The 72,089-nt window shown below is 33.2% G+C and overlaps 4 protein-coding genes across 5 annotated transcripts in view; 2 read left to right on the forward strand and 2 right to left on the reverse strand.

The window, feature by feature from the left end:
- Positions 1-2,593: 2,593 nt before the first annotated feature.
- LOC124367747 (protein takeout-like) lies at positions 2,594-16,975 on the forward strand. The gene is made up of 6 exons (XM_046824830.1): positions 2,594-2,720; positions 5,003-5,083; positions 11,246-11,396; positions 14,228-14,370; positions 15,653-15,802; positions 16,669-16,975. The coding sequence occupies exons 1-6, from the start codon at positions 2,660-2,662 to the stop codon at positions 16,821-16,823; spliced, it is 741 nt and encodes a 246-aa protein (XP_046680786.1). The 5' UTR covers positions 2,594-2,659; the 3' UTR covers positions 16,824-16,975.
- A 1,289-nt stretch (positions 16,976-18,264) lies between these two features.
- Positions 18,265-19,065, reverse strand: LOC124367153 (dynein axonemal light chain 1-like). The gene has a single exon (XM_046823803.1). The coding sequence runs from the start codon at positions 19,010-19,012 to the stop codon at positions 18,455-18,457; it is 558 nt and encodes a 185-aa protein (XP_046679759.1). The 5' UTR covers positions 19,013-19,065; the 3' UTR covers positions 18,265-18,454.
- Positions 19,066-26,055: 6,990 nt separating this feature from the next.
- LOC124367748 (cold shock domain-containing protein CG9705) lies at positions 26,056-32,764 on the forward strand. Its single transcript, XM_046824831.1, has 4 exons — positions 26,056-26,394; positions 30,612-30,734; positions 31,113-31,269; positions 32,618-32,764. Exons 1-3 carry the CDS (start codon positions 26,264-26,266, stop codon positions 31,267-31,269), a joined length of 411 nt encoding a protein of 136 aa, XP_046680787.1. The 5' UTR covers positions 26,056-26,263; the 3' UTR covers positions 32,618-32,764.
- A 36,292-nt stretch (positions 32,765-69,056) lies between these two features.
- The window catches only part of LOC124367749 (dynein axonemal light chain 4), a 10,469-nt gene continuing 7,436 nt past the window's right edge, over positions 69,057-72,089 (reverse strand). The window contains exon 3 of one of the 2 annotated variants that reach the window (XM_046824833.1): positions 69,057-70,298. In XM_046824833.1, the coding sequence (XP_046680789.1) occupies positions 70,134-70,298 (165 nt within the window). In that variant the 3' untranslated portion in view covers positions 69,057-70,133. The remainder of the gene's footprint in view (positions 70,299-72,089) is intronic. The other variant, XM_046824832.1, reaches the window with a different exon arrangement.

Here is a 72,089-nt window from a genome sequence, read left to right on the forward strand (position 1 = left end):
TGAAAATATTTATAAAGTAGGCATATATGGGAAGTTTAATGTACATCAGATCATTTGAACGGTACCCACTAATGTTTTAACTCTTTACATAGCAGTGTGTCTCGTATGTAGGTACACTATACCAACCGTGTCTCGTATGTATATGCGAGAACATTATACTGACTGTGTCTTGTATTTATATGCGAGTACTGACTGTGTCTAATCACATTGGTGTGTCACAGTGACTATTACCGCCATTTAAGAGTGAATTGCACTCAAACACAAACAAATGTATAAAAAATGTCCTTTTTACAGGTGCAGCGTATGCTATTTTTGTTTAACCATTTATCAGAAGATAACATTTCTTTCTAATAGGACGAAAGTTAGCGAAGCCTATCACTCGAGTAGTTTGAAAACTTGCAATTCTGTTAGTCTGTCTGTCTGCCCGTACGGTATCTCTAGAACGAAATGGCCTATAGAATTGAAATGTTGCATGAAACTTCACATATACAATATAATTAACATCGAGTTCGATGAAGGTGCACGTCACTCCATGGGATTTGGCTGAGTTTTATCAAATCTTTAAATTGGTTTTATAGGTTCATGATGGCAACAAGAAGATTTTTTTAGCATGTGATGTAGTAACGCACACATGTACACCATGGACGGATGTAAGGGGGGGGCTCAGGGGGATCAAGCCCTCTCCCCCGAAATTTTGAAAGAAAACAAATTAAAATTGCACCTAGTAGTTTGTTTTAAGCTGGGACACATTTATACCTCATAAGATCCTTAAAGCTACCTTAAATATGTATAAAGTATGAAAGAAATACGAGTGCAGTTAATTAATTGTGGTTCCCATGTAGGCTTATATGTTATTACAGTATAATTGTCCAACAGTGACTTGTTATATGCCTATAATTGTTGGTAATTGGCCACGGCACAAGTGTGGGTAATATCTGCAATTAACAGAGATTGACCATCTTATCCTTCCAGCAGATGACCTTCAATTTGAAGTGAAGGTCATCAGGGTTTTAGTTTATACGACTAACTTAATCCTTCTTACCAATTCCTTTTAGCTTTCTAGGGATAAAAGGGATTTTAAAAATTTTGTATTCAACATTTTCATAATTAGGTCACTGCTTTTTCATTTATAAATTCAATTTAGCTCAAGATTCTACATTATTATAGCCTATTTATTGAACTCGAGTCATAATTCCAAATAATAAAAGTGCTTTGTTTCTGAATTTCTCGTAATGAATTATTTTAAAACTATCTAAAAATATAAGACAAAGAATTGCTGGTTTGAAAATTCACATTATAAACATGGTATGCCACAAGAGTTGTTTATTGGTCTTTTGTTGTTTTTCTGTACATTATATTCACTGCGTATTCTCTTGTGTCAGGATGTGCAATTAAACAGTAATAACCGTAGGCTATTATAATTGATTGTTCTCATCACAAACACTGTCTATTATTGTCATAAGATATGGTACAGTCGTAGTAAAAAAGTCGATGGTATAAAGTCGTAGTTGGTTCTGAAAATAAAAAGATTTTGGACTGATTTTCAATAAGACATTAATGCTGTTTGGTCTGATGTTTTAACGTAAATACGTGGTTAAACCTAACTGAAATAATTTCCTGACAATAAAAATACTAGTCACAACCTTGAAATGTGTCGCTTTATAAAATCCTGTCGCTGTATAAAATCCGAAAAACAACATAATTCTAGGTACAAAAGAACTGTTAAGGAGTTATTAACACATTTGTTATTTTTTGTCATAGCCAGCGATAATTGATAATTGTCGTAGCCATTGCACTGCCTGATAGCCAAAGTACAAAGTGTCCATTTCATTATAAATGTGATGGAAAAACATAAAAACACAACATGGCAACAACAAATCAGCATATGATGTTAAGGTGGTACAAGCGGGTTTAGGTTCGAATAATTCCTTATTTTAAAATCTTAACCCATTGTAACTTCCCTAAAGACAGAGAAAAGGATGAACACAATTTTTTATATCTCCTCCAGGAATTACAGGTGTTTAAAGTAGGAAGTTCAATCAGTTTTGCAATCAGACCCAAACAAACTCTGCTGTTTCCTTTCGGAAATTCAAGTTTTTAATATATAAAAAGGCGTACCATTTTCCCCCAGTCATCTTTTGCATCCAAACTGTAAAAATATCATATCCTTATCTTCAACCGTTTTTCATTGCCCTTGGTTATAAGATGTCGCTTAATTACACTTGAAACGCGTACAGCTTCTCTTAGAATTATCTATTTCCCTGCATTTGGGAAATAAATCTTTAGAGGACTCCGATCAGAAGTTTGTTTGAAAACATTTTTAATCCGACTGAAAATCGAATTTACTGTATTCTGCAAACACTGCGCTTAGTGGCATTTGCTACAGCATTTAAACAGGTGCATGTTTTTGCACAAATCATGTACTTATCACTTTTTAAAGTCCTTCCAATCTTGCGTATTTGGAGGTTGGAAACACCTGTCATCAAAATGCTACATGTAGCAAACTCTGTTCGTACTTCCTGGCTTGGTGGTTGCTCCTGAGATTGTGTCCATCCGAGATTGGCAATGCTCCACGAGAAGCTGGGAGGGAGAGAAGCTACAGTAGGTCGGTATAAAAGCCTTCAAGGTGATGTCCTAGACAGTCACTTGTACTTTCATCATGTGGGCAGCGCTGTCGATCCTGTGTGTGGTGAGCGCCGTCGTCGCCGAAATCCCTACAGGTATTGATAACAGCTTGATATCGCATCAAAAAATTGTAAATTTTTTAAATCCGATAAGTTTTTGAATAATACGTATTAAAAATGTATAATAAATTAAATCACGTATTTGAAATAAAAGTATAAACGTTTTATCATATATGCCGTCAACAATATTTTAATCTTCATAAAAAATTTAAACATTGTTTGATAAAGGATTAATATTTCAATTATGATTTTAAATTGCCGTATTATAAATGAGACCTCATTATTACCGTTCATGGCAGCTAAGTGGCTAGCGTCTCGACATTTCACTCCAGGAACCCGGGTTCGAATCCCGCCGAGAGGTCGCGATTTTTGCACGCTACCAATTATTCATCTGAGTCTTAAATACTGTTAAGTAAACAAAAAATTGGATAGTTTCAGAAAATTCTTCAAATACACAGAAACTGGACATACATAATGATTCAAATAATACCAAATATAACATGATTCTAGATAAGTACGTACTAGTTTAGCAATAAATTCCTTCTGGAAACTTTAAAGAAATGTTACGTGTGTATAAAAGTCACAAATTTGCTCTCAAAAATTAAAATTTTATACAAGGTAAGTCAGTAGTTAGTTTAAAATAAAATATTGTGCAGAAATTAAGCAAATGCAAATAAAAAGCAACACGTTTTAAATGTTATATTTTCATTAAATTTAAGAAACGGACTCTGAAAACTGAACAATTAAAAAAAATCCTGTGTCTTATTTTTAGACCTTTTCGAAGCAAGGTGATTTTAAATTACAAAGATACCTTTTAACCCAGAGCGGAGAGCATTAAAGTAAACCTTACTAAACTAATGGTAGCATTCACATTGTAGAAACAAGCACTGCATTATATTTGGGATTTAACATACAGTTTAATGGAAAATTAAGGGTAGAGAATAAAACAGTGAAATGATGAAAATATTTCATATTGATAAAATAAAATCTGTAGTGAACAATACTTGTATATTTTTGATACTTGATCGAAAGTCAAATCGTTTTGAAACATAAAAGTAAAAGCAATATATCTGAAAATATTAATTGTTTTAAAATACATTTAAATGGAGTTGTTATATTAAACTCATTATTTAAGTAAATATGAAACTTCATTTAGTTCACAAATTAATATTAAAGAAAGTTTGAAATGCAAAAGTACTTCAAGTTGTTTACATACAATTAGCTCTTATCTGAGTAAAAATTTATATTCACATGTTTATATGCATTTATCTGTACTTTCATGTAATGCAGACGAGTCTATATTAAATACAATTGAAAAAATCACAAAACGAAAGAAAAAACAGATTTTTAATATTGAAACTTAAAGATTGGAATCCACACTAGTACCTGCTTGAATATTTAAAAGCCACGTGTTGCTAGTTTGAAGAATATTCTTACTCAGGTAAAAACCTTACAGACGTTAAGAGGTTTTTCTTTATCGATCTTTTACTAAAAGATTCATAAGCTTTTTTTTTAGATGTACATTAGCGCATCTTCAGCATTCCTAGAATATAATTTGTTAATGAAAATTAAATTAAACCCTTTCAAACAGAACTAAATTTGAATGTATATTTTTACAAAATTTGACACAACAACGTTTTGAGAAATACACAAATTTTAAAACAAAAACGTTATGTATAATTCGCTAAAAGGTCAGAACATATAATAATTTAAGAAATGATTTTAGAGGGAGTGCGTGAACTAAAATTTAATAAATCATTTTTTTGCTTTTAGTTAATATCTAAAGGTATATTCTTCCAGTTAAAATTCTGTATAATATTTGCAATTTCAAAACGTGGAACATATAATAATTGTTCTTTTCCGAAAATTACACTGCAATGGTGAACAGTGATTCAAATATTAATATTCTTGTTTTCAAAAAGTTTATTTTTCTCAATTTGTCTAGTTATTTGGTAAAACAGGGGTAGCCTGTTGGGATAGTTGGGTTACGATCATACAAAGAATTTAATATATTAACTTATATCATTCATAAAATGTGGGTTTTCAAGCTAAACACTCGAAATTACAATATGCAGACAAGCTATCAATTGATTTTGGATGTAGTAATAATTAGACAATATGAAAGCTTGACTGAAATATTTCATATTATATTGTAATTATTATGTTAGGAATATACCTTTTATACTATATGTTATACGATAATGTTATCATATTATATTATTTTACACTGTTAGTATACATTTTATAGCGCATTCAAAGCATGTAATTATCTTTGTAAAACATTATTTTGTAAAATTAACACCAGTCGTGTTTTCCAGCACCATGCCACACAAAGTCTCCAGATTTCGACCAATGCCTGTTGAAAAGCTTCAGAGAAAACTTGCCAAAGATGAGTAAATGTAAGTTTATTTTTCTACCATATTTTAGTTGGTTTTTGTATTATCATAGCAATATGAATCCATTCTTTATTTGTATTGTCGGAATTGAATGGAATGTACTGGATTATACAGCTTTTATGGTGAGCTCTGAAAATGTTTAAGTAAATTTTAAATTAATAAAAAAGTGTATAATAATTTTAAAGTGCTGGACAGTCCCTATTGGGGGACCAAAATAATAAAGTTTTTTTCCGAAAGGAAGTTACATTACACGCTTATTAGGATATTTGGGTGTACTGTATTAATAATAGAATCAGAGAAGATTTCCCAAAAGTAAGGGAATATATAAGTTCATAGTTTTCTTTGTTTTTACAATGGAAGGACTGTAAGCAGAAGAAATCTAAATATAGTATAATAATTTATATTATCGATGTAGAATGGCATACAGTATGTCCGGGAAATTCTCCTTCCTTTAATAATGTCACGAATTTGAAGACCTACTATATAGTAGGTAAATTTGAAGACTTCGATAAAATATTCAGAAATATTTACAAGTTTTTCTAAACAAATATACATTGGTTACACAAGTTAATTATACGTATTTTAGGACCTTACGTTAATTTCAAAACAGCTTCAGTTCCACACATTCAATAATTACCTATTACTAATTGAATACGAATATAAATGTAATACAATATTTTGTAAAGTATGACAAGATCCATTTATCATGTATTGTGGATCTTAGAATTACATGTTTTATTAGCTTAATTTATTTGTAAAAAACCACCATTGTTTCACAACATCGTCCAGGTACATCGTTAACAGTCACAGTCACCTCTGTAAGATTAATATTGAGAACGAACAAGCAGGAAGTGTGGTGTTAATGAAATATTCAAACGGTTATGTACATCATTATTCATTAGCAATGCTAAACTCTAACTTACTAATCAAACATATACGTTATACCAGCCTTGAAGATGATAATCTATTCATATCAAAAGAAACTTTTTTCCTCGTTTAAATTTAAAAAATTAAAAATAGTATTTTACTATCTAAGAGTACTGTAATGTTGAATTTCCTGTAACGTAACGTTGTTTGAAAAGTTGACCCATAAATCTATAAAACTTTCAAGTGTAATATTTAAAAATTATGTTTTTTAGAAGATTTTAATAAATGGACTATACATGCAAATCGATTGTTTGTGTTAGTAATCGTTGTTTGTTTAATACTATCGAGAAACGTTCACTTATGTCTATATGCAATTATTGATATCGCAATTTGATGAGTCACAGATGTATCAAGATTCCATATTGATACATTTTAAGCGCTTAAACAACAGTTATTGAACTTTTAACATTTAATTTGACATACAGAACAGTATTTTTTCAAAATTAATCGACCCATTCCACAAATGTAATGGTAGGTAAAAGGCCTTGACGTGCTGTCAAAAGGAAAGCTTCAAAAGCGAATGTCACAATCATGATTAATTTTTTAACTGAATTTTTATTCAGTTGTGTTATTAGGAAAGGTTATTTTAGATTCTATTACAGTGTTGAATATCATAACAAGTAAATTTCATCCTACACGAAGGTTATCCAGAAAATAACCTCCCCTATTAAATAAAAAGTAAACCAGTGAAGATAACAAACCGGTGTTTGTTATCTACATCTGAAAACTATAACATTTCTCTATTTATTTTTCTACGTGATCACCAAAACGGATTCAGACGCTTATCATATCTTTGGCAGTCTTTGAAATACCCTCTGCGTAAAAATTTGCCGCATTTGAATGTTGCCAACCTGTCGCTGTGTTTTGAAATTCTTCGTCATCAGGGAACCGCTGAGATAACCTTTTTTCTATCTCTCGTAATAAATTTGTTTTTTTATCATATCAATTTGTTAAATTGAGAATGCAGTCGATATATACAAAACAATCGAGTAAAACTATCGATCAGTACAATCGAACGAAGAGAACAGAACACTTGCTGAAAAGTATCTCAGCTAATCTTAGGGGCTCGGGTTCGAAGATCGATTTGGGTATGGCATTTTCACTCGGTACTAGTTTGATCTCACATAAGGCTAGTCTGAAGTAATGGGGTTAACGGTACAGTATTAGAAATTCAAATTCTATAAAACAAATCAAAAGGCATCAAACAACTAAGAACCTTTAACGCGTTCACTACCAAGATAAGAAACTATTAGAACCGTCTACAATAGTCACACGACTATCGTATCGTCTTGTCGTGATTTGTATAGATGTTTCAACAATGTCAAGGCCAATTGCGTAGCATTAATATTGAAAGCGAGTGACCAAATAAGTATATTTGTTGATGCTCATTACACAACAATAATCTGATGACTTCATAGCATAATAAACGCCATGTCATTATAGCCTCGGAGACGAAGGCCAAATTGCACTTGGTATGAACATAACCTACTTTTTAGGGGACGTGATTTAGGGATTCTTTTAAGAATTTCCTTTGGTCAGCCACGGCAGTTTTGGTGAGATCGAAATGGAGTGCAGCAAAAGGGTTAAAAAGTTAAATTATAAAACCGTCCACATAATATCGTTTAGCTTGACGCACTAAAAGCAGAATCAGATACATAATTATACCAGCGCCAGTTCTACCTCGTTGGCTAATGATGGTAGTCTACAACTATTTGCGTGCATGATAGTTGGTTGTAAAAAATATATATATATATATTATATATATATATATATATATATATATATATATATATATACATTTATATGTATATATATATATATATATATATATATACATTTAATGAAATTGACGTTTGTTAGTCTAACTAAAACTCGAGAACGGCTCGATCGATTTGGCTATTTTTGGTTTTGATATATTAGTAGAAGTCCAAGGAAAGGATTCAAAGGTAATAACAGTGGTTAAGTTTCTCAGATTATTTAATAATTCTAGAAAATATTTGTAATATTTACGACATGTAATCCAAACTTAGCTGACCCTGTTGACACTGTCAGCTGAAGTTCATCGAGTGGAAAAAACATTTCTGTAAATTAAATATTTTAGAAAATATCAAATGTTATACAGTGCATGATCAGTAGTTTTATGAAAATTGTAACGTTACTACCTTATTTTTATTTTAGATTAGCACCAGTGTTGAATAAACCATATAATGCATTGACAATAACATTTAAACGGTGTACTACAACATCATCGGTGAACAAAGCTCAAGAAATACGTACAAAGCAAAGAATAATTTGCACATACGGTTATTGAAACTGGTTGTCTCCCTTAACAATTGTACTGTAGTTAAAGGAAAAGCAAAGGGATGGCACACTCTTCTTATATCAGAAGCAGAATACAAGCGACGGAAGTAGATGTATTTTCGGTAAAGCAGTCTTTTGAAACTTAGCCATGCACACATTTTCTTGATCGGGATAAAAATAGATATTACTTGTACAGCACCAGACATATCACAGACCTCAAATAAACGCTTTTTAAACTAACACATGTGTTTATTTTCTTGGTCAGTGCAACAACATAAACTCAACTGTGGAACTGTAAACAAATTAGAACCCAAGAGAATTTAACCGGTCGTATCTGACTTTTGCAGAACGACATTGTGTTTCAATTATATTCATTTGCGTAATGTTTTGACGTAGAATGTAACTGGATTCAAGTGTTAGTTTCCGAAAATATTTTAATAATCTTTTCATATTTGCTTCATATTCGTTTCAACAACTACTTTAAGATTTAAAAAATATAGGCACTAGACAAAAGTTGAAGTTGTATTTTATTTTGCGATAACTGTTTCAAAGAGGTTACAATAATTTAGTGACTTTTGGAAAAAGGTTTTCGAACAGTTAACTTTAAAGGCGTTAGACTGAGGAGAATATTCAAAATTACGTAACTTTCAAAAAACGTGAATGTTGAGTGTAGCTCCAGTTCTCCTTCCATATTGCATCGTCTGGAATCTGATGCTGTTACTGAGTTAACTCCTGAAGTCCGGAGTTATGTTCGTCTGAAGAGGTCCAAAAATAAGACTTCTTCGTCGACAAAGAAGTTCAAAACAAACGCTTCATCATTTTGACGTCAGGGACACTAGACTACAAAGTATAGTGTAAACTATGTGAAGAGGCAATCTCATTGTCTCACCACCATGGACTTGAAGTTAAAAAGGGGGGTTTACTCTTTCTGATAATGCACCTACAATACTATTAGTATATTCAATTTTTATCTATTTGTGTATAAAGTGTTTTCTATAATAGTATAATGTAGTTGAATAATGGGTTTAATGTTTCAAAATGTGTTAATGTCAAACGCTTAGTAACACTATGATTCTATTAATTTTTCGCAATAACGAAAATAGGTACTTTGCCTTAAGTGGAAGTGTCGTTAAAATATGAACTGAAGTAATATTTTGAATAAATATTAAACTTACTTTATACTTTTATTTCACAAAAATGATTTAAAGGTTATAAAATATAGGTTTAGGTTTAATTGACTGTGAATAATAATCTTCGATCAGTACAATTCAAAGGTCGTATGATACATTAAATAATATCACCTTGTCAGCCTTAGTCTCTAGATGATCAAGTTAATCATAATCTGGTAAATCATGCCAGAGCGTTGTGTCACGCCTAAGTCAGGAATCACAACTACCATGTTGCGTGTCAACTTCACTAACTCTAAAACATGCACTTAATAAAAATCTAAATGCAACACTAAACATTAAAACTGAACTACAGAATACAGGCCACACAATACGTCTGCATTCGTCGATCAACCACCTACGACTGAGCATCATTATTACGGTATGATTTGTTTATTTTAACATAGTTTGTAATTATATGTAAGGTTAGTTATTACCTGAAGAAGAGATCAGATCAGATTGCAGATCTCGAAACGTAATGTTACTGATTTTTTGTTTCACTGAACGACGGCAAATGTCCGGAAAATCCTGTTTCCTTCAGGAGTGTTTTGTTGTCAATTAACTTGCTCATCTAGAAACTAAGGCTGACAAGGTGATATTATTTTGGTCTAAGGACGGAAACCGGTTTCGTTGGGCAACTCATAAATACTGTGCTTATTGTAGAATGGCGGAAGGAAAGGACGTAGAGTTTTTTTACTACACTACTAATAAACATGTTCAACCCGATTCCCTCTTTCCAATGTCACCGTCGTATAATTGCCTATCAACTGTATAGAACTTCTAGTGTCCTTTACGAAAACATAAAAACCGTTTTTATAAGTATCTATTTTCAATTTAAGCGAAACAGGGTGCGATGCGAGGAAACTACAATATAATGTAAATGAGCGCGGTAGAGGGAAGGTCGGCTGAAATATCAGTGAAATACTTCACTTCCGGTGCTGCGCTCCAGATGAATACTACCCTTATAAAAATCATTGCATTTAAAAAAGCCGTCAAATTCACCTTTACACATTTTGGTGTGTATGTTCCTATAGTTTATTTTCTACAGTTACGTATTACGTGTAGACAAAGAGAAGTGTTGTAACGAAGCTAGAAAATTACATACTAAATTGAAAGTAATAAATAGAATTCTGAGGTTAGTTATTATTTTAAACAATATTATTAGAAAAAAAAAAAAAAAAAAAAAAAAAAAAAAAAAAAAAAAAGAAAACACTACTATCTAGTAGCGTAGTCAGTGTTAGATGATTACAACGTTACATTTTCCAACAAGAGATCTCATAAAGGAGTTTTGAAATGTAATTAAAGAAAAAAGTATTGTAAATTATTAATCCACAATCAAACATAGTGATTAACCAGTTATGTTTGGCATAATTAACAATCTAAGTTGTTATGGTTGTTTCAATGGAAAACTCCATTGCCCCCCCCCCCCCCCCATTAAATTCAACTCTATTTTGGAAATCCAGTCTTAGCCATTGGTGCCAATGGACTTTGTGAAACTGCTATACAGTGGCAAAAAAATGTAAATAACTTTCGTTTCAATATAATTGTTTGATTATATAGATGACAGTTTATAAGTTTATTTCTAGAGTAAATTCTATTTACAATACTTAATACACATTGAGAGGATATACAATTATATCCAGTCACTCTTGTTGACTGCTCTACAATATGTTTCCTCCATATCCAAATATTAAAATTTAGCACATTACAAGTTATACCAATATTCTAAATGATTACGTCAATAAAGTTTATGTCAATCTTCTGTGTACAGCTGGAGTGAGCGAGGTGGGTCTTCCACCCCTGGACCCGATGTACGTCCCTCAACTGCTCATCACCTACAACAGCACCGATATCCAGGCCAAGTCCAGCGTCAAGAACAGCTTCACCCACGGTCTGCGGAATGTTCAGATTCTCGACATAAGGTCTGGTAACAGTGTTTCAGGAGGATCCCTAATTAATAGTGTTGTCAATTGTAACCTATTTACAGTTAAGTTTAGTTGACACCTGAAATAAAACATGGTCTCTTTACAGACCGTTATCCAGATTAATTTTCTCACCGTATTTATGCGATGTTTCTAACGGAATCAAGCAATTATTGTATCAAATCACGTTTTAAAATTAGTACAGATTAATTAATTCCAAAGGAATGTTCTTAATTAAATGTTTCAAGCTGTTATAGCAGTTCTTTTTCATAGTGTTTTGAGTAACTCTGTTCAGTTCGCGTACGATATTCATATTGACTGAAATTACAAGTAGGCTATATGTTACGAGATTATGTTAAATCAAAAGTTATCTGTATATTCCGGACCAAAACTTATTTTTAACTACCACACACATTGTATTTTGTAAATCAAGGCCACATAGGCTATATGTATATCCTGCTAGCCCATTATTTTCTTTTTTAAAACCTAAAAGGTAACACCCAACATACTTTAAGATATGTACTTAAAAATACTTGTAAATATGTTTTATCTGTGTTCGGGCTAAAATTGCAGTTTTAAATGCATCATTTTCTACATTTCCATCGTATTTTTTTTAGAACAGTACTGTTTTAACTCATATGTATCAAATATTGGGGCAGGAGTATGCTTCAGAACGTTTCCTGGGTCTTGTAAAGTCCTTAGGTTTTGTATTTTTGCGGATGAAACATCCTAGTAATCGATTACTTCATATATGCTAGCACCCGGTGACTGTAATGCAAATAAAACAAACCAAAATTTCTTCATTTTTAATCGTTTAAATCTTTCTCGTCACCCTGTCAATGCCCAAAAACATTTCAATGTTCCATCGTTTTCAATCTCAATATTTCCTAGATCTTCAAATTCTGACAAAACAGTACCGTAATGTACATCATGTTATTTGCCAACAGGTTACTTCTCATATAACCAAAGCTCGTTGTAGGCTATCTGCCTCAAATCATGAAGCTTGTTTTGACAGGGACCACTTTTTTGTAATTCGCGTAGTTGTTGCAGAAGAACAGGCCAGCTGATGTCGAACATCAGCTGACTGCTGGGACCCGAATAGAAACCGACCGGCCGTGACCAGATTACAGTAATCTCTAGACCACAGATTAATAATATCCCGATACTAACCTGTAGAGCATAGAGTAAGAAATCTGGTTGCTCAAACCTAACATAACCTCTCCAGTGGTGCGGCGAGTCGCGGCGCAACGGACGAAGAGCGCGAAAAGATTGACCAACTTTGGGAGATCCGGAGTGTGAGTTCGATACAGTCCACGGAGCGCGTTATATTACGCAACATCGTGTTATGGTAGATGTACACAATATAGACTTGCTTTCCTTATGGAAATTTTGCACCGGGCATTCAACCCACCTGTACACAATGTCTTGGGAATGGGAACATAACCTTCACGAGATATTCGGTTTACGAGCAAGTCGCTTATTAAGTTGCACGTCGAAAGTCAATGTTGAAATGCGGTGAAAATATTTGATTTCAGCGCATTCTCGCGTTGTAGTGTCTTCCCTACCTCGTCCGTTTTAATACTACATAAGAACATTTAGGTATACATCCCGATTTACAGTATAATAATCCTACATTTAACACTTTCTAAATAACATAACTCCCATGGACTATGTTAGTATGGCAATACAGTAAATAAATATGCTAAAAGAAAGTTTAGCTAAGTTTCATAGAAATCTGGATATCGAAATCACCCTTTTGATAGAAGAGAAAGTAAGCATAGCAATCTGTAAATGCATATATGAGTGTATGTGATTATTCTACACAACTGATCGTTGATTATGAGAGCTTGGACCGTTTTATGAATCCGTACTACTCGAGTAACTTGATAAAGAAAATAGGACATAATTTAAATAATTTCGTTATGCAGTCTTAACCAATAAGTTACAAAATAGTGGCCTTTCGCATCAATATAAAACTTTTATTTCGACTATTTCCCAGCACAACTAATGTTTTAGGAATATAAAAATGTTTTCAACCATTTCTCTCTTTCTTAATTTTTGACAAATAACGTTTCAAGATGGCGGCCACTAAATTTAGACATGGTATTGTTTGATCTTAGGTATTAGTCATTGTAGGTAAATTTAGAAAGATGTTTTAGAATGCTAAAAGGATTTAATAATGCATTTACAATATTGTTTGTTCTTATGTTTCTTTTATCTCATACAGTTTTAACATAGCGGCCTTGCAAAAGTTTGAAAAGTTGGTGTCTTAGTGGAATTGCAAGTACGTTGGTACACGATACATTAAATAATTTCAAGTGAATGTGTTTACAAATATAATTTCTAACTAATTGCTACCAAACTAAGTTCACGTTTTGAAAACATCTTTGTTTACTTACCACTATTTATACCTTATAAGGTTGTAAGATAATGGAGTTTTTAAATGTTTGAAAGTGTTACGAATATATTAACCTGCCGACCATTAAAGAGTCGCTATACGACCAGAATTATAAAATTGAACTTTCATAATTAACCATTCGAGATGACAGTAATATAATTAATAAATATATTTGGTAATATAATTATTAAATAGTATCATATAAAAGGTGTATGTAATTGGGTAAACCAAAGTTTTTGAGTTTTCCGATATTTTGATTGGTTATTAAAATATAAAATCTTTAAACACATTTTACAAGTAAAACTGAAGTCTTGATTTCGTGTTTTTTTTTTTTTTTTTCATTACTCTAAGCGAAAAAAAGTTACTGATTAATCTGTAAGGTCGCTCATAACCGTTAAAGGGAGATTTCCATAAATCCTCGTTCGACTTCCAGGACTAACCTGGAAGACCCTGAGAAGCTAGTGATCGAGGGCGACATTTTTCTGCCCAAGGTTCTCGTTGAAGGAACATACAAGACGGAAGGCTCTCTGGGAAACTTCCCTATCACCGGAAAAGGAATCTACAACATCAGCATGAGTTAGTATCTTCTTATAGTCGATTTGTATTATCAAGTAAGATTTTCATGTACATAACCTATCTTTCTCCAATACGTAAAACTTACTTGTATTAAAAGAGATCATTTATAAGTAATTAATTGGTCAAAAAAGTGCAATTTTAAAACTATAATATGCTTGTTTTCATATTTAGGTTTTATAACAAACAGAGGCATACTTTTCTTTATCAGTTATTGTTATTGTTCAGTTATTCTTCATGAAATGGAGGGTATCATTAGAGAACGGGGTATTCTATGTATATAAAACGCGTATATGATTTAATTTCAAAAGGTATGTATTAATAAAAAGGAGTATAAAACATATTAGAATTTTTTTAATGTACGGGTTTGTCCGCGTATGTTTTTATTGATTTTTATATCTAGATAGAACTAGCAAACTTTGTTGGGACAAACTTTCATTTTCTGAAGAAAGGCCAAACAAATTTTTGTAATGAGTGCAATGGACGGATCTGACACGATTTCGTTTGCTTCTTGAGTTCCACTTCATAAAAGTGTGTATTAAATTATGAAAATATATCGCAGCCATGATATATTACGCTACTGTTGACAGATAGTGTCGAAAGTGTTGGAAAATCACACTTGAGAAATGAAAACACACAAACAGTTCTTCCGAACAAATATATGAAAGCGTATCTTCGTATTCTATCATACAGTTTTGTTTAACCATTGTTGTTATTTTGTTCTCATTGTGGCAAACAGTGATGTATATACTTAAATTACAATTAATTTTTATTTAATTAGCAATCCAGTAAATGAAAATTATAAACCAAAAATTTATTTATAATTTCAGCTAACAAATTTAGTTAAAAATCTATATTTGGATCAAGAGTTGTTAAATTCTTTGCACTACAAACCCCTGATTATTGATTAAAATATTGATTATTTAATTATTTAACATTTATAAATAGATTTATAAATTATACACCCCACATGTGAAACACCTTATTTTTCGTAAAAAATGTAATACGTGTTTGGAACTAATACCTATTTAAAACTTTAAAATGTGTAGAAAATAAGTTAAACTAGTAATATTTTGTAACAAGTTATAAAGAATTATTTTTCCAATTGAATGTAAATTAATAGATGATTACAAAAAATTGCATGTGTTGTCAAATTCACCAAAGAAACCTATTACTGGAGTTTTAAAATCAAAACCAGTATTTTACTTTGTTGAAACACGTGTTTACCGTGAGCAAAATCCATGATTATTCCATCTACAGTGACCACTGTTGTGTCTTACTCTAGCGAATGTGAGCGCAACGCTGCGAGCTGAAGGTCATCTGGTGACCTTGGCCGGCAAACAGCACCTCAAGGTGCACAAGGTTGGTTTGAGGCCGGAGGTCGGCGGCATGAAAGTGTACGCGTCCAACCTCATCCACAACAACAAAGAGCTAAGTGAGTATGCCTCGTCGAATTGAGGTGGCGGTGAACACCGTAAATTTGAGTTACCAACTGCATGTGTGACACAAAAAAACCATGAAACTGAGAATAAGTGGAAAAAACTGATATTGCAAACATACTATGTTTTTTCTACCAAATTATTTTACAGAACATTAAAAAGTTTTGTTTTGTTTTCTACACGTTCTATACGTGTTTAAATTGAAAAAAGTAGTGTTCGTAGTGATTCATTTTCAATTTTGTTACCCAATATATAATTCTTTATAGTAAGTTTTGTAATTTTCAGAAACACTACATACCATAACAACCTTGAAGAAAATAAACTGCATAGTCAGAAAACTGACTTTGAATAGCTGATATCACAAATAATTATTTTTTTATAAAAAGTGAATTATAAACAAGATAAGATAACTATAAGATTATCTTTTTTACTCGACATCTTTCTAGGCATGTACGTAAACGATTTTTAATCAATAGTTAATTTATGCAGTAAAAACAATATTTCTGCCTTCTTGTCATTCCTACAACAAAGTAAATTTAGGCTGTTGTAAATGAGTAGAATCACAAAATAAAATGTGTTTTTTTGCAAAAATAAAATAATAAACCCGTAATAAAGAATAAATGGGTACATTAAATAATAAAGACACCATTAATAAATGCACCTATTAGGACACATTTTCTTATTTTAAGAATTATTACAACGTCCAGTAATAAAACAAAACAAAATTATGTTCAACTTGAAGGTTAAGAATTGCAATTCAATCACTAAAATTCTTGCATCACAGCTTGTAAGCTGATTACACTACAGTCATATACATTTCTGAAATTAAGAATCGAAATCATTTCTTTTCTATTCCCACTAGGTACTCTTGCATTGAACGTAGTGAACCAGTTCTGGAGGCTGTTTTACCAGGAGATGCTGCCTTACGCTGAACAAGGATTTGACGAGGTCCTTAGAGGAGTGATCAACAAATACACCCTCCAAGTGCCTTACGACCAGATGTGGATAGTGGATTGATTCCGTATCCAATCTCATCTTCACACAACTGTTAATTTATTTTCATAAAACATCTATACAACTTCTCCATCTACGCCAGAAACAACGGCGTAACTCTACGAGATCTCTTCTAACCTACGTAAATTAAACTGTTAAAATATAAACGAAACAAATTCTTGTGTTCTTTATTTTCATTCACCATTTATATGTTTGCCATTAGTTCTATAAGCCTCCAGCACGTACTTTAGACCAAGTTCGGTTCTGGTGGATGTGACAGTTTGTGATGGGATGACTTACCTTCAGCCAAACTTGACGATGTGTGGTGATTAGTGCTTAATTGTTAGCTGCAAACGTTGGCTTGTTTTATTAATTCCACCAGTAATGCTTTTATTTTGCAAGAGTTGAAAACAGTTAACAGTTAAGACAGTGAACAAACTCCACATGGATACTTGTTAGGAATAATGCAGGTTATGAAACTATTTTTTGTAATTACGTCCAATAGATGTAATTTGTTCCAGATTATAACCTAAACATGGTGTTCGTGTTATATCTTTCACAATAATGACATGTGAATATTGTTGGACAGGTCATAATGAGTGTTTTAACTTTCAATCAGTTAATATTAAATTATTATTATTTTCCTTGAACCCCCTCACAGCACAAACCGTTAGAGTGTGTGTGTTAGAGACAAGCAGGCTTTACGCCAGTATATGTTGTCTTTGCTTTAAATCCTTGTTGAGAATGGCTGTAAGTAGTAGAAATTTCCAAATGTGTCTAAGATTAATAACGAGCTATATCTTTCTCGCTCATTACAAGCTCTGTTACAAATATGCTATGATTATTATTATAGGTAGTTTGCCTGTAAAATGAAATAAATAAGTAGCAATTTAGTAAAAAATTAAAATATATCTCAGCCTGAATGGAACGTATTTACAATGTGTTACACCAGAATAAAACTATATTAGTATAACTCTGTTACAAAAAATGTACAAATATTGCGATACTACACCAACATGTGATGGTCATAACAGTCAATTATGTCATGAACAGGTGTGGAGATTTTAATCATTAAATGTGTTAATATGCCTAGAAGATTTTTTTGTCAGAAATTTGCATATTTTCTAAAGAAAATTTCTAAAAACCTCTTTCCTTTCTTCCCTAATTTTGGGAACTTTTGCAATACACAGTGTTTTTGTGTTGCTTGAGTTTATTACAACAGAATTGACATGATATTTCTCAGAACCAAAAAAGAACAATAACTATACATTTCTAAATTAATATTGTGTGCATGTTTCTACCAATTTGTATCTTACTCTAAAAGAATAAATGAACATAGCATCACCAACACTGATCTATTGCAACACTTGTTGAATTACTTTTACACTAAAATCCATGAGCAATTATTAATGGTGTAGGCCTTAATAATGTTCTTAAGGTATGCAGGTGTACTGAAAAATTGGAATAAGACTATTCAAATTTATCATCATTATTAAGGAATCTACAAGCATATGCAAATTAGCACAATAGCTATGATTGGTTACATAATTATGGTTCAGTCCGTTCAGTACACTGTTTAAACACGTACATATACTAATTACAATATATTATTTAATTTAGCAATGTTATATGCATCAACTCACGTAATATCAAGTTTACACTATTTCCGTTATGACCGGTTCTCCATCGAGTTTTTTGAGGTTAGGAAGTCGCTTGATAGCCTCCGCTCTCCAAGCTGCTTCGTCGCCAGTGTCGCACAAGGGATTGCCGACAAATAGCAAGTCGATCAACGAAGGGCACTCTTGCAGCTTGTTGAACTCCGCCCAATCCTTAACGAGGTTGTTGGACATGTACAGCACTTTCAATTTTCTCAAAACACCAACTCCTTTCATCTTCTCTATCAAGTTATAAGATATCCACAACTCCTCCAACGTCTCACCGACGGGCTCAAGTCCTGAAAATGCTTTTATGTAATTTCTACCGAGTGACAGTATTTTCAGATTCCTTAACCCACCCAGCCCGGCGATCTTCTCAATCATGTTCGTCGAAAGAGATAACTTTTCACATCTCACCAACGCTCCCAGGGAATTGTCCATTTTTTCAATCGGTAACCACTGAAACTGCAAGTTGACCTCCCGTGCTTCGGCTGAATTGACTTTGTACTTTTCTTCAAACTTCTTGATGGCATCTTTAATTGTTGTCGGTTTAGCCATCACTGACTTTGTTAATTAATACTTCCTCAAAGTTAGAACTGTACAGGTTCAGATTCAAAGTTTGTTTTGTTCCCATCACCATGACTACATTCAAACAGTGAACTTTTCGATCAAACACAGGCCAATGCTTATGTGATTAGACGTGTGTACAGTCTCAACAGTGGCGTCTTTTTATATGCAATAAATAATAAATGCTTAAAACTTACTATCCTAAATTAATATTGGCAACATCTATATTAGACTAGCAACAATGAATATATCCAACAGGCTTGTCCCTCCAGATCACTGAAATAAATTCTCTGCTAAAATTATATCTGTACTAATTTTTTAGTATACAGTAGGCAAAAAAATATAATATGATAAGTTACAACGTTAAATCACCACTAATAACAAAAAAGCCACTTCGATTGTGTTATGAAAGTAAAAAAATGTTGTAAAGTATATTAAGTTCCAGAAGTTTTACAGACAATCTCTTCGACACTGTAAAAGACACATTAAATTACGCATTGCTTCCATAATGGTTTAAATAATATCCTATTTTGACATTTTGAATCTCTTTTGAAGTTTTATAAGTCAATTTGCAAGGGAGAGAGAGGGAGAAGAAGAGGGAGAGGGAGGGAGGGAGGAGAGAGAGAGAGAGAGAGAGAGAGAGAGAGAGAGAGCGCGTCAATCATCGGTTTATTGTAGACCATTGTGACCGCTGGTTTTCTGTGGTCGCTAGCATGGATTATGGATTGACATAAAGGTTAATAAACAAATACAGCACAGGTGCCTTATAATGCTCGTTTGGACAGATTGTTTTCTACTTAGCTGTCAAATCCAACGAGTATTTCAATTGTAAATCCTACGCGAACTAGAAGGGCATTGCACAGTGTATTTAGCTTAGAAATTTACAATATATTTTACACAGTACTTTGATTCTATGTGCTATAAGGACGCTTAGACCTGTTGGCAGTGAGGTTGTGGCGTATGTTTGGACTATGAACCTCACCATAAGCTTGAGTCTTGATTATGAATATCCCAGAAGGATTCATAATCAAGGGCTCTACGAACCATAAACAATCCAGGTGCCTGATTATCGAGGATACAATTATATTTACATAATTTTTCACAAACCACAACTAACTGTACAGTGTAATAGATAATGCCAAACTCAATAAAACTTATCAAAATCAATGAACCCACGCTAATTGATGTATTGGGTCAGCTAAATTGTACATGAATCATTTAATCAGTATGGCAACCAATAAGTGACTTTATACTGGAATGGAGTGGATAAAACGGGCAGTTTTATTTCAATAATAGGTATGGAGTTTATGGCCGATGATTATTCGTCACCTATCAACTGACCTACAATTTTGTAATACAGGTTTGACAAACTGAGGTTTATAATTTCTATTAACCTAAATTTCCATCTCATATCTAGCATATACATACACGAGGAGGTAAAATGCAAACAAGCTTAAGTCACAAATAAGTAATTTTTCAGGGAGAGCATAAAACTTGTAGCTTTGCTCTGAAAAAGGATAATGAGTTCTAATCAAAGTTGTGCGATAGTATTGGTTCCAAACATGAGATTCAAGTACTCATTTCAGTTAGGCCAGCTTAAAAAGTAGCTTAAAAAATTGATTTTGTTTTGGTAATAATACCTTTTGCACAAACTCAGTGGAAATAGGTCGTTTTGCATGTAATATGTTGTGGACATAAGCCAATTTGCATGTAAGCAGTGAAGTAAAAGAACAATGTTTTTCTGAACAAAATTTTATTTTTATAAAATAATAGTATAGACCTTACCTAAGTGACAAATATTGTCATAATACGTAGTTAATGCAACAAACAAACAGTTTTTTAAATGTCCAAGTGCCAAGTCACAGCGTAAGAATAGGAACAATGTTTTTCGGGACAAACTCTAATTTTATAAAATAGGCCTTATCTAAGTGACAAACATTGTCAAAATAAGTAGTTAAGGCAAGAAACAGACAATTTATTTAACTATGCAAGTCACAGCGCTCATAGTCGAGGCAGTCACACATTTCTCCCTGCTCCTCACCAGCAGCTGCTGTAGCGGGTTTATAAAAAATCAAACTCTTGTACCAATTAAGGCGTGGGTCAGAAGTAGACCAGTCCTCTCCAAACATTTTCTTCAAAAGTTTGTCAACATCTTTGGTCTTTTCTTTAGTTAACACATGATGAAGTAGGAGTTCTTCCAGTCTCACTTGTCTAAGATTCTTTTTCCCTTTCTTTCTCAAAGATACAAAATACTCTTCTTCTTCATACCTGTAGTTTTTCAAACCTCTTACCAACACAATCTTTTTGTAAGAATTTCCTTTTCCTTTATTTTGGAGGTGTTCTATTTCTTCATGTGTCCGGTAGCGTATTTCAATTCTCTTCAGTTCACTAATTGATTGGATGTCCTTATAGTATTCACTGAGCTTTTCAGTATCAAGTAAAGGCCAATCTTCTCCTTACAAATCTTACCTTGCCTATGCCACTGTAAATGTCATTGTATTCCTGTTTAGTTAAAATTATGGGTTTTTTCGCACCTGCTTTTCTGCTCTTCCAAACACACGGTCGGCAGGTAAAAAACTATGTCCGCGTATGGGGAAATACGATAAAATCTTTTGGATTGATGTTTTGAGTGTTTCCAAAAAATGAATCAGTGTTCTCAGGTGATCTAAAAACCTCAAAACCCCATATTCTACATTTGGACAGAGGAGCAGACAGGGAAAGGGAGTGTCGAAATATCATCGGCTCTCTTTAACTATTTGACAGAAGCTGATTTTCAGGGCTGTTCGGTACTAAGGTTGTTTAGTGACGGTTGTGTTTCTCAAAATAAAAATAATGTTTTGGTGTCGGAATAAAATTAAGAGTGAGCCATATTCCAAGAACCCAAATTCTTCTTTTGTTTTAAAGTTTATGTCGGTATACCAAAATTTGGCTCATTTTATAAGGTTTTGAACTATAAATTTTCACTTTTAAAATCTCTACAATAAGTATATTTTTTCATTAGTTTGTTTAGGACTGTATTTCTAATTGTTGAAAAAGTTTAAATATATTTTTGTTGAAAGCTATTACAGTTGAAAGCCAGATTCATTTTAAAAATTCACTTTGTTTCTTATAAAGGTGAATTTGACCTTTAAAAAAGTATATAGTTCTATAGGAATTTATGACAAAACGTTTTTGAGTTAAGGGTAACGTTTCTGTAGAAATTCCCAATAGTGTAGAAGAGGCTTTATGTTAATTTGAATGCAGGACCTGCTTCTGAGATTAGATAACAAATAACAACTTATGTTATAGGAAAATATATTATTTACAATAGATGCGTGTTCTAATTTCTCTAACAGGTAAGAACATCAGTAGTTCGTAGTTCCTTCCTACAGGATAATAATAGGGTAACTAACATGTTTCATTTTACGTAATATATCGTATTACATGATAAGTAAACAACGTTTGTTCTCCATAAACATCAATAAAGAAAGACTCTTTATAACGCTTTAATGATAAAATATGACATGAGTCATGGTCATCTTTGTCGTCAACAGTTTGTATCTATATTATATGGACTTTAGTTTATGAACACATAACTGTAATATTTCACACCTACTGCAGTCATCTGATGTACAAGTATATCGATACATTGTTCTCGAGAGGTCGAACGTTGTTTTGTAAGTTATACAGTTTGGTAAATCGCTCTGATGAATTTGATGGTTGCAATGTAGCATTAATAGGAACAAAGGCTATATTTATACTTTATAAGCTAGAGGAATTATCTGCTTGGTTAAGTAACGTCAACTGATTTATACATTAATTTAAAATGCTATTACTTATAGACAGAGAGCTGAACAATTTAGCTACATTGATTCCAAGGGAATTTTTCATAAATAGTGGGTGCCTCGTGGACAAAAAGTTAACCAATATTACAAAGTAATTTCAGAAAGACTTTGTTAAAGAGTTCTTGGTGTCCGAGCCAACATTGTTGATAATTGGATTCTGCATCAAGATAATGCACCATCCCATTCTGCTCTGTCTGTACAGCAATTTAACCCCCAAAAAATTTCAGTACTACCACAGCCACCTTATTCACCAGATATTGCTCTGTGCGACTTTTTTTATTTCCAAGAGTCAAAACGGTGATCAAGAGACTCCATTTCCAAACAACACAAGGTGTCCAAAAAGCTTTGACGAGGGTCTTGGAGGATATTACAGAAGATGAGTTCCATAAATGTTACAATCAATGGCAGAAGCACTGGAAAAAGTGTGTGCAATCAGAGGGGAACTACTTTCAAGGAGAACACACAAAACTTGACTAACACAGTAAGCAACGTGTTTTTTTTCACAACAGTGTCATTACTCTATTGTCGCACCTCGTATATTTAATATTAAAAAATATGTATAGACTCATGCAACTCAATCAGTCCATTTCTTTACAAAGTATCAACATAAGAATTTTTACGCTGACTCTTGTTCAATAAGATATTTTTTTTTTTCAAAGCAACCAAACTGTCTGAGAAGAACTTTGATCTAACACTGATTCAGGAAGAGAATCTAAGCTATACCTTTCATGTTGAGATATTTTTCAATATGTGTAAGAAAATTTGCTTCTCGTCAATAATTACTTGTGACTCGTCAGATATTCAGAATTTTTCTATTTTCAAACATGTTTTCTCCAAAACAACACAGATATCGCTTGCGTGCATTGACTAAATTCATGTATAGTGCCTTTCTAAAGTATTTGTGGACATAAAACATGCTTGCCTTATTAACAAAGCGTGTTGCTTATGTCAGAGATCAAGAACAGTAAGTCAACCGTTCAAGCAAAATTCAAACGATTTATGGAGTTTATCAGAGCCTAGAACTTTACTGTTATTGAAATACACCAACATACTGAATTACATCATTCGATGTTGAGTTGAGTTTAGTTCTTGCATTCATTATTTTACTGACATGAATTAAAAAACTAATTAAAAATCCAGTGTTATCAATTATCGCTTAAGACAAAATGAATAGCAGGGAAAATGTTAGAAGCTGTTTTGTTACTGGTGGAATATTATAGGGAAATCGTTAAAAAATGATCTAAAGATGTACCTACTTTGATTGAAGTGGAATCTGGTCAGACATTGTTTATTCTAAACTTGCTTTAGGCATTATGGCCTACGTAATTTATCAAATGTTTGCACCTAAGAGGTCTTGAACATAGCCTAATATTACCTTATACATTTGCACTTGGACATACGGAATATGGCTTGGGTGGCTGTAAAACAACAAATGAAACGAGTGTCTTCAGATTCCAAACAAATTTTATCAGAAAGCAGAATTTTTGATCTTATGCAGAGATACTTTAAAGGAACTTGAGTTACTGGCATTAGTCTGCCTACATTTCTTGGGGGTGTTCATATACTGTCCATGAAAGTGCAATTCTGTATGATGTAAAAGAACTTCAACCATTATGAGACAAGTCAGGGATAGCTACCAAGCACAAAATCAATGAACTACGACTTTCGAACAATTCTCTGTATTACATTAACCAATGGGGAACAGTATGAGCCAAACTAATAAATGGGCTTCCTGATGCTATCAAACAACTGAATCATTCAAATCAGTAAAATAACTCGTCCAAAGCATCATTTTGTCTAAAACGCTTACTCTGTTGATAAGCAGTTGAGAAATTAAAAACTTCAATGACAAAAATGAAAATCTGGCCATTAACGCTTTGTACTAGTTGACCAAGGAAACATTCGGGTTTAAATGTCATAGATTAATTGAGTTTTCCAAGTAATGTTCAAAGATAACAATGAAACTGAGAACATTCTTCAAAATTATAAACACTTTATTTCGTTTTACATGTGTTTAATGATGTGGTGAGACTTTGGCAAAGAAAGGTGAAAAATTGCGGGAAATAAGAAAACCAATATTCATATTATTTAACAGACAAAGAAACATACAAAATATGCCTCTTACTGATTTCTGGTGTTTTGATTTACAATACTAATCAGATATTTTTCTCCAAACGTACAAAAAGTACTTTATTTTTGGTATAGTTTATTTTAATAACATAATTATTATTTGATACTTTGCACGGTACTTTGGGATTATACCGACCACACCAGTATGAAGAACACAAAAATAGAAATTTATAGAAACAAACATGATAGAACGAAAAAAACAACTCTTCAATTACAAAATTACAAACTTACAAGCATTTCCAGGTATTGTGATCGGTATTGTTGTCGCTGTTATCTTATCTTTCTCGAGAATCCTGATTACGGCAGGCCGCGCGGCATCACGTGATTTGCACGGTACATAATTGCCTTTCCATTTCAATTCAATTTATATTTCTGATTAGCCCCTCTAGAATTTGATATTTTACTGATAGGTACTATCTCGAGGGATGTTTTTCTTTCGTCGACATCAGCGCGGGGCAGCACCGAAGGTGCTGTCGAAGCCCGCGCTGATGGCCGGAGGCACTCGCATTTTGGGTGGCGGAATGTGATCAAGAATAAAAACAAGTTTTGAGTGTTTTTTTAATAAAGAGTTTAGTTTGGTAAATGTTTGTTTTTGTTAAATTTTTGTGTTTGGAGAAATATAGAGGTAAAACACGAAAGTACAACAAAGCGATGCACCAGCTGAACGGGCGGCGAGGCTCTGCAATCACGTTATCTACTAGACGCTCGACTTTGACCTCTGTCTGAGGATGGGGAGGGGTTTGCGATAAGACAATTCCTGTTTTATACTGACGAAATAGTCTTCTACGCTAATCTAGTAATCAGTAGAAGCAAAATGTTAAATAACGATTCATGTCTGGGTGTGGTCGGTATAATCCCAAAGTACCCTTTGCACATTAACGTTTTTGTGATTTTGATTGTTTCGGTCAGTTCATTAGTATATCACATTTCCGTCAGTCCATTAGTTTCGATAGTACATTCGACTTCTTAAATATCGAACATCAAACTAAATACTGTTAATCAAGGTCTGTCTGCTACTTGGGGACTGCAGTTGATGTGAAATAGTGGTCTGTCGCTTATGGGACTAAGGAGATTCTAATCTTACGGTTAATATTTATTTAGAGGTTAGCACTGGTAATGAGCGAATTGCGTGTTTTTGACTGTTGAGACGTTTAGTGGAAGTAGGTAGAAACACATGCGTGATAGAGAGGTTGCGAAACAACATTATTTTTAGTTTACAAGTAACGTTTATCGATCTATTGAGCAATAAGCCCAGTTAGTTATTGGAGTATTCGAATTTTTATATCAAATGGAACCACTAAACGTTAAAATTCCCAAAGGGGTTCCTAATAGTCCACAATCGGTGAAAACTCCTGATTGTAGCCCTAGACTTAATGTTCCGAGTCCAATAATTACTAGAAGGACAAGAACAGATTCTATGTGAGTAATGTAACTATACTACGTCTTTAATTAAAATTAGGCTATTTTATTTGAAATATTGAAATGACCTAGAATGCTAAACTTAAAATTGTTAATGTAACTCATTAACAAGTAGTGGCATAATCAGTCAATAAATTATAATTATTGTTCTATAGAGTCTATGTTGTTCTCTATATAGTAAAAAAAAGTTAACATCATGCCATGCCAATATTGATGGGCTTGGCTGCAGTATAATAAACAGGCATGACAATAGAATCATCAATATTCATGACTATAGAATCCTTTATATTCATGATTATTTAAACCAATAAGTCAATCCAAATTACGCTATTATAGGCTAGGTATTTCAAATTACAGCATACTTTAACATTGTTCCAAATTAATTCAAACAAAATAAAACTATTTGTATGGTATTTGAATAATGACCGCAAGTACAACAGGGATGTAGCCTATATCTGCTATTTGTGTCAGAATGTATGGGGTGATGTATGTACTCGGATCAGATCACGATCTGAGTACCAACATCAAGCTCAGATCACTTTGGACAATCTGCCACATGATCTGAGGTCAGAAAAGCACTGATCAGAAATGCCTCTGGCGATGAGTAGCTGACACCTTCCCACACTTCTGGTGAATAAACATCTCTCGTGATGGTAACCAAATTCAAGCTCTGATCATGTAAGTGCTTGTAAAGATTAACTTTAATTTTGGTTCTATTATTGTTTATGACTTCAGCACCAAAATTTGTTTTCAAAAAGTAACTTTAATTGCCAATATTTTCTAGGCGCTCTTTATTTTGTACCATATATTTTCTAGAGTAACTAATTATATCAACATTGAAGGTGCAAATGTAAATAATTTATTTAGAGGTACTCGTGTCTTATCCAAAATGTATCTAAGTTTGTACATGTAACACTCGTTACACTTTGTTAAATTAAAAATAAAATAAAGTAAGATATTAATCCGTTGCACGCCACTAATAAAAAATCCGTTAACTTTCCTGTGACGCCAAGACAAGTAAAAGATTTTTTTTCTTTAAGTTCAAAGCTAATTTTCATTATAGCTAAATTAATTGTAAAAGGTAAAAGCAAAAATTAGTATAAAACAGGAAATTTTACTTAAAACTAGTGTGTTTATTGATAAAAATAAAAAAAACTATTTAGTTGATTTGATTTGTCACAGTGGCCGCTTATTATGCTGCAGCCATGGGTTCAAATCAGCCTAAGCAGTAACTAATTAACAAAGCTCTTTACAAGAATAACTTTAACGTCCTTGTTTTTTGTTCAAAATGGCTATACTATAAAACTCCACTTACCAACTTAACTTCCACACAGTGTTGTGCTGTCATGTCTCGGAATACAAATAGCAAGTGTAGCTGCTTGATGAGGATTTAAAAACTAGGATACAAACTGTTTGTGTTTCTTTATCCTAGAACTGGCATGGGATCCAGCTGAACAGCTACAGTGGGTATCCTAAGTGAGCTATTTGCACATTCAAGACATCAAGTCAGGATGGCTGTGTGGTCTAAGGCACTACTCTCGGATGGAGGAGTTAGCCTTGGAATCATGGGTTCGATTTCCGTGCCTGACGTTAGAGATTTTTGCGGTCTGATGTACAATTTCGAGGATGGTGGTTGGCTTGGGTGGAAGTTGATAGGATCAGTGATTTTCTTGTATAAGTTTACCAGACAAAAAACACCGGTTTTGAATTTTTGGCTTTACAATTATAAAAAAAACAACAATTGATTTATGTTTATTTTATATTTTACGAAGCTTTTTTTATTGAATCATGACCATAAGTAAAAAGTTTATAGAGTTAAAAACATGTATACCACAATAACACCCAAATTGTAAAATGCAAAAGTCTGCACTTACGGTGGGAAAATATGAGTTGTAAATTTCAACTTTGCCATTTTCAGGGTTAATAGCCTAGTAGCCTAGCCTCATATACAAAAACTTGTTGCATGAAACTGGAAGTGTTATAGGCATAGGTCTATGTTATTATATTGTATACTTTCTCATGTGCCTTGTTGGAGCCGTTTTGTATTTTTGTCAAATTAAGGAAGTTTTTACAGTCTACCTGCAAATCTATAATTGTAAACTTACTGAGGATGCATCATAATTTATTAACCTTTTTAGTGCCAGCCTAAAAATTTCCAAAAATGCTGGGATTTTCCACCTAGTAAGCCTAATTCTGAAGGATGCCAGGCCAATTCCAGCCGTTTTACAATGTTATACTAAGATGTGTTAAAATTACAAATATTGAGTTATTTTCCTAATTTTTTTACCTGTTATATGAAAAAATAAGGAAACTAAAAAAATATTATTTTTATATTTTACGTTCTTATAAAAATTTAAAAAGAAAATTATTTACTTACAGTATATATTTTGTCCCCCACTTTCACATATGAAGTATCACTTTAAATATATTTCACTATAGAACATAATATCACTAGAGAATATAAAACTGAACACCCACAAAAAAGTTTGGATTAACATTTATAAATTCTAAAAGTAATGTTAAGGTTTTTAGAAAGATATATTTGAAATTTTTGTGTTGTATACTTAATTTAAAACTAAACAGCTGATTAATCTTACATTATAGCAATGTAATCTTTTCTTCTAATTTGGTCCATTATGATGGGTTATGTACCAACAAATTTATAATGAGTTTAAAAATGTTTTTTTTTTGTTTGCTGTCAAAAAGAGTATAGTTTTTGAAATTTTATTGTTAATTAGTTCCCGCCTCTTATTCGTTGAAACTAGTAATATAAAAGTTAAATTTATATTTAATTGTATCAATCCGTTGATTGTCTCATGGGTTGGTCAGGTTTCCACATCTGCCATCCATAATTTTTACTCATCAATCGCTTCAGTGAGTGGTTGGAGAAATGGGGCAAAACATTTTGGTGAAATTCATTAGTAGTTTCACACTGTTCAGCCATAATTTTATTTAGTATTATACAAAATTTCAATGCTATCTGAATTATTGATATTAGGCTAGTCATATTATAGTATATGGCTTGTATCAAAAATTGTTGTAATCAGATCACAAATTTCACGATTATGAATTTTCAAAGTTGCAGTTTGGTTGAATAGTAGCAAAAACCATAAAATTATTGTTAAACCTTTTTATTAACCTGTTGTTATCTACATAAAAACCAAAAGTTAATTAAAAAAAAAATATTAATAATTAATAAATTAATTAAATTTGTTTGTCAAAACACAGAAATAAACAAACTAAATTTTAATGCAATTCTCATTATTGTAGCTCTTATGGTTAATATTTGATTAATTTTCAAACTAAGGTATCTAAAATTTTTGATCCTAGAGTAATCTTAAAGTGCTAATTTAATAATTTACTCAACTAAAATGGTCAGAACACAACAGCATTCCAAATTCTTTCTCTGAAGCTATAATGCTTGAATACATTAGGCCAGTGGTTCTCAAACTGTTTACTTCGAGCCACCCTGCATAATCCAGCTGGTAGCTGGACCCACCTACATGTAAGCGTACTTTATGAGAGAGTCGCTTTTGAAATTTTACAGTCAACTTTTATTTGTTTAGTTTTGCATATTTTATGCATATTACATGGGGCAATAGGTTTAATCGCAGCAAAAAAACTGAGTCAGTAAAAAACGCTAAGTTCTGGTGGTTTTTGTCAAGCAAAAATGCAAGGACCTTATGTCTAAGGTCAAATATTCTGGTCAAAGCCTTTCCTCTCAATAACCAGCGAGCTCCAGTATGAAACATTAAAGCTGTGTGTTTTGAGCCCATACTTCACAGAGAATCTTAAAGGAGCGACCTTTAAAGTCTCGAGTTTTAAGATTAAAAGTAAAAATTATGCTTTATTATTTTGTAAGTAAATTAAATTAATTTTTCAAACAAGCATTGGCCCCCCTGAACCTTCATTGTGCCCCTCTTGGGGGACGCGCCCCACAGTTTGAGAACCTCTGTATTAGGCAAATCAACAATCTAAGAAATAGGCATGGAAGAACAGCAATGAAAGGTTTGTAACGGACATATGATACTTACATAGATTTCCTTTTTTTTGTTTTTTTTTTAATGTGCTAAATTCCTTATGCTCTGATTGTGTACATAGCAAAGCTTTTTATTTACTTTCAAAACTATATGTGATAATTTTGTAATTTTCAGCAAAAATAAATAGGTAGCTCTACGAATGTTACTAAACAGGTGTTTTACATTTTACTTTTACAGGTGTGCAAGAGCTTTACTCAATCCACAGGAAAGGGGCAAGGTGAAGTATTTTAGTAGATCGAAAGGACATGGGTTCATAACTCCAAACAAGGGAGGAGAAGAGGTTTTTCTGCACATTTCAGAGTAAGTTGTTTAATGAGCATGACTGAGATAGAACCATAGACATAGCATATTAACACATCATGTGCGGCGTGGTCACCGGTGACCGCCACAGAAGACCGCCATTGTTTGTTTAAGGGTTCAGTGTGGTTCAGCCATTCTCATAAATATTTTTACCGCAGTAAATGTGTTAATGCAGAGCTTGGAAGGCAGTTTGATTAATCCATAGTAAGTCAGAAAGAGATGGCAACATTGGTACATTTTGATGCTATTTTTACTTTGCTGCATCTCTTAGAGAAATGTATACTACTTCACATGCAATATTCAATTACTACTCCGTTTAGAATCTGTGAATAGTGTGTTAATGTTTATAATGTAATTTAAGGAGTTAATAAATTTCAGTATTGAAGGAGAATACGTTCCACTGTCTGGAGACGAGGTGGAGTACCGGCTGTGTCCGATTCCTCCCAAATTTGAGAAGAACCAAGCAGTCCACGTCCATATTATCAACTTCACTCCAGAAGTCCATCTGCGGTGGGATGCTCCTTTACATGAATAGGTAAATGAGTTCCAAAACTGATACGAAAGTGTTACAGTAAGGCCCAAATCTTGAATGCTTAAGATTTGGATAATCGGTTATATTTACTGTACCTTTTTTTGTTTTCAATATCCCAGGTTTCTGGCTTAGTAATTTTGATTAAAACAAAATCTCAAAACTGCATACGAATGAAGACTGATTGAAACAATTAGAACATCTCTGAATTAGCTTAACATTTTTCTCATTATGAACAGTTTTCTGTCCAGATTTACTTGACGGTTTTCATCGGTTTTGTGTGACATAAAAGAAAATTTAAATTTAATTTGCCAATAACATCACGGCATGGACACAACAAAGAAATATATTGTTAACAATAACGTGTATTCGAAAGTTTCCAATAATTTTTTTGATCACATTCCAATCACTAGGCAGATGACCATTGATTACCAGAAAGTAGGTTAATTCTATACAGCTCTGTGATAGGCAAGGTAGACATGGTGATGTGTCCACTAAGTAAATTAGGTATAATGGCTGTTTTTAGTTTATAAATATGTAAAAAATATAAAAAGTTTATTTAAAAACATGAAATAACAAATTTCGTTTTTATTGTGTGTGTATTTATATATATATATATATATATATATATATATATATATATATATATATATACATATATACATAATTTGTTATTTCATGTTTGTACATAAACTTTTTATAATTTGTATGTATCTATAAATTAAAAACAACCATATATATATATATATATATATATATATATATATATATATATATATATACGCACATCCGCCCAGACACCGATGATGAACAAACAGGAAATGCTTGTTAAACGTGTCCACTTACATCCGGAGGATGGTTTGTATCGAAATTGTAATACAAGACTTCCTTTCCACCAACTATCTGTACATTGATTCTATGAATTTTGTTATACTAATAATTACGTATGTCTTACAATATATATATATATATACCACACACTGAATGAGAAAAAAACCGAAAACCTTAGCTATTCTTGTATACTTGGCGTTTTAATCATTTACCACAAGACAAGAAATGTTGAATGTTTTGACACATTTGAGCAAGTATTAAAAATTATTATGATCAATAAAGCTCTTTAATTCTCTTGACTAGTTTTTCAATTAATTTACATAATTCGTAAGCATTAAATCTAGAATAGTAAAAATATATTTTTTTTTTTATTATTGATTTTACTTTGTAATAGTGTGTATTAACAATTTTGACACCATTCTGTACTTTTCTACTTATTTACATAAAGTTTGTTTATATTGACGTATTGATTCTCCCCGTTTAAACTTATACACACAAGTTTTTATTTGGTTCACTTTTTCAGGGTTTCTCGCAAGTTCCTCAATTGAAGTGCCACCAGCCAAGAACAGGCCTCAGCTACATACAGTGCTCCGGAGTTGGTTTTAGATTTAAGTTAGATTACGATAAGATATATAGTTTTTATTTGGTTCACTTTTTCAGGGTCTCACAAGTTTCTTGATCCATCAGCCAATTGAAGTGCCACCAGCCAAGAAACAGGCCTCAGCTACATACAGTGCTCCGGAGTTGGTTTTAGATTTAAGTTAGATTACGATAAGATATATAGTTTTTAGGCCTGTTTAGTTACTAAATTACTGCTAAGGGTATATATTTGCTTTTGAAAATAATGCAGGATAGGCTAATTTTCTAATGTGACAATTTTGAGTTGACAATAATATGTGTTGCGTCCGTCATCTCACATTGATATATTTTCTTACTCCGTAGATATTTACATTTGTGGGATAATTTTGCCAGTTTTACAAGGATCACATTCATTTGTCACAATTTAAAAAACCGCAGATATACCAAATCTGAGGGGCCAATACTGACATTCGTTCATTCCAAATTTGGTGTTGTCGGACGATTAGTAGGAGGTTGATTCAGTTCCACAACGTTCAGTAACTCATGCCTTATAGTCGTAAAGATTAGCAACTAATTGAAGACGTCTACTAAGAAAACATAGACCGATATAATTTTGAGACTACTTACATATACACAAAGGACATAGCGAAATGTGGCAGTTGATGTAAATGGTATCCTCTGTTGTTCAGAGATAAATTATAATTGATGTTATATGTTATAGTTGTATCATATTTATGGCCAGTAATTTTCTTAATGCGCATGTTCAGTGTTTAATGTGAAATGGGTGTTGTCAACGATGTTGCATTTCTGAAATAAAAAAGATATTCTGTAAACATTTGCTCATAGTTAGTTAAGATATTCTGGATAACATTTTCCAATCATTATTTTCAGCGGGTTTCTTACCAAAGTTGTTTCAATAGTCAATCCTGAATTTCCTGAAAAAATATTACTAAAATATTTATTTCATTAAATTTGAAATTGAATTATTCAAAACCACATAGCTCATTACACTTGTGATGTCTATTTAATACAGTTTTCCTACCTACACTTCAGATATGAAGTCTGTTGTTCTTATCTCTATCGTGAACTAGAGCTCCTTTTATCATCTTCAGATACTTAAGGAAATGGTACAATTACACACTATTTCCGTCACATGAAATTTATGCTTCCACAGTTCCCCTCTTTTTGGACCAATATCTTAGCAGCATGTCTAAGCATATGGTCTAAATTCACGCTGTAACTCTCATTCATTTGTCATTCATCAAATCATTGACTCGATGCTTCTCTATCTTTCTCACTTATCCACTATCATCTTTCAATGCCTTCAATAACAAGATTCTTATGTTAATTTTAATGTTACCATTTCTCATTTTCTTGGCATTGGTACATTGTGATTTTAAGTGGCAATTGAATTCAATTTTAACAGCGGTACCAGAATATGTGTTAAAACATTCACTACTAAATAATTAAGCGAGGCTATTTCAGTGAAGTTACTCAACCCTCGAACTTTCGTTCGCTTGATTCAATTTTCACTTCTTTTTGGTTCAATTGCCCTTCTCCATAATTGCTAAGTCTGGCCAAAATCTGGATAGTAATTACAAATGATGTTTGCCTCAAACCATCCATTTAATTGACAAACATATTATAAAAACATTAGCTTTAATGATTTATTGGTTGTTAAGTGCGAAACACTTATTGCCAAACAATTGATAAATCTTATAAAAGCTTTTATGTAACTTTTAGGTATTGCTTGTTTTTATATTTACATGTAATAAATGGTTAATAACGTTATCGGCAGCCGAAGTAGTAAAGTATCTTATTGTAGAAGTGATCTCGCTTTTTTGATTAAAATAATAGATTCTTTGAAATTATATCTTCAAATACCATATAAAAGTTTTAAAACTGTACTCTCCCTCTTCTCTTCCTTAACTATGTAACGTATCAAATTCGAGAAATAATTTCAAACTGAAATCTATTTATTTATTTTTGAACCACAGTCCAGAAACTTAACAAGTAGGCTATGGGGATAGAAAAATTCGTACAATTTATGTTGTTTTGAACTTGTGTTCTTAGTGTAGTTAATTTTTATTAATTCCTCTTCATACACATTTTTTTTTTTTTTTTTTTCAGAAATAATTTAATTGGATAAATAATTTTTGATTGTGACTATTCCCAATTTGTATTTTACAGGATAGATACAGTCTTTTCTAATACGTTCAGTAAAGGTTTACAACGTACATAAAGTTCAAGTAAGGAAACCGAAGGAAACATTGAGAGCAAACAAAAGTTTTTCACCATCAATAAAGTTGCAAATAATAACTTTGATTGTACTAACTACTCAAGAGATAACTCATCCACTGCTTTAAATTGAGGCACAGAGAAAGTGAGTGCAAATATTTGAACGGTAACAATCAAAGTTACGCTCAGCTCTAGTGTTGGACCTCAGAACTAATTAAAATAATCCCTTGGGTCACAGCACACCTCGTCCATATGAATGTCTTAACTACTATGTAATTAATACAATCAAAGATAATACTTGATTAGTAGGAAATTTAATGATTCCTTAGGAGATATTTTTGTCTAGAAACACAAATGTTTGTTCCTTAAACTAGATATTGGGAAATGTTGTTATTGTTGTTGGGTTCCCTTTCTAGATAGTCATAAATGGAGTTCATCTTGGTTCTTTAAATTGCCAATATATTAAGACACTTTTTTTATTATGTAAATGACATATTTTTATGTCACGAATACGCTTAAACAAAAATACACTGTACCGTATACCTGCACAACCGTAATATTGTTCTTGTTGTTAAATGTGGGTTGAAATTTAAAATAACTCTTATTATTAACTGTTAATTATTTGCTAATGGCAAATGTATTGTAGGAAATGTTGCATGTAGTATTCACAAATATTGGTGGTCTTTAGTAGATTAGGGCATTAAACAAGAACATGATTGTTTTAAAAATGTTGATATACGTTTGGTTTAACTTTTTTTTAATTTTTGTGTTGTGTTGTAATCTATGATGTAATTTTCAGACAAGACATTTATTAAATATTATAGCTTAATTTGAAAGGTTTTAAACTATACGTGTTTTTACTTTTTTATAAACTTTTTAAATTCTATTGGATTATCAATACTTAACTCAGCAGTTCTCTAACAGTTGAAATAGTAATATTAAATGTTTTAAAAGTAACATTTATTCAATGTGTGTGTGTGTATATATATATATATATATATATATATATATATATATATACACTACACATACATACTATATACACTATTTACTATCAAGAATTTATCACGTTTTAAAATGAGCTTTTGCCAGTACAGAAACAATGTATAAACTTTTTGTGAAAATAATGTGACCAAATTTAAATTGAGATTTCTTACATGCCATAATGAAACTAAAGTAAATTTAAATTTTCAGTTAAATAAAAAATGACAAAGAGTAAATATACACATTTAAAAAATGTAAGTGTTTGCGCTTGTTATTTACTTGAGAACTGCTTAGATAATAAACTTTATTGCATTTTTAATTCTTAATCTACTTAATATTTTACTTATACTAGTTGTTTCACATCCATGGGTATTTTCTGTTGTTCTTCCATGTTATAGGAAATGTTAGAATGTTGTTTGTTATTGTTTTTGATTTTCTACTACTTCTTGGAGCAAATTAATGTTTAAAAACTCTAGCTTTATGTCTTTATTTATGATTATTTTTAATTGTGTCATTTTAATCACACTAAATGCTTTTACTATAAATCAAATTTAGTCCTTAATTAGTAGTTTATCAGTTTAGTGTAAATGTAATGTTTCAAAAACATTTTCACTTAGTGAATTTTTCTTAAATTTTGTTGTTCTGTGATCAATAATGTGTTGCTTTATCAGGGTTGCTTCTTTTAGTTATTGTCTTTTTTATGCATTCTATTTAGGCGGTTTATTCTAAATTCTTTGTTGCTTTTAGTTTGCTTTAGCTCTCTCATTTTATATCTTCTGTCTGACTACATTTTTTCTACAATAATTTTGGAAGCAGACACACGTATATGTGATAAAATTACATGTTCCACTTGTACAGGTTTCAAATGTGATATCAGATTTTAAAAGTTTTTGTCAACTTTTTCACCTAACTATCTAATTTGTCTAAACGGCAAGTTTACCTCAGTATAAACAACATAACTGTTAAGTTATTATTTGTGAATTGAATAACAATTTTTATCAACTGTAATTCTTCATCATAACTCATTTTTAAGCACAAATACGACTTCAGCAGCTTTATGCTTAAATGTAATGTATTAAAAGCTAAAAAATATTATGTGGCTAAGCAATATGAGTGGGACATATTATTAATAAATTTTAAAGAATTATTTGTTAAATTGTTGCTTTTGTATTGTCCATGTGTCTGTCATATTCTTTCTTCTATTATGCTTATTTTTTATTTCTTAGGCTTTATTACAAATATAGTATTTAGTTATTTGTTATTCAACTTGATAACTAAGTATTTTGTTATTTTTCAACGTATTTGGGATACTACAATTAGTCTTGACAGTTTTAAATGAGAAATGTACTGCCATGGAGCCTTTTTATGGTATATTTAATGTTTATCTTATTCATTTATAGATCTTTACCAAACTACTCACACTGAAGTTATTATATATTTATGTTCGTGAACCATGTGAATTTCATGTATAATTAAGCTGGATTTATTTATACAGAATCCAATGAGAATAAATCATAAAGTATATAATACGGTACCTAACTATTTTTAAATTGTAAGTTTAATTTCTTACCAAAAGTGACTGTAATAGATTGTTGAATTATTTATGATAAATTTTTATATGGCTATAAGATATCTAGAAGGTGCCTTACAAAACCTATTTCTGATAAAAAAAAAATTAAAATAGGCACCCTATAGTTTTGGAACAAAATTGAATGCTTTGTATCTGATGTGTGGAGATTTTTCCCTACTGAGAAGGCCTTTCAGGTCAGATACAAGAAAAAGCTTGACCCCTAATCGATAGACAGCCTACTCTTAGACTCAGTTAGTCTGCTGATGGTACATTGTCCACCTAACTGCAGGGAGACCGTTATACACATAATTTGTGACTGCAGAGCGATTGTCCTGAATAGATGAAGACAACTGTACAGGGCATTCCTAAAACCTGCTGAGGTGGAATTTCTTAGCTCCCAGAGACGTCTAGATGTTTATCAAAAGCCTCAAGATGACCCAAGTTGTCTAGATTTCAGGGTTAGGATTTGATGGGGGTATTATCCCCTGTCCTATCGACCCATATGTGATTATATATTATGATGCACAAAAAAATCTCCCCTCCCAGCAAAATTTGTAAATCTCATCATGCAATCTTTGTGTATGAAATATTGAATTTTGCTATGCAACAAAAGTAGAAGAGGCTAATTCATTACCAGAGTGAACATGCTAGTGAACTATAATATAGGAAAATATCATTAACCCAATACCTAAATATAGACAACACTGGTATTAAAATTTGTATAAATTGTTTGTTACTTTATTTATGTATTATTTTTTTTAGTTTTTAAGCTAAATTTATGTTTAATGGCAACAAGAATACTGTCTTCTTTATAGGTATCATTAAAATGTTGAATTTCTCTCATTGATAGTTGTTCTTGTTCCCTTATGTGTTCATTTATACCTATAAGGTCAACCCTACTAGTGCTATTTAAGTTTCTTTACAGTTTTTTGCCTGAAAACGGAGATTTTGTAATGCCATTCAACTTTTTTTGTCTCATAAACACATCCTTACATTGTAACTTATTATAATACTAGCAGTTACCCGCAGCTTCCCATGCAATTTCATAGGTATGAGCAGTTCTGGTTTTGGTGAATTATTTCCACATCAATGTTGAGTTTGCCTTCTTGCCAGAATCAAGAAAAAATGTTAAAAAGTGTATATTTATAGCTATCCTAATTTTCTTTAGGCTTAGTATTCTGTGTTCTATACTCAATTTTGCCTTTTTCCCGGTTTAAGAAAATATATGTACATACACAGCTCTTGGAAGCCTATTTCTGTCAAAAGATTACTAAGATTGGTTTTATAACAGACTTTAATTGTATACTAAAAGTTAAACTATTTTGTCTTTAATATCTGCACTGCTAGCACTTGCCCACTTCTTTGTACACAATTTCGTAGGTGTTGCACATGTATGACCACTGCTTGTTCGTGTGAATTATACCGTGCTTCAAAAAAATGTATACGCACTTTAAACTATCGTAGTTTTCCCGCTCTACAAGGCTAATGTTATATTTCTTCGCCAGGTGGCAGCATAATCGTCCCTTTATGTAATTTGTAATATCAACATGGCGGACGTACGTTTGAGTTTTGAAGAACGTAAGCAGGTTATTAAGTGGTACTGCAAGTTTGAGAATGTAAATGAAGTTCAAAGACAGTGGAGAAGGGATTATGATACAGAACCACCTTCAAGATTAACAATTACACGCATACGAGACAAATTCGAAATTCATGGAACAGTGTGTGATGTGCATAAAGGTCATTCAGGTCGATCTCGAACAGCTACAAGTGATGAGTCTTCAACGGCAGTCTTGGAACTGTTTCAACGCTCTCCTAACAAATCTTCAAGGCAAGGGGCACGTGAAAGTGATGTAAGTGCTAGCAGCGTGCTACGCATTCTGAAGAGAGGCAAGTATCGTGTTTACATTCCAAGACTAGTGCAACAGCTAAGTGACGACGATCCAGATCGAAGGTTGCAATTTTGTGTGGAAGCCCAATTCAAACTTAATGGAACTGTCAATAGGCACAATTTTGTTTACTGGGCTGAAGACAATCCTCACATTACAATTGAAAAAGCTGTAAATTTGCCTGGTGTAAATGTGTGGTGCGGTTTGTCTTCAAGGGGACTCATTGGACCTTTTCGATTTGAAGGTACTGTAACTGGTATTAATTACCTAACAATGCTTGCTGATTCCATATTTCCTGCCATTCGTGCATTATACTGTAATGATAATTTTATTTTGAACAAGATGGTGCCCCGCCGCACTATCACAGGGACGTACGAGCTTATTGTAGAGAAGTTATAGCATGACCTGTGACTTCGAGATGCGCCGTAGGCAAAGACGGAACTAAAGTGGTGGGGGGGTGGAGTGGCTCAGTCTGTTGCCGTAGTTAGCCTTGTGAACTTTGGTCACCAGTCTTCTATACGTGCCACCCAAAAAAACATTCGCTTGTGCCAATTCACGAGTTGTAATACAATTTGTGAATTAATTGCGTTGTGCTCATTGCGTTTTAAGTAAAGATTTTGTGATGGATCGTAATGTAAAAAGTAAAATTGGAGGTAGAAAGGTTATACACGGCCAAGCAAGAGAAGTGATTGCAAATGTTTACCATTTTATGAAACGGGAAGCAGAAACCAACACACTTATTAATTTGAAGAAAGTTCAACAGCGTGTCGTAGAGGCAACTGGAATTTCTGAAAGTACGCTGAGACAAATTTTGAAGGAGGAAAAAAAAATAAGTCCAATTGGCAATTCTCTTAGTACGCCCAACAAAGTAAGAAAACGCAAACATACTAAAAGTGATCTGGACAATTTTGATTTGGGTGTAGTTCGAAGAACAATAAATAATTTTCATCGACAACGGGGTTTTGTTATGTTAACTATTGCGTGTGGATCGTTGGCGTTATTGTTATTTTAAGCATACATCATTAAATTAACTTGATACAAGTTGGTAGATAAAACTGAGTTTTTTCTTATTCTACTGTGTATATTGACAAATTAGTAAATCCTGAAGCTTACACGGTTAGTATATGATAAATTGAATTTTAATGGCTAACAAAGCGTAACAATTACAATTCTGAACTGTTGTCGTCGTTGGAGATCAAGAATAATATAAATTCCTACCCCTTCCCAATTTATGAGAACCCTTTCTTACCACCAGGTATCTCTACTGCGAACTCATTAAGAAGAGTGAGCTATGTACACAATTTCGGCAGAACATAGTCATTGTTAAGATCACGTACATTCGGTCCCAAGATTTCCTGTATTGAATTCCCCATCATAAAAGTCCGTCGCCGTAACTACAAAAGAGTCTAGAAATGTTCAAATATTCTCAAGGTCTCCTATACTAAATTGCTTATCATAAAAGACCACCGTGGTAAGAACATAAGGGTCTAGAAATGTTGGCAAACACTACAATATTCGGCTCCCGCCACCACTATGAGCCGGGAGCCGAAAACTCTCAGTAGGGGTAGTAGCACCGTATTCACTCCCCTACTCTAGATTGTGCCCCCACGCGCTCACCTCCTCTACTCCTCACACGCATCCCACCGGTCATGCTATAACTTCCCTACAATACCTGGATCAAAATTTGCCGGGCCATTGGATAGGACGCAGGGGGCCAATCGAGTTTCCAGCACACTCTCCAGACCTTACACCACTGGATTTCTTCTTATGGGGCACAGTAAAAGATGAGGTGTACAAACGTAAACCACGTAACCTAGACATTCTTTGGAATGAGATTCAAGCTGTGTGTAGAGAAATCTCATTGGATGTTTTGATACGATGTGCAGAATCAGTGGTGACTCGTACTCGGAATTGTGTTGATGCTGCAGGTCACCAATTTGAACAGTATTATCATTTGTTATTTACGTTTCATTTACATTGGACCTTAAGCGTTCTAATTTCCTGAAATTTTACTTTGTAGAACGGTAAATAAATTTTCTATGGAAGTTCAAAGTGTGTATACAATTTTTTGAAGCACCCAGTATTTTTGATGCCAGTGTTGAGTTGGCCTTGTTTCCCAATCAAAAAATGTATATCACAGATCAGAGTAGCCTCCTTCTGTCAAAAGGCAACTAAGAAGGGTTTTATAACACTACTTGAATTTATAGTAAAAGTTATACCATATGTTTGCTAAAATTGTACAGTTAAAAGTACATTAACAATGAAACTATTTACGTGTTTGTTTCTTTATAAACTGAAAAATATTTTAAATATTGTAGAACATTTAAAGCTGGAATTTGTACATTAGTTCAAAAGCACAGTCTAGTAAACTTTCATCTAGCATAGCTCTAGCCGTCCGCTTCAAAGGGAATCTTCGGAGTTAAATTCTGACCATCTTTTTAAGGTAGATGAGTACTTACCTATTTGCTGAAATCTAAAAATGGCGTAAAAACTAATGGTTAATCCTTAAAGCAGCAGTCCTAAACCTGGGAGTACTCCCCCGTGTGGAGGTGAAGGTTTCAAAGGAGGCGTCAGTGTATGAGAATAATAGGGAAGTGTAGGAGAATACGGCTTCCAAGCGATTCTCGTAATGCTTATGAGTCAGTTTGTTTATTGTGTGATTTTTGACACTTGCATAGTTCGTTGGCTAGTGTACTGCGGTTTGTAGGACCGTAAATGTAAAAAGTGGGACAGACAAGTAGTATGTTGTAGTAGGCCAAGTTATGTAGGACATTAGGATTATGATACTATGGTCAATCAGTGTGATTTATACACCACTGAATTGGGGATGAATTGAGCTATTGAATGCTATAGCTTTTCCACTTATTGTTACCAAACTATTATATATACACCCGTTTTTCGTAATTTATGCACGTATTAGGTTTTTGTTTCATATCATAGTGTGGTTAAATATTAAATTTATATAATAAAGTTTGTTTTCTAAAACTAGATGAAATTTGACAAAAATAGGCAGCTCACTTGTCTAATTTTCTCACAACTTCATTTCATAAGAAGGTCCTACCTGTGGTGTTAGAAATGTTTTTTAAAAATGTCACTTTATGTGGATTTTTAACGAACTTTAAGAAGCCCTTACATGAGCTCAAAAACAGCCTGATACTGCAAGATATAATTACCACCACCAGTATGATTAAATTTATTTATAGTAGCACCAATACACTACATGTAGTCGCTTACCAGTGTACACGTACTGCCTTATCACTGTATACTTACTGATTTACATCTGTAAACGTACTGGCTCACCACTGTACACGTACTGCCTTACCACTGTATACTTACTGATTTACATCTGTAAATGTACTGGCTCACCACTGTACACGTACTGCCTTACCACTGTATGCTTACTGATTTACATCTGTAAATGTACTGGCTCACCACTGTACACGTACTGCCTTACCACTGTATGCTTACTGATTTACATCTGTAAATGTACTGGCTCACCACTGTACACGTACTGCCTTACCACTGTATGCTTACTGATTTACATCTGTAAATGTACTGGCTCACCACTGTACATGTACTGCCTTACCACTGTATACTTACTGATTTACATCTGTAAATGTACTGGCTCACCACTGTACACGTACTGCCTTACCACTTTATACTTACTGATTTACATCTGTAAATGTACTGGCTCACCACTGTACACGTACTGCCTTACCACTGTATACTTACTGATTTACATCTGTAAATGTACTGGCTCACCACTGTACACGTACTGCCTTACCACTGTATACTTACTGATTTACATCTGTAAACGTACTGGCTCACCACTGTACGTGTACTGCCTTATCACTGTACAAGTACTGCCTCACCACAGTACAAGTACTAGCTCACCATTGTACATATACTGACTCACCACTGTATACTTACTGATTTACATCTGTAAATGTACTGGCTCACCACTGTACACGTACTGCCTTACCACTGTATGCTTACTGATTTACATCTGTAAATGTACTGGCTCACCACTGTACGTGTACTGCCTTATCACTGTACAAGTACTGCCTCATCACAGTACAAGTACTAGCTCACCATTGTACATGTACTCAGGGCCCGATTAAGGTTTTTGTACTTCGCGCCCCCCCCCCCAACGGTTTCCGGCCGGCTTCCCTCTGTCAATTTTCAATAATAAAAAGTGTTCTGCTGTATAGCGGCCATATTATATTTTTGTAATAAAATTTCAACTTACTTAAATTTAAAGACCATTACAGAGAGAGACCATTTAGAGTATTAAACTTTAGGAAAAGAACAACATTCAGCAACTAACTATAAACTTTAATTATTGTTCAAAGGTCTAATGATACATGTATGTATAAACTGCTATGTAATATGTTCAAATTCAACGGTTAAAAGAACTATGCTGTTTGCTGTCATTTCCTAAAAACACACAAACAAACGAACAAAAACAGCAAAATTATAGAAAGTGCAAACTTGCAAAGGGAAAGGATGCTTACTGCTGAGCATTTATTTGTATCTTTAAAATGGAATATGGTCTATTGTTGTAGACTTGTAGGTAACATTCTTTAAAGAGAATCAAGGGTTCTTATTTACCACTGGTTTTGTAGGACATACAAAAATGTGTCCTAGCTACAGCCAAACCTTACATGAGTTTTTAATTCTTATACATTTTTTGTAGATTACTATCATTAAATAGTCACAAAATTCAAAGTTCAGCACTTTGTAATGTTACTTTCAAAAAATCTGTAGGCTTATTTTTTTTCAAAATAAATTAAAATGCATACTGTAATTTTAAGGCTGTTAAAATTATGTGAATTTTATCTCTTACTTCAGTATAAATGCTGCCATAATAATGGAGATTTTATTGTTGTCCATTTTAATAAGAAAGCTTAGTAGCTACGTATAGCCTGTTTAATTAGCGTTTTAACTGTAAATCACTGAAAAGGATTTATAATAAATCAATGAACATGGTCAAATTGGTCATCAACTTTCTCTGGTTTATTCAAGTACATTATGTTACATAGAAATGACATTAGACTTTGGTATACAACTTGGTGACTTGAACATTTAATCACAATAACAAACAATGAGCTAGAACTATAAAATTATTAGGCCTACTGTTAACAAAAGAACTTTTTATTTTCTCATGACGATATATTCCCTGATTAAACAAAGTCTTTCTTCCGTGCTTTTGATGAGGCAAACGCATCGATCAAGTCATCAAACGGAACGAGCTGTACATAGTCACTTTCTATAAATAAGAGAGCGAGTGCCTGGAGTTTTTCTTGCCGTAGAGTCGACCTCAAATAATTCTTGACTCGAGTAAGAGCAGAAAAGGATCTTTCTCCGCTGCAATTAGACACCGCCATGCTCAAGAAGATCCGCAATGCCACTTCCACGTTCGGAAAAAGAGATTCAAGTTTTAGGGTTTTTACATGTTTCAATAGCCTGTAGGCTTTAGTCCCAGTCGGGACTTTCTTCTTTTCCTCCATTCTGTCTGACAGTACATTTTCCTCTTCATAGAATGTATTATCATCTTTTAAAAATTTTTGAAGATACAAACACTCATCTGGAAATGAATCATCTAGGTCTGTTGAATATTCATTCATTAGCTTTGTTGCCTTTTCCTTCAAGATTGAACTCTCAATTTTATTCAAATTCCATAAAAAGTTGAAGGAGTCTCGTAGTGTGACATAAATTGATTTTCTCCTTGTTAGTTGCCCTAGGAGTGTATCAATTGCTTTGTAGTAACAATTTATCAGGAATGATTTCCGCCCATCAAACTTAGTGTGCCCCTCTTTGCTTTCTCCAAAAGGGATTTTTGGTTTCTTTTTCCTTGTATTGTCTTGTTTGTACTCTTGAGAATTGCACATAAGCTTTGCCTCACTTTCAAAGTTAGAAAATTGTTCCTCATTTCTTAATGAACTTAGAAAAGACTCTAGGAGCTCGTACGAAAGTGCTGTCTGATCTAAGTCTCCATCTTCAGATTGAAGTCGTACACTGATGTCATGAAACTTCATGAGTACTTTATTCCAAAAACAAATCATCATGGTCATTTCCAAAGACTGGAGCTTCTCTATCAGTTGTTTGGCTTCAAGTCGTACGTCTTTTTTATTTTCTTCGTTTGAAGTGATGTCTTGTAACGCTGCGATTATTTGTTTATATGACTTGTGCATGGCTTTACTGGCATCTGCTCTTGCACTCCAGCGAGTTTTCGAAAGGGTCTTGACTGTCAAACATTCTTTGTCATATTGCGACAAGAGAATTTCCCATCTGTGTGTAGATGAATGGAAAAAGTTGTACATTTGCTGTGCCAGGGCAAAATATTCAACAGAACTACTACTACTTTCTGCAGCGGTCGAACCTACTAGCTGTAACGAATGAGCTGCGCAAGGAACGTAGTGAGCAAGAGGATTTTGCTCTTTGATTCGATTTTGAAGCCCCTTGTAACACCCAGACATGTTACTTGCATTGTCGTAACTCTGACCTCTACAGTCACTGATATTTAAGTTCAAACTTTCAAGAGTATTTATCACAGCCTTCTCCATATCTTCCCCTTTATGGCCACAATTTGGGATGAACGTTATGAACCGCTCATTAGGTGACCCGTCAGGTGCTACAAAACGAATGACAAAAGTCAATTGATCCACATTGGAAACATCTGGAGTAGAGTCGACAATAATCGAAAAATACTTAGAATTCTTGATATCTGACGCGATTTTGGATTTAACATTGTCAGCTAACAGAGTAATAAACTCGTTAACGATCGTGGAAGATAAGTATGAGGGCACTCCTTTACCTTTATTTCCGAAACGAGCAACATGGTCAGCCATGAAAGGATCAAACTTGCACAAAAGCTCGATACAGCCAAGGAAATTACCATTACTGGTTGACCCCAAAATTTCATTTTCACCATAAAACGGAAGCCCTCGAGAAGTTAAATACTTAACTACTTCAACAACTCTTGACAATACATCTCTCCAATACTTCACTTCTACTTGATGCTGCTCAAGTAGTTTTGCATCAATTCTCTGAGGTGCATTCATCCGGGTCAAATATTTGTTCACACATTCTCTGTGCTCTAGACTATTATCATGTTCTTGAATTTTGTGTGAATTTTTCCAATCATTAAAGCCGCATGTAGCTAAGGCAGTCGTCCCCCCATAGAGCTTACAAGGAGCACAGTATACATAGCCAGTTGATTTGGAATAAACTAAATGAGTTCTTTTTACAATCTCTCCATTTACAAGTTTTTTGAAAAAACAAGCTTTGTTCAAATAACGGTTTTGGTCAGAATACTGCCGCTTTGATTGGGAAAAATCCCCACTGTCATTTTGATTGATGCTGTGCACTGCAAAGTATTCACGCAATGCCTCATTTACCAGCCATAAAGCGGGATCATCAAGATTTTTTGAATCGGTTACCTCTTTATTTGCTGGTACACAATCTTGCAACTGATGTCCCAAATCTGCTATTTGCTCGGTTGATGGTGGTGAAGGGACGTGTACAGGTGCAATTTCCGTTGTGGTGTCTGAGACATCGGTAGCAGTGGCACTGGCAGGCTGCTGAATCACTTCCACTTCCACTATAACACCGCTGTCCTCACTCACAACGTTTCGTTCAGTTCCCGTGACGACCGGCAATGTCTCAGCAGAACAACTGGGAGTTTCGGGTTTATTGAAAAAATCGTCTAGTCTATGAATTTTATTTAGAAGAGCACTTTCCCGTTCGTTACGCTCCCGGGCCCGTTTACGGTATTCGGAACCACTTGGTTTTTTACTCATAATGTAGCCTACATATGTAAAACAAGCAAACCACTGCTTCTTCTAATATTTCAGTATCAAACACTCTACTCGACTTACGAATAAATGTCAGTGTTTATAATAACGAGCAATGACACCAATTAATCACAACGAAAGTCCAAATAATTCATAGGCCATAGGCCTAAAACAAACAGTGCAGACGAGGAGACGACTGACTGCAGCTGCAGCTACACTCTGTCTCTATCTGTCAGAGAGCGTCAGTGTTGCAAACGTTGAAGGGCGGCGGCCGGCGGCGCCCCTCGCGCGAAGCAAAATTTCCCTTTTAGTTTCCCTACCGTTACGATAATTACTATGCGTTGTCACTAATCGCAATTAATTAATTTCTTTTTCTACTTAATAGTTATTTTTAAGTAAATGGAGTAAATCTAAGGTCTAGGTGGATGTGTAAATAATGTACAAAAATGTATAGTGAAGTTTTAGACCATACCATTTTATTTACTACATATAAAAAGCACTTCATCTTGAACTCCGAAGCGCCCCCCGAAAATCGTCACCGGTCTCGCGCCCTAGGCTGCAGCCTACTTAGCCTACTGGTTAATCGGGCCCTGCATGTACTGACTCACCACTGTGTACTTACTGATTTACATCTGTAAACGTACTGGCTCACCACTGTATGTGTACTGCCTTATCACTGTACAAGTACTGCCTCACCACAGTACAAGTACTAGCTCACCATTGTACATGTACTGACTCACCACTGTATACTTACTGATTTACATCTGTAAATGTACTGGCTCACCACTGTACACGTACTGCCTTACCACTGTATACTTCCTGATTTACATCTGTAAATGTACTGGCTCACCACTGTACACGTACTGCCTTACCACTTTATACTTACTGATTTACATCTGTAAATGTACTGGCTCACCACTGTACACGTACTGCCTTACCACTGTATACTTACTGATTTACATCTGTAAATGTACTGGCTCACCACTGTACATGTACTGCCTTACCACTGTATACTTACTGATTTACATCTGTAAACGTACTGGCTCACCACTGTATGTATACTGCCTTATCACTGTACAAGTACTGCCTCACCACAGTACAAGTACTAGCTCACCATTGTACATGTACTGACTCACCACTGTATACTTACTGATTTACATCTGTAAACGTACTGGCTCACCACTGTACGTGTACTGCCTTATCACTGTACAAGTACTGCCTCACCACAGTACAAGTACTAGCTCACCATTGTACATGTACTGACTCACCACTGTACACGTACTGGCTCATCACTGTACACGTTCTGACTCATCACTGTACACGTACTGGCTCAAAAGTACAACAATAACATGTGTTTAGTGTTTTTAGCTCTATTAGAACTTTATTATTATTTAGTGTACATTTTAGTAAGACAATGCTGAAGTTGTGGGAAAATCTGTGGTAAAATATCCCTAACTTTTGAAACAGTTAAAATTTATTCTAGTAGCAAACAAATAATTAATTATAAATATTACACGTAACTGAATTTCTAAAATCACATGTATTTATCACTACACATTTTCATTTGTTTCTTTACAAAACTCAGTTTCAATTCCAAGATAAGCACTCTTTTTCAGTAAGTATCTGTGACTATGACCCAAGAAGACGTTTTGTGATTAAAATTATTTTATTTCACAAAGATAAACTCAGAAATTTGACTACATTAGTTGTTTCTTGCAATACTTCAACAATTAGATTTTCAAGCATACGCAGGTAGTGAAGGGATAACCTGTACAGCTTGTCATCAGCTGTTAATGACTCAGCTGGTGTATTTTGAGCTTTATTGTTGTGCAGCAGATAACATTAAGACTTACTGTCAGCCACTAATAGTGTTTCAATACTTATTTAATAAATGCTGCCACCGTATTTTATTTACAAAATAGCTGCATTTTTTCTTCATAATAAAATACTTTTTTTTTATTATCACTTGGACAATAAAATAATTTTATAGATACTTCCTTAAGTGACCAATGTACGAATAAATCTCTTCTCTCAGTATGGAAAATTGAAGTAACAGTTAGGAAAAGTGGAGTACATACATTGAGGTAAAATAACATATAAAAGTGACAAACCCTGGTGATAAAGTTTAAAAATAAAAAAAAGAACTGGAAGAATACATTAAATAGAAAAATTAAATTTAAAACTTGATGATTTTAATTTTACCTCAAAAAAAAATGTTAGCATGAAGAAAGCTAGTATGGGTGAAAAATCAACCAAGTCAAACACGAGTATGAAGTTGAATGCTTCTGATTCTGTTTGTGAATCCTCTCTACAGCTTTTAAATGTGGTAAAACCATCTACAATTCAAAATAATGATATTTTATCAGAAACAGCCTCAACCATTAGTTTGAATTCTTCTGATTCCGCTGTGGAAACTCCTGTACGGTTTTCAAGTATTGAAACACAGACTGAAATTAAAGCTGTAAAATGTTGTTAGTTTCTGATGAGCTTTTGAACGATAAATGGCTCAATGACCTGACAATTCAGCCGTATTTTGAAATGTTAAATGATAGGTGATGTTCTGGATAAAAAATCAGGCATCATAATCAATTCACTCATTGTTCATGCAATAATAAATACTAATGAATTCCATTTTATGCTAGAACCACTTAATATCAAGGAAAAACGTTACATCATTCTACCAATAAATGACTCTGTTAATTTAACACAATCTGATAGTGGCTCACACTGGAGTACACTAGTATATATTGGGTCTGAACAAAAAGTTTTACATTTTGACTCTTCTGGTACATACAACCAAAGTTCTGCTCTCTCGGTTGCAAACAGGCTAAACACTTATTTAAACAAGACAATACCAATAAATTTTTTAGAAATTGGTGGGCCACAGCAGTCAAACAGTCATGATTGTGGAGTATTTATGTGCTGGGCAGTGGAATCCATTGTTCACGATATAATGACTTCGGACACAATAAATACAGAGTTTATTCGAAAAACTATTTTAACCCAGTCTGACATCATACAAAAATGCTCTCTTCTATCCTATGTAATTGACAACTTGTATAATATCAGTAACAATGCTGTTGTTTCATTAATGATGGTAAAGCATGGTAAGTGTGAAAAAGAAAACAAATTTAAATCTAGAAGTGCAATTCAAAAACCAAGAGTTGTAAACAGTAATAAGCCCAAACTCAACATGAATTTCTCAGACCATATTTTTCATAACATTATAAAAACAAACGACTCTAAAACACAAAAAAATCTAAAAAAAATCAGTAAAATATAAAGTTTTAAAACCAACGTTACAGTTTGCTCTGACAGCCAAGGTAAAAATCTTGCTCCAAAAATTACAGAAATGAGTGAAGGAAGAGTAAATGCTTTTGGCTATGTCAGACCAAACACAACTCTTCTGCAAGTCATCATCGACTCAGCTAAAATTGGTGAAGAAAGACCCCTTTAGTAGTTCTTGGTGGAACAAATGATAGTCTTAAAGAAAACTTCAATGAAATCTATGAGAGTTTAGAAAGTAAACTAAAAGTGCTTACTGTAACCATACCTGTTTTCGCTGTGCATCGCGTCGATTGTAACTAATTGTTGTGTGTACTACTTGGTTATTGTCGTCTGTGTTATCAGTGCATTGTTGTAATGGGTGGCCGAATTAAAATTTGGGATTTGCCTAGCAGTGAAGAGGGGGCAATAAGGTTTTTGCAGGACAAAGAGTTGCTACCTAAATGTAAAAAGTGCGTAAACAGACATGAAATGATCCGCTGCATTTTGGGTGGCAGAGTGTGATCAAGAATAAAAACAAGTTTGGTGTGTTTTTTTTAATAAAGAGTTTAGTTTTTGTTTGGTAATGTTTGTTTTTGTTGAATTTTTGTGTTTGGAGAAATGTAGGGGTGTGGTAGATATAATACGTAAGTACATAACTACATCATGGAGATAGCTGCCAGGATTGATGGAGTTTACATTATTAATCTTAATCATTTGGGACGACAACACTATACTGTCCATGGTCTACAATTAAACATGCAAGGCACAACAAAACTACCTCGCATTATTCTAAAAGCTCTTACTTTGTGGAACAGTCAAGAATTACATTTCAAGTATGAGAGAGTTCAACATCCAGTAAAAATAATAGAAAAGAAAATGACTTGAATAATTACTAAACATAAAGTCTGTGAAAAAACTGTGTTTGCACACTGTATTTCTGGCGACTGGGGATGACCGACAGATGAATTATTAAATTAGTGTGAACAATTAAAACATAGTGTCCCACAGGGATCTATACTTGGCCCTCTTCAATTTCTTTGCTATTTAAGGGGGTTGCCGGGTGTGATAGAGGTGGATGGGTCAGTGTGCCTCTAGGCTGACAATACCAACATCACAATTTCAGGTAAAAGTCAAGAAGAAATTGAGCTTAAATCATTTCTAAGTCTTACAACAAAGAATTTTCAGACACTAAAATATCCTACTAAATATAAATAAATCAAATTTTATTTCATTCTGTACAAAACAAACTAAATCAAAATTAAAGCCAAATAAATATTTAGAAAATTCAAAACTGAATCAAGTACAAATCTCAAAATTTCTTGGACCAATTATTGTACCAACACTTAAATTGGGATAAACATGTTGACCATCTAGTAAATAAAATATCCTCTGGTCTTTACACTCTACGACAAATGTCAAAGGTATTTAATATTCAAACCTTAAAAACTATTTATTTTCCATTAATCAATTCACACGTCTTATGGTATAAGCATGTATGGAGCTACAACACTGGCTCACCACTGTACACGTACTAGCTCACCATTGTATACATACTAGCTCACCATTGCACATGTACTGGCTCATCACTGTACACATTCTGGCTCACCACTGTACACATACTGGCTTACAACTATACACGTTCTGGCTCACCACTGTAACTTAATGCCTTACCATTGTAAACGTACTGGCTCATCACTGTACACATAATGGCTCACCACTGTACACGTACTGCCTTATCTCTGTACACTTACTGGCTCACCACTGTAAACGTACTAGCTCACCAGTGTACACGGTGTGGCTCACCACTGTACACATTCTGGCTCGCGACTGTACATGTACTGCCTTATCTCTGTACACTTACTGGCCCCCACTGTAAACGTACTGGCTTGCCAATGTATGCGTTCTGCCTTATCACTGTACAAGTACTAGCTCACCACTGTACGGATGCCAGGTTGAATAAATATGGGTCTACATTGGTCTATATTCAGCTAACCGCCTTCTTCTTCTGACGAAGTATATTTTGAGGTAATACGAGTACAAGTCCGTACATAGCAGTTTGAGCTTGATTAAGCAACTAAGGTAACATCCTCACTATACTTGTATGCTGTTGACATTGACCACAACCTAACTAGTTCCATCCACGACAATCTACACATTCTGTTTATACCCTAGGGGTATATTATTCCTTCGGGGTATAACTCTGGGAAACAACAGTGAGGTTTTTACCAGATTCTTGGCATTCCAAATTCTATAGCTATTGTGGTCTTCCTTCTGCTAAACATACTTATCTTATGGGTTAAAAAAAAAAACACATACTAATTGAGCTATATAGAGTATGTTAAAAGGAACAGTATTTTGTGTGAAAGAAACATGCTTATATAGTTAGTTGGTCCAATTCAGGGATAATATAGATTTATTTCATTTATGTACACTCACCAAGTGAAGCAACCTCCTATACTGTGTGGTAAACATCCATGTAAACAAGTTGGATTTTTAAAGATGTTCTGCAGTTAAATCGTTCTCAACAAAGATGCAAGTCAAAAACTTTTTAAGGAACAAAATGGGGCCTTACTCTTTGTCCACTACTTTAAAATATCAGTTGTCCGAACCCCCAAAATGTGTTTCTAGCTATGTTCTTGCTTATAGATATCTGCCATACTCTTATGTTTCCAGATGACACTCCCGTAACAGTAGCAGAAAAATCAAATAAACAGAATAACACATTATAGAAGATTCTTTCTTGTTAGAATTAATAAATTAATTTATCATCATCATCATAATTTATTGTCACAATGAACGTTTACAAACAGAAATACCTGTTAAACAGGTGACATTTTCATATTATACAATTTATAAACAGCTTTACCCAAATTAACAGTAAATATTCAACTTTGAGTATATCCTCATTCCTTATGAACAAAAACATATACAAATTCTAGATTAGATTTTTTGACTTATATTAAAAACCCATGTAAACTATACTGTAATACATTTTTTCTAGTGGGTAATCAGCAAAACTGCTTATGAATGAGTTGGTTTATTTTGCTCTTTAAGTCAGAAGGTAGTTTGTTAAACAAATAATTCCCCATGTACAGTTGGAGGAATTTAGCTGTGCTCGTGCAGCCCTAATACTAACCTTGCAACCAGTGGCGGATTATGACCTTAGCGGCCCCTAGGCACATGGTAACTTGCGGCCCCCCCTACCTAAAAAAACAGAACTACACAAAATAAAAAAAGTTTGGGACTTACAATTAAAACTAAGTTAGTGGCTTTGTACACTTTATAATATTCAAATCATATTAGTGACATTATACATTGATTATATGAATAGTTTTATGTTTTATATTTCCTTATAAATCAACTTTTCTAGCTTTTAATGCAGCAAACTCGTCTACAATATCATCAAAATTCAGTTCATTCAACAGTTCAGCAACCCAACTAGGCTGGACAGCCTGGTGTGAGTGGTTGAGTTGCGTAGGTAATTCTTCACACGTTTGAGAATGCTGAATGACCGTTCTCCCGATGCATTTGAAGACATCATGCATAATAAGATTTTTAGTGCAGTATCAATGTTTGGGAAGAGTGTTGTCAGTTGTTTCTCCCTGATAAATTTTAAGTAGTAGGCAGGTAAATGATGTTCTTTTGCGTTTTCTTCTATACATTCAGCTTCTTTCACAAACGCTTTAAAATGGATCAGTTCTTCCCTAAGTTCAGATGTGAGATCCGAGGAATATTTATCCACCAAACCACACGCTTTTTGACAAATTTCTTCATCATTTATTTTGTCCATGTTATACAAAACACCAAAAACCTCATTTTGATCAAAATAAATTTTTGACCTGTTGTCTCATTCCTGGGTTATATTGTCAATAACAATATAAAATGTATTTACAATCATGTTTTGTCTTCCATCAAAGCTACTGGTATCATTATCAGTGCCATTTAATTCGTCTTCGTCTGACATTCTATTTCTCTTCCTTCTCCTTTTCGTGTCTTCCTCGTAGTTACCTACCTATAGTTAGCTTTTATTTTCGTTGCGGATAGCATCACGGTTAACTCACTCGCGGTAAATCGGGAGTCTAGTCTACTGTACATTGAAAAAATCGTTTTATATGAATAAAACAATTTTATGTACTGGAGGAAAATCTTTTTTATTTTTGGGGTTTGCGGCCCCTTTACACCTGCGGCCCCTAGGAGTTGCCTATCGTGCCTAATGAGAAATCCGCCACTGCTTGCAACAATCTCTTTAACGACTTAAAACTCACGATTTCGATTTGCAGATTAGTATTGACAAAATAATACGCTATTTTCAAAAACACGTTAAACAACACTATAACAACTGAAAAACAAGGATAAGTCCTAATATTGCTATTGTTTGGTATTCTCTTATTATTTAATTTACAATCACTTCAATAATATTTAGTTAATTAAAATGCTAGAATATAATTTTCTAATGATTGTTTTTTCATTGGAGTTCTTCAATCCCACTCAAATTGTCCTCCTCTTCTGGGTCACTGTCAAACTGATATAATAAGGGATTCTATAATATTGTTAATCTGGGGTTCTGTGGCTGCATAGTCCCTTTCGATTTTATCAACGTGCTTGCACTTTACTGACCACTCTTCTGCGCCCATACTTGAAATCTTGTCTTCGCATAGAGCTTTAGCTTGAGACATAGTGAAAGATGTATTTCTCATAGCCACATAACTTTTAACTTCGGCCCAAATTAACTCAATGGGATTGAGGTCTGGGTGGTAGGGTGGAAGTCGTAAGATGCTGTGACCCTCTAGTTGAACAGTTTCGTCCAAGGTGTACCGGACATGCCTTGGTTTATATAGCTGCACAAGTTTGTAGAGTTTAGGTAAAAGCATATCGTCGCAGAATGGTATTCCGGTTTTTGAAAGCCACACCTTCATATCTTGCTTCCTACTTTTTGAAGTAGGAGCTTTATCATGGTATGTTATGTGGTATGCATGTCATTTGTATGTTATGGTAGGGCGCGTTATCGACTACCAGTACTGAATTTGGTTTCAAATTTGGTAACACTTTTTCCTGTATCCACTTCATAAATATATCCCCATTCACTTTGTCGTGGTAGTCTCCACTATGGTTGCTTGCTTTCCCTCAGGTAAAAGCATTGGGCACAAACCCTTTCTCTCCACCTGCATGGATAATTATTAGTCTCTCGCCCTTGGAAATCGGCACTTGTAACCCTTCATTTGAGCCATCCGACCAAGTTTGGTTAGATACATGAGACGATAGTATATAAGATTCGTCTAAATAAATTATGGGGCGTCCTTGCTCCCTGTAATTTTTCTATGCTCTCAAGTATGTTATCCTTTTCTCTCGGATTTCTGGCTTTTCAATTAATAATCTCCTATTGTTTGCCATCCTTCTCCAAGTAAATCCCAGGTCCTTTAATAACCACCTCAAACTTTTCTCACAACCCTGGAAATTTCAAATTCAATTCAAATCTTTATTTGTCATTAGGCTATATTACAAGCAATAGACATTGTCATACTAATACTAAATATACTATGCAGTATACAAATTGTCATAACTACAATAATGATAAAATCTTCAATAGAATATGGTGCAGTCCTCACCAAAAAACTTGTAATTATTGTTTTGAATACATTAACACTTAATTTTTTTACATATTCAGGTAAACTATTATACAATTTAATTTGCATATATTTATGACAGTTTATCACTTTTTTGGAGTCGGGTACTTGGTAAATTAAGATTATCACAGTTCCTAGTATAGTGGCTATGATACACATTGCGCTCAAAAAAATCAGATAAATGTTTTTTAACATATAATAAATTACACAATATATACAAGCTAGGTACAGTTAAAATCTTAAAACTAATAAAAATGGCTTACAACTTTCTATCTGACTTATACCAGCCATAACTCGAATTGCCCTTTTTTGGCATAAAAAAAATACATCGTTAGCTCCAGGACTATTTCCCCATAGCAATATGCCATAGTTTCAAGTGACAATTAAAAAATGCAAAGTAGGCCATACGCAAACAATCAGATTCAACATTATACTTAAGCTTAAACAATAAGTATAACACTCTAGACAGTTTAGTAATTAGCTGCTCAGTATGATAATGCCAACTAAGTTTTGAGTCTAGGTGAATACCGAGCAACTTGACATGCTGATTGACTAACTCTCATCTACTTTCCTTAATGTAAAGATAATTTGTTCTGACTTATCATCATTAAGTATTAACTCATTTGCTGAGAACCAGTCACCAGCTCTTTCCACTAATAGAGCAGATTCATGTTTCAACATAATCCAGAGAGTAACCTTTAACCAGTGCTGATGTATCATCTGCAAAGAGGACAGACTCATGGGGGAGTTGGATGGAAGATCATTAATCATAATGACAAATAGGAGTGGCCCCAAAACAGACCCTTGGGGAACACCTCTAACCACTTCCCGCATACAAGACACCTGATCCCCCATTACAACCACCTGTTTTCTGTTCACAAGGTACGAACGTATAAGGTTTAATTCTTTGCCCATTACACCATACTTAGAGAGCTTTTTAAGCAGTATTTTATGCGATATAATATCAAAAGCTTTTCTTAAATCTAACAGAGTCAAAGCCAAGAAAGAATTTTTTTCAAAAGCCTTAAGAACTTCAGTAACAACCTTTTCAACTGCATCAATGGTAGACTTACCAGCTAAAAAACCAAATTGTGCATTCGTAAAGTAATTATTTTTTAGAAAAAAAGAATATAGTCGTCTTTTGATAAAGTGCTCAATAATTTTAGAAAAAATTGGTACCAGAGCAATTGGTCTAAAATTAGCAAGTTCATCTACATTCTTCTTCTTTTGAACTGGGATAACTTTAGTAACTTTTAAACTTTCAGGAAATATTCCTTGATCTAAAATTTTATTTATTAGATATGTAACTGGAGATACAATTGCTGGCATTATACACTTTATCATCTTGTTTGGAGAGACCATAGTAGTCCCTGACTAGTAGAACCTTTCAAGTTAGAAGTTATATGCAACACCTCTGCCTCTGATGCTGGATCCCAGGCCTGTCTAGCATCTGGATTAGATTTTTTATTTCGTTGACATTATTCATATAGTCAATATGAACTATGCTTCACAGGATTGCCACTACCGTTTTGACCATCCTTAACAACAGATTCACCTACACTAACAAAGTAGTCATTAAATGTATCTGTTGAAATTGAAGAATGTTGCTGTTTCTTTACACCAACTTCGTCTTTAATTACCTTCCAAGCAGTTTGACACTTGTTTGTTGCATTATTGATCAGGTTTTCATTATACTTATACTTAGCCCTCCTGATAAGATTTCTATAAGTTGCCCTACAATTTAAATAACAATTTTTGTCTCTAGTATCCTTAGTATACTTATATCTATTGTACAAATTTATCATAGTATTCCTAACCCCTAATTTAGTTCAGGTGTAAACCATTTATTATTTGTTTTCTTGCTTCTATCATTAATTAAATTTACTTTTTTTATTTTTTTAAAGGACAATAAATATTAAAGTTAGTACATACAACATCCATAAAATGATCAAAGGCAGCACCAGCATCTTCAACCTCAAACAATCTGAGCCAGTTCAGATTATTTAAACTACTGACAAATTGATCAATATTGCCTTTTCCCATCAGCCTAAAGCGAATTCTTTTTGGGACATGTTCAGGCTGTCTTACAACTATGGCGTCTGTATTAAACCAGTAAAAATCATGGTCAGATACTTTAAAGCATCCTATATTGGACTGTAATCTAATATTAGTTGCCAGATTGTCAAGGCAGTAGTTACCCCTAGTAGGAGTAAAATTTGTTAAGTGGAGGTCAAAAGACTTGAGCAAGTTGCTGAGCATTCTACTCTCCTTTGAATCACTTAATGTACATACATTAAAATCAGACCCTAAAATTACTTTAACATGGTCAGAATTATCCAAACTTTACTTAAAAAATTTTCAAGTACCTCTAAAAACATTGATTAATTTAGAACTTGGTGTTCTGTACAGTGATATTAAAATTACTGGTTCTTTACTTTACTTTCTAATTTTTACGGTAGCAACTTCGAAAACACCAGGTTTACACAAAACTCATCAACATTCAATTCCGCAACACAAATGTCTTCCTTAACCAGCACGGCAGCACCACCATAGTGTTGTTGAGGTCGGCAGTAGGTAGCAGCCACTTGTAGCCTTGAGGGACGTACAGGGGTACCTCGTGTGGAGATAGCCAGTGCTCATTGACAAGGGCAACATCAAAGTCATGTTCATGTAGAAGGAGAGTAAAGTCTTCAAGCTTGTTGCGAATAGATTGCAAGTTAATATGCACAACCTTAAACCCAGCATTAGGAACATTTATAAAGTCTTTTCCCCCTAAGGCCTTGGTTCGTGGGGATCCCATTTCCACTTGTAACTGAGAGTATGGTATTGGAGGGAAGTCGTTTTCCCGAAAAAACAAAACTGTCTGTAGTCACTGAATGAAAACTCAAACCATTTGCATCTTGATTACTCATAAGGGGTGTTGAAGTACTTGGCGCTGGTGATATTACCCAATTTACTCAATTTATTTTGCCCCTTAGCGCCTCCCTAAACAGTTTTGCAGTTGGTATTCGTTGTTCTTCAATATGGAAATTGTACACTAGTCTTGTCACTACACATTTATCGAAGTCATCTAAATGAGTAACTGTTCTACGTCGTTGATGGTTTTTGTTTAGCGTAGTAAAACTTGCCTCACACAGGTTACTAACCTTCAACTTTTTAAGTTCACTATTTATTTTAGTCACAACTCGCTCTGACACTCCAGTTGCTGCAGCAGTTTTTTGGCGAGCCTTTGACAACGGAATTTTAACAGTCTGATGGTCTGCCTCTTCCTTCATAAATGTATAAACATTACTCACAATTTCGCGAGCCTGACTATGAACTATGACTAGTTCTGCCTTTGACTTTCGACTAACTCAACAGACATTATGGGTAAAAGCCAAGCACAAGCTACCACCACACTCAGCACTGTCACAAAACAGACTGATTTTAGCGAGTGTGATGAGTTATTTGGGCCAATACGATTCCTGAAAGGAGGGTTTCACTCATGAGTCATAGGAAATGTTTTCGGGATGCAGTGCATAACGGTACCCCGCCACCCCTCCCGCCTACCACCACACACTCAAGGTCACGTGCACAGCTAAAGTCCTCGAACTGTACATGGGTGTTTTTTCCAATAACTTTATCCTTTTAACAGTTAAGAGTATCATGTATATAACCTCTCTTCATTCAGGTCTAGGAGCTTTGTTCAGTCTTTACAATAAGGAGAGATAAACATTTTGATTCTCTAGTAGCCTTTCTTCGCATCTTAGATTAGGGAAATTCTCCAAGTCAATCATGTCATTGGCTTACACGAGTGGTGGCAACGTGTTCCAAGTGGAGACTTAATACTTGATCTTATCTTACGTTTTATCTTGTGATGTTTTCACCTCTCTCGATTATTCCTGATTAGACCCTATGGAGTTTTTATATTTAACTGATCTGTGCTATCTCAAGGGATGTTTTTCTTACGTTGCCATCAGCGCAACGCTTCTGATGTTCACGCAGATAGCCGAAGGCATCAATGTCAGGTCATTCCAACTACTCGTCTGTTTTACGAGTTGTTTTTGGTTTTCAGACTTTCCATGTGAAAGGTACTAGTAGTCAAACTTCGCTGCGTAATTCAATTGTCATGGCTTCTGTTTGGTAAACATTTGCTTATTTTTCTAAGGGCAGCGCCAGTCCATTGGCTTCAAGCCCTTGTACACCAAACTCACCACTTGAAAACAGGTGTGAACTATCAGTGTAAAACTTCAGGACACCTTTTGTGAGGTAAACCTTCTTTGTACTTACTATGGAGGCACTGTTTGGTTTATCAAAGGAGTAGTTTTTAACGATGCATTCAGACATTACTTTATTTTTGCTAGTTATCTGACTAGCAAATACTTTGTACTTAGGTCTCTGCTCATTAACCATTCAAGTTTGAGACAATACTGTGAAACTTTGCATAATGACCTCTGCCCTCAAAAGGCACAAACCTCAAAAAGTTCATTAACAACTTATGAAATCTCAGAACTAATACCATGAAATGTTACATAGATGTTTACATTTCTTTGTAACAGGTGTTCATTAAAAAAGGTTATGCACTCTGACTTAAATAATGCCTTTCAATTTGATCACTCAATTTTGAACGTAGTTTTGAGAATTTCTTTAATGACAATATCTTAGTTCATCCTCCTCCTTAGACTACTGGATATAGTGTCGGCTCTCTAACAGAGATCATGGGTTCAAATACCGGGTAGGTCCCATCATTTATAGACATGATGATTAGTGTACTATGTCAATAAAAACAGTGTACATCGAAGCCGGCATAGCTAACACTGAGAAAACAGTGTACATCGAAGCCGGCATAGCTAACACTGAGAAAACAGTGTACATCGAAGCCGGCATAGCTAACACTGAGGCTACCTCAGTGATGCTTGGAAGCAAAGAGGGGTTTCATACAGGAGAAATAAATTAAAACCACATTTAAATGTTAAATTTATTATAAACAATCTTAATACAATTTGCAATTATTAATAGTAATACTGTTAGCATATTGACAAAAAATTTAAGCTTTGGAGCATTATTTGAGATTCACAACATTAGAGATCAAATATGGTACAGCAAATTTGTAAAATATTACATATGACCACACTCACTAATAATATAAACATTAAAACTTTCAAAAATAGCCTAAATAGCTTTCAAATACCAAACTAATGATTCACAAGCATGTTACATTCTACTTATGTTTATTTAATTCAGTATTGCTTTGTCAGTCATGGAAAATTACACTAAGATTACTAAAACCAATACAAACATAAGACAACACCTGCATACGCCAAAGTGTACGAGTATGGAGAGAAACAGCACAGACATTCAATAGATTCAGAAATGATCATTTTTAGGTAGATTTTTTAATATAAAATCAGCCTATTGGAAATTACCCTTATGGTAGGACTTACAGGAAATTTCTGGATAACTTCACCAAATGTGTTCAAAACCTATCTTCGGAGTTCAAAACCACCCCCTGTTTAAAATGTTGTTTATGGTTTATTCTATATAATGCAGCTTGTGGAAACGATAACTGTCCCCAAATAAAGCCCTAACAAGTTGATACTTGGTACAAAAATTAACTTCATAAATGTCCTGGCTAAGTTCGTTAGCTAGTTTGCCATGCCAATTTCATTTCAATATAGTGGCCATTTGAACTTTTAAAAAATCACACCATTATTTATGAACTTAGAGTAAAAAACAAAGTGTTCTGGAATGCTTATATAACTTACTACAAATGTAATAAACAATATTTTGCTTTGAACGTTTTCCAAGATATTGATTACATGTAAATCCCATAAGAACTTTTTCTATCGCCAAAACCCAGTGATAGGAATGCTGAAACAAGTTCAAACTTGGTAAAAAATTTACCTTTCAAATATCTTGACTACCTTCGTTGGTCAACTTGATGCTCCATTTGGTTTCAATATGGCGCCCATTTAAGTTTTCAAAATTCAAAACTCCATTATTAAATTGTTGAATCAAGAGCAAAATTAAAAGAAGTTTTGGAATATTTATAGCAGCTATAAAACATTTTATTAAAAACAATTTTCTGAAATAAATGGTTTTTGAGATATTAAGTACCTAAAATACCACGAGAATAAATTAATAATATTCTAGCTGTCACAAAATCTACCTATTTCTTCCAAGATTGAGCCGAAAGGACTGTAACTTACTTAAAATGAATAAACTAGGCAACCTAGGTATTGACAGTATAGTGCTCTAAAGCCAAATACTGTATTGGATTATAGAGTATAGTCTAGTTAATAAATTATAAAAGTTTCTTTTTATACAACAGTAAATTTCTTCGGGGTTAGAGATTCTATTAGAGCAACAACAAAAATTACGGTATTGATCATAAGGTTTACATAAACACTTACATGAAGTAGAGTGCCTCAATAATAGGGTAATACAACTAAAATAATTTTGTTGCCATAAATATTTTAAAGGGTGCTTAAACAAGAAGCAGAGTAAGCTTTTTTAATTCAAACACGTATTTTGTACTATTGAAATAACTGATTTCTAAAGGTTTATGCACAGTACGTGACTAATACTACTATTGCGATTTTAAAATGGATTAAAGATGACTTTTACAGAAATACAATAGATTTTAACTATTACGCGTATAATTGTTTTTCTTACTTGTTTGCAATACTTAAATTTTTTTCAAATACTAGTGATAAACAAAAGTTTTGGTACTTTTTTTATTAATATAACTTCCTCACAAAAATAAGGCATTTTTGGAATGCGAGTATGGTGGATCACATCACTAACTGACAAGTTTGCACAAAGTGTGAAAAGTTTAAAACAGGATGTTTATGGCCAGTCAGTGGTCGGTCACACTGTATTAATTAAGTATCTCTAACGGGTCCTTCTTAAAATAGTATTATCTGTCTGTGCGATAACTTTTATACAGAACGATAACATGAAGAAAGGTCCTACAGACTTGAAACTCAGTAAAACAAGGCCCCATCAGGACCTCTTTACCCCAAAGAACCCCATTAACATATAGTAAAAAGTCAAATAGTAGTAAAGTTGCAAAAATAGTAGTATAAGTTGTTTCATTACGTTTTGTCGAGTTCTTCAATACTCTGTTATATCAGTTTATTTTTATAAACATCTGTCTACAATTTTAAACCTAAACTGTTTTTGACCTATTAATGTGCAAAATGCTCAATTAAATTCTAAACAAGTCACTAACTTTTCATTTTTCAGTATTGGAAAGTGACAACACGGAGATATTGGTAACATGTTTATTCTCTAGTTTTCCATCTGGATTATTTAACGTACTCATGAATCTACTATAAAGCTATTAGAATCTAACCTCTAGGATATCAAGCGAAAGTAGATTTTAGCTTATTTTAATTAGTTAATACAAATGTTAAACTGAAAAGATTGGATTTTCATAGGATGTTGAATAGAAAATGAAATTCAAGAAAAACTGTTTCTATGTGAAATATAATTCTTTGAGGCAGCCAATCAATTATTTGTAATCAATGAAAGCTTGCATGACAGAATGGGCATATGAAACTGGGCATAAATTTTCAGACGCTCTAACAATTTTTATAAAATTCATAACTTTTAGAAATGTGGCCCATTTGAGGTTAAATAAAGAAAGAGAAATTGTATCCCTAATTTTGCCTCAATAAGGGAGTGTTTTTATTCTGTTGTATTGGCTAGGCATTAGCAAAGCCTCTCAATTGAGGAGCTGGAGAAGTTTCATTTCTGTCTGTCTATAAGCACTAGATCTTGAAAACAAACTGACCTATGTAGACTTGAAATTTTGCATGAAGCTTCATTTCTATATAGAAAACACTAAGTTCAATGATATTATATATCACTCCATGGGATTTGGCTGAGCGTTAATGAATATTTTTATATTGGTCTTACGGGTAATAATGATGGCAACAAGGAAATGGCAGAATATGTTAATTTAACAACTAACTGAGAACAAAGATATGAGATTTATGTGACTTTGTAACATATAACGATGGCAAATGTCCAAAACCCTATTATCCTTACAAACCTTCAATGGAATTTGGCTGAACTTGGAAGCATATCACTCACAAGGTACACAGAATTTATCTTTTATCTTCCGGGGGATGTAAACATTCTTTTCTGCATGAATGCCTGTCTGTATGTCCATAGCCCATTTCGAGAATTGAAATGGGTTATAGACTTGAAATTTTGCATGCAACCTCAGTGAAGCCTGACGTGTGGCATACTCCTATTTTGTTATAAATGGTTGAAACAAAATTATATATAACATATATAAAAATACAAAAGTCATGGAAATAAACAACATAACGACAAGTAAAAAAGCATAACTAACCACAAACACATTATTAACTTAAAATTAATTACTCATAAATGCATTCTTAAATAAATTACTAGAGTATTACGAAGATTAATTCATATCAGTATCAGTATTTTATTTTTAAATTGACATCATAGTGTTCCTGTGGATTAATTCAGTATCTCAATAGAAGTCATTTGAAAATTATGTTTATTTACAGTTCTATGGATACAATTTTACTTTAGTGGCATTACAAAAGAACCATATATAGTTATCACTTTTTCTTAATGCTAAAAATGTTGCACTACCAACATACCTCAAATTAAGATATTTTGCACCAAATGCTTAGAGGCAAAGCACTATAATACAAAGAAGCGTTAAAGATCTTCATAACCACATAACTGTTTAACAAAAAATATTTTCCATTACCTAATGTTGGTGTTTTAAATTTATTGGAATTTTAGATGTATTTGAAGAGTTGAATCTCTACACATTTTCACATAATGGACTTAAAGTTTTCAGTTACAGTAAATAAATGACCTTCAATACACTATACATATACTTAGTGCAATTAAAAAATGATAAACTGTTCAAACATTCATCATACTGCACTTTCATACGTTGTTTAAATATGTAATTTGACGAGGAAATGCCTCGTGCAAATGCAAAAAACCCCTAATTTTATTTTCCTCCTTTAGCGTGAACTAACAGCTTATATGTACATAGTATGGTAGCCAACATTTGTGATACACCCTCTAAACTGGTAAAATTTTAAATCCACAACTGCTGATGTTTAAATTTTAAATTGTTTTTCATTTCATATTGGTAGTCTCCTCCAAATGACATCATTTTTTGTAATTGGCATTTTAGATTCACTGAGAAAGTTTTTTACCATTACATTTAAGACCTTGGCTATGAATCTAGTGGTGGTGAGCATTAGAGCAGTGAATCAAAGTTTAATGTTTGTACTGTACGTAGGCAGAATGTTCAACACTGGCCACGAGTCGTGAGCGGAAGGGCGGTCACACATAGCGTCACTGATCCACCGCTCACTCCCAAATTCAGTCATTAAATTTTTCTCCTAACGCTCAACACTGAGCTCACTCTGTCATTGCATCATGCACTACCACTCTAGCACTCTAATGCTTAACCCTCGTATCACAGCCCAAAGTCTTAACACTTTTTCTCACAGGTACACCAAATTCTAACATGCTTTTTAATTCTGTACTTGTTTTTGACTCCACAATTTCAACTAAATAATTCATACTTGTTTGAGTCAGGTACGTAAAAATGTGTACAAATTAAACGTTATATAGAACTTTGAATAGAAATTGTAAATGTTCTTTGACGTAAAGCATTTTTACAAGGTGTTTTAAAGTGATCCAATGTAATAAGGTCATAAGACAAAAAATATGCATTATTCTTTGACCAATTGTTTGTAACTAAGTATGAAGCAAATAAAGGCAATTTAAAACACTATTTTAAGAGTGGAAATACTGTATATTGACATGAGTGTTGCATGATTTCAACGAAATATACAGTGGAATATTACGGTTCGACTGTAAATAAGACTAAAATTGACATAATTTAACCAGTTGACCACTAGTCTTCACTCTAAAAATCTGTAGAAAACGATTTTGTACAAATCAAAATATACTTTAAAGACTTATATGACAATACCGAATATACAACTGAAATAATATGTTCTCAATTGACAACATCGTGATCTTGGATCTCTATCCATTTATGGATTTTTCTCAAACTTATTATATAAAACCAATTATTGCAGGTCAGATTACATCTAATAACCATTGGTAACCATGGAACTTAAAAAATAATCATAAAATCTATCATAAATAATAACACATAAATAAATTATATAAAATGATTAAAACATGAAAATAGTGTCTTAGGTATAGAAATAGAAATATGAAACAGAACAATAAAATTACAAATAGAGCTTAAAGTCTTACAGCATATTTTTGTGTACTAATAAATTAAGTCCTGTTTAACAAAATATATGTTTCTATATTGTATATGAATACTATGATATCATTTAAAATATTTTAAGTGAAAAAAAATATATATATATATTTATGTGAAAAAATATATATATATATATATATATTTTTTTTTAATTATGAGTCTTTGGTTGAATAAATAATAATAGTAGAATTAAGAAATAAACATTTAGCATCATTAAAAACGTTAGTTATGTCATGGTACAAAACCTTATTTATAATTATTAAATATAATTAAGAAATAAGCCTATAATGAATACTGATATTAGGACTAGATTATTAATAAAAGTTGGAAAGCTGTTAAAACTGCAAAGCTTAGTCCATAAAAACTTTAATACAGTGTTTATGAATGATATTTGGTTCAACTACAGTAAAATAATGCTAAGTTGAATAAATATTAAAAAATGCCATTAATAAATATAGCTAAATATTTTATATATATAATAAAGTAGAGACTACACGGGAAATGTTATAATACTGAAAACGCGGTTAAACCTATGTAAATCAATAGTTTGTACTCATAAGGGTACCGTGATTGATTTCGCATGATGAAGTAAACGGAGTAGTTTGTTGATCAGCTTGGTTTGCTTGTAGGCTACATTTTTTTTAATCAGCTGCTAAACTTTTAGGTTTAGGTTCAAACAAACAGCCTAAAGGTTTTTTTATTAAATTCTTCCTTTCCAAGCCAACCAATGAATGACCAATAGAATACAATAATTAAAAAAATCATAAAAAAATTATACAATTTTCATCAAGTGAAATCTGTAATATCGACTGTAAAATATTACCGATTCTTTATACAAAACCAACGGTACCATTAAAACGACACAAAACACAATAAGCTTATCTAAAATATTATTTTCTTCAGTTTTTATAATAAAATTGAAAATCTTATTAAAAATTAAAACTAAATTTAATAAGCACTTTGAAAATTAATGATTACGGAAAAATGAGTGAACTTGAAATGGGAATATAATAGACTTATTGAAAAACTATTCATTTGAATAAAAACAATTAATGTTTCAAAATTAATTTTAATGGTTAGTAACCATTATTTAATGTAAGGCATTTAAGTTGTAACTATGTATATTTAGGTTAAAAATATGTCTTTGTTTTCTATTTTCACATGTACAAATACATTACAGTAGTAAATATTAATTATAGTAAATATATTCTTATTTTCCTAATCTGAGGTTTATAAAATAAAATTGAAAAATTACATTAAAGACATGTTATTAACACAGCATTAATCGTGCATAGTGTATGAGCACTAATGAAATAAGTATACCGATTATTTACTTTTCTTTCTGAACTGAATCAGATTTTGAAAAGAGTCATGCATGTGATAGTGCATGAATCACAGTACATCTGTATGAATATAAGAATTGTTTATAAATCTGCAATTTAAAACTTATGCTGCACTTCATATTTTCCTGAGAGGAAACAGTGAATACTAATTGCTTCTAGCAGCTGGAGCTTGTATTAGTTACCGAACGATACATAGATTAAGAAGCTGTACGCTATTGCAGCTTAAAATTGTCACATGTAAACACAGCATCTTTGGAAGAACATCGATGGACTATCTACAACTTGGGAGTAAGACATAGAAAGGAACTATTCGCCTTTTTTGGTGTCATCTGTAGGATTATGAAAGAATAATTACTGGACTGACGATCTCTCTGGAATAGTTGGAATCATTTCTAAACAGTGACACTACTGAGTGGAAGTGTACTGAACATAAAATAACGCAATTGTACAGGACTGTTGTATCACAAAGTATTCTCATCTGGCAAAAGTCAATTCATAATGATATCATTCAAGTCAGTGAGATTTGAAGAAATGCTGAGAATTGTAATGAAGTGGATGGTCACTCTTTATATTGCGTCTAATCGAGTTGTATCAGCACTTTTTCCGTGAACGTTATGGGAACATTGATTAGGTCTGCTGAGTTAGTGAGTTTCAATTTATGGGTCTCTCCTGCAAGCAATACTGAAACAATGCAGATGTACGAGTTGTTGAGTTTGGCTGAGCAAAATCTCTCAGTGCTGTTTCTGGAGAATGAGATGTACATTCCTGATATAACGGTTAGGAAGATTTTGATTTATAATCAGTAATGAAGATCTCAAGTTACCCGATATTGTGACATTTATTCACAAGTTACCCAAACCAAATAGGAGTTAAATGCTTGATAGTAAAAAAAAGACAGTAAATATATTAGACGATCTAAATGTACCATTCAGTTAGTCTACATAAATGTTTATTCTAGAAATTTCCAAAACTTCTCAGCTTTGATAACTGATTCAAATAAAATGACAGACTTGTTTATAAGCTTCAGCAAAAAGAATTGACTTAAATTTATTTTAAGATTTTCTAACAATAAGTAAAATATTTAGTAATAAAGTACGTTAAATTTTATTTCTGTTGATGTTTTCAAGCTTGGCTTTTGAGATTGTCTGTTAAGAAACAGCATTTGAAAATGAGCATGATTAACGCTGTGTTAATACTCAAATTTTATATTAATTTAAATGAAAAATCAGCTAAACTTTTATACACTTTGATAAAATAAATAATTGTTTTTAAATATATACTATATTGTTACAATTTACTTGGAATGTAAAAGGCAAACTTGTGGAAGGCATTATTGTTTCTCCTTATTTATTAGAAACAAATATATATATATATATATATATATATATATATATATATATAAAAAACAGGCACATATATCCAATGTCCTCCCTTCTCCACATTACTTTTAGTTATGTGGAAGTCCAAATAGCTACTCTCTAAACTTGTTAGAAGCATTACAAACTTTTTTAATTTACAAAAATTACTTTCAAGTCCTATCTTGGACTATGTGATATTCCTAAGTCCATAGAATATCACATTATAATGTGGCAGTATTATTATGTTACTTTTCAAAGTTCATGATATGTTAGGAAGGACTATGAAGGACATTTGGGACACCTATCTTTTGGGACATAAATAATACATATTTTTAATACGTTATATGTACATATTTGTAATATGTCATATGTACGTATTTATCCCAATTATTTCAAAAACTTACAAATTAAATACAAAAGTAACTCTTGCTTATACTATAGTTTCTTTTGGATGTAAAACTAAAAATATTTAACAGTAGAATTATTCACAATACATACGAACAAGAGCTAAATAAAAATTGTTACTTTATAAAACAGTAAGCTGAGAAAATAAAATCATTATTTTTGATATGGTAGATAATAAAAATGCCTGGATGCATACTCATGTTGTGTTACAGAATGTTTTTTGTATGAAATTTAAATAAAGATATAAAATGAGTATAAGAATACAAACTAAATGTATTAAATTATATAGTGAAGTTTATTTTATAAAACTATAAGTGAAGTAAAACTTCAAATATAAGAACCTCAAGCTAAATTTCCCACTGTTCACTAAAAAAAATTGAATTTGATTCAAAAATTTACAGTTTATTACAAATACTTTTATAAAAATCTAAATCAACGCATACTAAACAATACAACAATTTACAAAAATACAATTTATAGTGCTAATAATTTAACATTTTGGTGTAATGCTTTTTATTCAAAAGAAAAAAATTTGAATGTCATCTATACAAATATTGAATAGTGATATTTAACAGTTCAATGTATATGGCAACTAATAATGAATAGGCAATTATTCAAATTAGTATAAATTGAACAATAATAGTAATAATAATAATACTGCATTGGTCAGGTAGCGATAAAAGTAAATGCGTACGTTAGGAGCATTTCCATATACATATGGCAACGTTTCCTCCAAAAAACATGTATAGAAGGCTTTTGCATTCATATGAGATCTCAAAACCATAACCTTCGCCAACCACAGCGTGCCATGACGGTCCAAATTTCTTGTCCATCATTTCTTTGATCATCCTGGCTGCTGCCTGGAATAATTAAAAGCTGAATTACATGAAATCCTGAAATAATGCCGAACTTCTAAAGAAAAAAAAACTAAATTGCAACATAACAACACAAATTCTGTCTAACTGGGCTCAAAATCTGTGTACTCAAGATCACCGTAATCCAATCCTAAAGAGTTTCTTCATATTACTTAGTGTTGATCTAAAAATAAATCAAGTGATTCAAAGAGAAAGCCTAAAAAGTTTAGAAAATTTGCTTGGATTTTTGGTTTTCACTTGGGATAAGAAGCTGAGATACCTCTATTACACTTAGGGTACTTTGGTATTATCTGGAGGCCACTCTATCTACTACTCGTTATTGTGTGATAAAAGCAGGTAAAGTTAGGTTATCATAAATATGTTACTAGTAGTACCAAGGTTAAGGTTAACCCTTATGAGCCCTCACGTGATCTGAGATTGAACAAGGATACTATCTCAAGGGGTGTTTTTTTTGTCTTGTCAGAAGTGCCAAAGGCGCGACCGAAGACCGCACTGATGGCCAGGGGCATTTCCGATCGGTACTTTGCCGATCTCAGATCACACGCCAGATTGTTCAACGTGATGTGGAGTCTGAAAAGTTTGACGATTTGGGAACTCATTTCCCACACTTCTGGAGAAAAAAGGGTAACATCCCTCGAGATAGTACCTAAATTTAAGCCCAGGCCTCTTGGGGCCTCGTAAATGTTAACTTTACGTTTTATATTTATAAGACGTACGTATGTATTTGTAACTACTCATATAACAGTAGATAGGGACAGGGTGGTCTCTGGATAATACCAAAGTATTGCACTTAGTCCTAAAAGGACCCTTGCTAAGCCTTCTGGAGGGACAGAATACTCTAGATAGATACGAGTAAGTAATGATGGGGGTTGGGACCGTATCCTGCTGAGATTCCAAGTTACATCCAACATGGAGAGAAAACAGGCATATTTCAATTATACCACCTTGAGAGAAGGGGAGGCCAGCTCTGTCAAGATGCTTCATTCAGTCAAAGCGGGTAGGGGAAACGGTACTTAATTATGTTTAAGCTTAAAAACACCTTTCACAGTAAGGGAACCCTACCCACTCTAACAGTCATTCTTCACAGTAAATTAAACCTATCATCCAACCCTTTTACTCAATAACTCAATATTTGCGGTCAGTGGCTCCAGAAGGCTGGTTTACGTTGGCTTGGTTAACGTTGGCTTGCTTTACGTACAGTGCTAATGACTGTGAGTGGAAAATATGTGTTTCTCTTTAAAACAAAATTTAAGCTTTACTAAATTGTCAGAGAAGTATGAGTAAAAAATCCATGTGGGCTGGAAAAAGTTTTGCTAACTAATTTCTAAAAACATTTTTTAGCACCTCCTCTTTCAAATTGAAAACTACAGAACAAAACAGACAAGCATAAAAATCACTCTTTTTTGCCCACTAACAAAAAGAGGGAATTTTATAAAAAATGTATCCAAAACTTTGTTACTAAATAAGAAAAATAGCAACTAAATTATTTTTATATAGAGCCAAAATAGAATTTCACACTAGTTATTCCAGGTAGGAAGTAAAAAGGGTCATACGGAAAATAATACTTTTGTGTACTTTTAACCATTTTAGTGATTGAACAAAAATAAACTGTTTCCTAAATATAACATAAATTTTTCCAAAGTACAGCTGAAAAATGTCAGATCTATTTCAGCAATTTTCCACCATTCACAAAAATATTTATAAAATCTACAACTTTGTAGATATGCCTATAATTAGTTTGTTATATTCTTTATAATTCAATTATCTAATTAAAAA

The sequence above is a fragment of the Homalodisca vitripennis genome, chromosome 8 (genome assembly GCF_021130785.1).
Source record: "Homalodisca vitripennis isolate AUS2020 chromosome 8, UT_GWSS_2.1, whole genome shotgun sequence".
Taxonomy (NCBI): Eukaryota; Metazoa; Arthropoda; class Insecta; order Hemiptera; family Cicadellidae; genus Homalodisca; species Homalodisca vitripennis.

Coding starts and splice junctions, on each gene's coding strand:
- LOC124367747 (XM_046824830.1), top strand. CDS start 2,660: ATGTGGGCAGCGCTGTCGATCCTGTGTGTGGTGAGCGCCGTCGTCGCC. Junction 11,397..14,227: donor GTTCAGATTCTCGACATAAG/GTCTGGTAACAG, acceptor TTCGACTTCCAG/GACTAACCTGGAAGACCCTG. Junction 15,803..16,668: donor CCACAACAACAAAGAGCTAA/GTGAGTATGCCT, acceptor TATTCCCACTAG/GTACTCTTGCATTGAACGTA.
- LOC124367153 (XM_046823803.1), bottom strand. CDS start 19,012: ATGGCTAAACCGACAACAATTAAAGATGCCATCAAGAAGTTTGAAGAA.
- LOC124367748 (XM_046824831.1), top strand. CDS start 26,264: ATGGAACCACTAAACGTTAAAATTCCCAAAGGGGTTCCTAATAGTCCA. Junction 26,395..30,611: donor AGGACAAGAACAGATTCTAT/GTGAGTAATGTA, acceptor TTACTTTTACAG/GTGTGCAAGAGCTTTACTCA. Junction 30,735..31,112: donor GTTTTTCTGCACATTTCAGA/GTAAGTTGTTTA, acceptor AATAAATTTCAG/TATTGAAGGAGAATACGTTC.